General features: G+C 38.0%; 1 protein-coding gene across 1 annotated transcript; it reads right to left on the bottom strand.

Moving 5' to 3' along the window:
- Positions 1–28,539: 28,539 nt before the first annotated feature.
- LOC116267465 (cullin-4) lies at positions 28,540–70,341 on the bottom strand. The gene is made up of 17 exons (XM_031649195.2): positions 69,660–70,341; positions 58,897–59,012; positions 58,438–58,784; positions 57,427–57,607; positions 57,139–57,261; positions 56,775–57,062; positions 53,885–54,010; positions 53,608–53,709; positions 41,301–41,354; positions 30,543–30,649; positions 30,379–30,439; positions 30,148–30,279; positions 29,919–30,056; positions 29,762–29,842; positions 29,609–29,689; positions 29,021–29,101; positions 28,540–28,916 (listed from the first exon to the last, which is right to left on the bottom strand). The coding sequence occupies exons 1-17, from the start codon at positions 69,973–69,975 to the stop codon at positions 28,803–28,805; spliced, it is 2,448 nt and encodes an 815-aa protein (XP_031505055.1). The 5' UTR covers positions 69,976–70,341; the 3' UTR covers positions 28,540–28,802.
- Positions 70,342–72,089: the final 1,748 nt, after the last annotated feature.

Raw genomic sequence — 72,089 nt, 5'->3', positions numbered from 1 at the left:
ATGAAGCTTGTGCTGATATGACCCATAATTAATATATGATCGCCTAACTTCATCTCTCTCATTTACTGATATCTCCCATATAGGACATTGCAACCCTGGATCATGCATGATGTTTTCTACAGTTTCAATTTTTGAATACTTAAAAGGTGGATAATCTGAGTCAAAAAGAACAACATCAAGAGCTTTGGGACTAGAACAACTGACATTTTGGTTTTCTCTCTCTTGGTTTTCTTCTTCTTGGTATTCTCCCTCTTGATCAATAACTTGTTTTTTTTATAAACTTGAATATTTTTCATCATCTTCTCAATAAGCTAACACAAAAAACTTGAAATTTAAAATAGATAACAAGATTTAAACATTTTAGATTATATTTAATACTTTATCTGGGAAAGATCAGATTCTAAGCTAGACTACTTGTCAAATTTTAAAGCATAGCACGATATTCATATTCTAAATTGGCAGCTTGACATTTAACCAGATGAACATTTTAGACAAGCACCAAGATTTTGCCAAGATAAGCCAACACAAATTTAGTAACAAAATCGCCAAGAGCAATAACTTGAAACTCACCGAGAGGAAGAACAAGAAGGGAGAGAGACTCCAACTAGATAAAAAAATTCCAACCATCCAACGAATCTAAATCGACCAACACGAAACTCACAAACCCTTCTGCAATTCTGCTTACCCTCTATCCACCTTCCAAAAAAGTCACACCAAGTTGAGGCTTTTCCTTGAACAAATCTGCAAGAAACACATAGATACACATCAAGGTTAGAAGAAACCCATTAAGGCATTACCCATGATAATTCACAAGGATGCACCTATAGATAACATTAGCGTTTTTTTTTTCTTCTCCTAATCCTTGGCATCAAATTTTGTTTTAAATGTAGCATATGTGTTTTACTATCAGTCTATCAGACACCTGGTTAACATGGCCTATACCTGACCCAAAGCCAGACAGGACACAATAACATGCGATTCAGTAAATTTTTATACTAGAGTCGACCAAAACATTAGATTTCCTTGGATAGACAGTTTAACTTCAACCTCTTATATAAAACTGATTAACCTAGGAAAAATATGATTAACAGAGTGGAACCATTATGGTGTTCGCAGTAGTACAACAGGGCAAAACACATCAACTTAGAGTCAAGATGCTTGCAAACATGTATGCATGCAAATGAAGAAATGACTCCTTGTTTCACAAAGTTCTCGACGAAATATTACGCAAAGTTCAGAAGCACTGGAAAATCTTGGTCCACATTTGCAAAGTGCAAACAATAGACACATAAAATAGAAGAAAGGGTGTGAATCAGTTAATCTACATAAGCAGTTTGATCCTATGAACTCCACATGAATTTTTTTATTTTCATATCTGGATCCAACATGAGCATAATTGCATATGATTTATAGTTTCTCGTATAAATATATACAAACCCAAGAATTATCAAGTACAATCCAATATTGTTTGCTAAATAAACTATAGAGTTCAGCTTCGCAGTGTCCAATTTGTGGAAAATGCATTAAAACATTCTTACTAGTGTTCATGGTGTTTAACTAGCAGTAAGGATCAACTACAAAGAAGCTAGTACTACCATCTATAAGATATTTTTTATCATCAAAACATGCAGAAGCTAGTACTACCATCTATAAGATATTTTTTTATCATCAAAACATGCAGAGGATTGCAAATAAGCTTAAAGCCAATCTCGATCTCTTCTCGATATCAAGAGGGAACAATATTATTAAAGCTATAAACTCTATTGCAAAGGCACCAACTTCAAGCCATGAACTCGTAAACACTACTGGACCTTCTAGCAGACCAGCATAATCTCTTATGAGAAAAATAACTAAGCTAAGTGGCAGAAATTCAATAACTTGGCTTTTAAAAGCCGAAGCAAATTTTTAGTTTCTACAATTTATATGACTATATAAATTAACAAAAGAAGTTGGGGAAAACTGAAATTCCTTGAAATGCTTAGTAAAGGGGCAAAGATTTGTGAGAGAGAACCAACATAAAACAAAATAACCAAGAAGAGAACAGTTTCTACCAGGAATTCTCACAAATCCACGATTGAACCGAATACAAAACAATGGAAAAAATAAGACGATGCAGATTAATGATTTTAGAAATATCTATCTGGTCTGGCCAAGTGCCAATGACCAAGAACAGGTTGAACAGCTACTATGGGAGACCATACTCATACCTTGGTACTTGGCAGAAATCTATCAGAGGCAGTCAGACAGATGGAAAGTCCAGAGCGCGAGAGAGAGGGTGGGGTTGGCGATTCGCCTGTGCTATGGGCCAGGGAGGGAGCGAGTGAGAGAGAGGGCCCCTATGTTGTGGGCTAGGGAGGGAGCGAGCGAGAGAGAGGGTTGTGTTGTGGTTATGGGTCAGGACAGGGAGCGAGTGAGCGAGCGAGCGAGAGAGAGGGCGGGGCCGGCAAAATAGGGTAGGGCCAAAGAGGGAGTGAGTGAGCGAGAGAGAGCACGGGCCCGCGAAATAGGGTAGGGCCAAGATGAGCAGCGGGTTGGGCCAAACTAAAAAAAATTGATTTTTCAAATATAATTTTTTTTTCATGCCCTGGGCAAGGCCATGGCCGAGGTGGCCCCCCCTCCCTCCGCCTCTGGCACCACTACAGTTGTAGGTGTCAGATTCCTACATCCATTATTTGGCAGCCTTTCTAGTCAGTTACCTCTATTACTCTTTGCAAAAAATAAGTTGGATGGAAACATACCCAAGGAGATGCTTAATTTTGTGGCATCACCCTGTTACCTTTCGAGTATATATATTCCTTTTTCTCGAAGTATTCCAAATTCAATTGGTAGTATTTGTTTTTGCTTAACTAAATGCTCCGGTGGGCATTTGAACAAACATATTGGAGGCATTCAAACAAAATATATACAAGCCCCAAAAAACCTCTCAATCATTAATTCAATATTCACCAAAAGACTATATCAAATATGCAACAGTGTGGTGTCCCATACCCACTTAATACAATTTGTTTATTCACCAAAATAAACTTTGCCTACAAAGTTTAGAAATTGTTAACAGACATGTTAGTAAGAAGATATGCATGGGGAATGCATAACCGAAGAAAGTGGGAGAGAAGGAGGGGGAAAGAAGGATGTGTTTACTTGAAAGGGTTGGCCGGAAATGGATGTCTCAATGAGAGAGACTGCCGAACGTTCATTTTGTCTGCATTTAAATTAAGGGCTCAAGGCATTTCTGGTATATCATTTATTTTAACAACTTTTTCTGTCAATGACCGTCAACAAGGGCTCGCTTGTGAGCATCAAGTAAAACTTGAGTGCCTCCATGTTGGCCTTCAAAAGTTGAGGGTTGATGTGTTATAGGCTGCAAACATGAGTGTCTATGTGTAATTTTTTCTTAAAGTAACTTACATAAACTACTTTGAAAGCACTCTAGAATTCAACTGAACAACTTGCATAAATAAAAGAAAATAATGGACAATAAATTGTCTAAAGAAAAGGTGTGTGTTCGACCCCTAAATATTGTAAATCAAGCTTCATAGGCACAGTTTAGGAAGTTAAGACTCTTGGGGGTCAAATGGAGTCCAAACTCTACACAATTAGTAACTGTAAACAGTAATTCCTTTATATTTACATATATGTATTACAACCCAAGTCTTCATAGCCAAACGTGGCCATTATGGTTCTAATAGTGTTATAGCAAGAATGTGAACTAAAATCATAGCGTAGGCCGTGACTATGGTAATAGCATCTTAGAGAATTTGTTATAGTATTTTATATGAGGCTTGTGTTATATAACTACTATAATATAGTTTTATAGCTAGGCAGCAATATACTGCAAACTCTTTCCTACCAACTAGACAGGTCTTCCATAGCTAAATGGATCATTCGTTGCAATGGTGATAGCATAACATAAATCATTTGAATTAAAGTTATAACATTTGGCACTTTTAACATACTTGACGATAGAATAATGACAAAATTTTAAATATGGTGCTCGAGTACAATATGTATTGAGGATTACAAATGCACTAATGTGTGGATGTAAGAACCTACTGTGGCTTTCATTGGACGCAACATTGACCAATCAATGTCTATTGTTTAAGTTATACTTTGGCAAAACTTCTTTGCTTTCTACCCTTCAGATGTTTTCCCTATAATATATAACAAACAATGTAAGTACTCATCACAAGAACTTGTATAGAGAAGGATTTCATGTGGTGCAGTAGTTTTTCCATCTAGGGATGTCAACAGATCAGATTTGGATCGGATATACCTTTTACCGTATCAATTTTTTGGATATTCATATATTCAGATTCAGACCTGGATTCAAATTAAGGTGAGAAAAAAAACTTATACCATATCCGAATTTGACTTTAAAATCTACATTCTGGATCCAATTTTTAAGTTATATTTAAATCTGATCTGAATCCAAATTTTAAGTTATATCTGAATTTGACTTTTAAGTTATATATGAATCCATTTGAATCCGATTTATGACTTTTAAGCCATATGCAAATCTGATCCGAATCCGATTTATGACTTTTACGCCATATGCAAATCTGATCCAAATCCGATTTATGTATGAAAAATATACAGTAAACACTAAATAAAGTATGAAACCCAATCTTAACATCACACTATATATCAGTTGCACTACATCATCAAACTTCATTCTCTAGAGCATGCAAATTTGAATTTCCAAAATTTGTACTTGGTTGTTGTTCGTTGATGCAACAAGAAACTAGACGAGTCATCCTTGACAACTTCAATATAAAAAAAAAACATTTCATCATATCGTACAAGCTTGCAAAAATTTTCTTTCAATGCCTCCATTTGCCCCAATGGATATGTTTTTCATATTTGGATATATACTTCAACCATGTTGACAGTATATTGAGGTCCTCAGAATAATGTTATCAAGTTAACTTGCATTATGAAAATGAAAAATTTAATTAAATAAACATCTTACACATAAATAACTGTAGGTTTTAATTGATGTAAAGAAAACATATAAGTACAAAAGAATATATACCTCTAATTTATGATTCAGTTTCAATGTAGGCATATGCAAATGGTGCTTCCTCTTTAGACAAAGGTGTAGGCAAATCAAAATCATCTAACAAAAAAATAAAATACGCAACACAAAAATATGCTTAAAAGCATTAATAATAAGTAAATTACCTTCAACTTGATCTTGCAACCAATCTTGTGCACAAATCAAAGCCTCCATGATCTTTGTACCTAGTCTACTTTTGTACAAATCAAGAATACTTCCACCTGTGCTAAACGTAGTTCTTAATTGCAGTGATATATTCATATGCTTCATCTTTATAAAATTGCATATAATAAAATTCAATCTTATAATGAGGATAAAAAACCACTGCAACTACTAAAATCAAATTGCAAATATCCTAATACTTATCAAACTTTGTTTTCATCCTCATTGCCATATTTGAAAGGCAAGTATCTGAACTTAAACACATTTTTCCAGTTTTCATCTTTATCTCACAAAACTCTTTAAAGAATATCTTAGAAGTTGGATACTTGAAAATTTAAGAATATGAGTAGCACATCTAACTTGAAAAAAAATTCCATTATAAACAAGTGCATCCCTTTCAAGAAGCCACTCTATCAATTTTGTAACCATGATATCATTTGTCGAACAATTATCTAATGTAATTGAAAATAACTTGTGATCAATGTTCCATTTTAGTAAATAACCTTTGATGATTGATGCATGTTTTTCTCCTGTATAAGGTGTTTCAACCATAACAAAGTTGAGAATTTTCTTTTTTATTTCTCAACTATTATCAATATAATGTGCAGTCAAACATAAATAACCATGTTTCTGACAATATGAAGTCCACATGCCAGATGTGAGACTAATCCTCCCATTAGTCTTCTCTAAAATATTACATAATTTTGTCATTTTATTTTCATAAATGTGTATGCAATTTGATCTGACAGTGTTACATGACAATAACTTGAACTGCAGTTGTAATCCTTTAGTAAACTTCTGAAAGCCTAAATGATTAACTATTCAAAATGGATATTCATGAAAAATAATTATATTGGATAAATCAAGTCGGCTTTTATTTAAATCAAATTTGAAAGTACCAACAGTACATTTTCCATCATTAGTCTTCCCACCAATGACAAGTCGTTGTTGGCCTAATTCTAAGTTAGGCCTTTTAGGACATGCCTTTTAATGATTCTTTAAACGTGTGGTGTTCATCTTACTATTGCAATTCATAATTACTTTATAGTGTTGACAAACATCTTGCTGAATATCTTATTCGTTTATTGGTATGTTAAACTCATTCCATACAACTGATCTTGGACATGTCAGTTTCTATATTGCTAGCAAAGATAAAACTAGAAATATTGGCACCAGATGTAGAATTCATATGCTGCATATATAAAAAATATAAATAAGTAAATGGATAATTTATGACATAACAAATGCACTTGACAGCTAGCTAGAGCTATAGATTCAAATAGTTCAGGAATAACAAATGTACACAATATTCATTTTTTGCATGCACACAACTTCAACTAAACGAAGCTCAAATTCAAAGATAAATGGCATACTAGACCATGTTAAATATGGTCAGTCCAAGAATTTTATCGATCAATGGCCTAACAATGTTTATATATGTAGTCAATATAAATTAACATCTACTTAGATATATGGCTTGACTAGACGACTAAAGATGTGTTCTAGCTGGATCAGTAGTACATATGAATTTCTCTTTCACACCATACTAAACATACCTCCAGTATCAACTGAGTTTGCTTTAACTGTAATAAAGATTCAAGTTAACTAAAGCAAGAATATAACCTAGATGACTTTCTGTCATAAAGTTGGCAACATAGTGATATACAAAAACTTTGACCAGCATGTAATGCACTAAGAAATGATAGTAGCTAGTGGAAGACCTTGATCAATCTGTCCATATGTCTTTCCAGCAAATGAAGCAGCAACACCTAGGGTTGTCCATATGCCTTTCCAGCAAATTTCTATTGTTCAGCACATGTGCACAACAGAAGAGAGTAGCATAATCCCATAAATCAGCAATCTGGCTTTTGCCTTAGAAAAAATTCAGTTCATGATGGTTTTTAATTTATGATGTGCAGCCCCTTGCCTTTTATATTGCCCCTTGCCTTTTTCTTCCACTAAGGTGGAGCCCAGGTTTTACTAGATGAGAGGTGTAAACATAAAAAATGAAATTCATCTATGTGTGAAAAATAAATGTAGTTTTGCAAGTTAAAGCCTTGTGGGATTGTTGTATTATATGGGAAGAGCTGTACTTTTTTTGAAGTTGTGCAGTTGATGGGGTTCCTAATCCACCAAGTCTAAGTTATGATTCTTCACATTCCTATGGCACATTGTAGTATGGACTGATTCACTTTACAAGTGTTTTGCAATTGAGAAATCTAGTGTGGGCTACATCAAAGATTGATGTCTACTTAATGTCTGGATTTTCTGTGAACCATTAGTCCTCATTATCAACCATCCTAATAAATGATGCAATAGAAGAAATATAACATATATTCCACAAGGCTTATCAGTGTAGCCAAGCGTCAATGGAAGCACACTTGGTGTACAAGGAGAAAGACTTGTAACAAGCCCAACACCAAAAATTACCGCCAAACTGCAAAAAGACAAATCAAATGTATGGTAAATATATGAATGCTTCCTAAAAATAAGTCATATTCCATTGCAACTTACAGGACAAAATTGCATTCAACTTGGTTAAATTCAGTGCTGAAAGTTTGGTCTTGAACAACCAAATTGGATTGCTGTCCAACTGTATACAGGAAGCCTCCAAACCAATCTCAAAGGCTTTCATCTGCTAATACACTAGATTGCACATTCTAATCCATGTAGAAAAAGCAAAATTAATTGCTTTTTCATTAGAACATGCAAATACAAGGATCTCCCTATTCTATCAATGGATTGTCTAGAAAATCAAAGTTTAACATTAAGACAATGATTGCCTACCAGGATGTGTTCCACATATGCATTTGTTGAAGCAACTGAGAAGAAACCTACCACTGAAGCAAGATAACAGAGAAAGCTAAGCCTCAAAAGTTTCAAATGCTTCTCAAGGATTCATGAACAATACAAACAAACTAAGAACTATTGAAGCATAGAGAATTCACCAACAACCACAAACACAAAACTGTTCTTTGTTAAAAAAATAGGAACCTACTTTCTTCATCTTCCTTTTGATGGCATATAGGTAGATTGATTCATATATGCTTCTTAATGATACGTCTATGTCACTAGTGTTTGTATATGTGGAAGAGAGAGAGAGAGAGAGTTTTCTCTACTAGCACCATTTTACTGTACTGTTGCACATAGATAGATGTCATCTCTAAAAGGTGAATGCATTAATTTTTGCAGGTGATTGGAGCCTAACAGATTCTTCACAAGCTCTTTCGATGAGGAAACATACATGAAGAACTGAAGAAGGGGCTTGAATGGGTGAACACCAGGGAGAGCCTCAAGGATGTGATAAAGAGGCATTACCTGAAGATTACAAAAATATGGTTGAACTCCTCTACTGCCTTCTCTATGTGGGATGCCCCTCCGAATGGTCCCAAAATTCAGAAATGAAAAAGGTATGTGATTGAAATTGTAATGGATCAGAGTGATCTTTTCTATGCCTACCCTAAGAATAAGAAGTGTTAAATATACATTGTACACTATTTTTTTTTATAAGAGGATAATATCATCTTATTGTTGTGGCATCTTACCTATCGAAGCATGCAATATTGATGGCCTTACCTGCCCAACTTCATGAAGGTTGTGTCTACTCACTATATGGGTATATATCATGTATATGTGACCAGTATATGTGCATTTCATCCCTATATGACATCCATAATTACATATGGAAGTGGGTCAGATAGGGAACACAAACAGACATGTGAAACAGATAAATACAGTGGGGGCTTAATCAGCAAGGTTTTAGACCATTTAGGTCCCTTGCTTTATTTGTACATTGCTCTTTTCTTTTCTTTCTGTATTGCACATACCGATTTTTATGTTTTTCTACATAATTCTTGTTAACAGATGGGAGTTATGGTTCATATTTATCAGCTTTCAATGTCAGCTGAGACTAATATTTGCCACATATTACACATTTCCTTCTTGCAAAATCAGAACTGGTTATATATACATTGAAGGCTGGTGAAGTTTAAAGAGTTTTGCCAACAACGGGCCAGCTAGGGAGAGTGGGATTTTGTGTTGGCATAACCAAAGAAAAACTAAGATGTTTATATAAGAGTAGAAGGTGTTATCTCATGATCTAGAGCTATTCATTAATCTAGTTCTAGACATGGGTGACTCATGCTTTTGGTAATGCTTAGAGAGAGAGAGAGAGAGAGGCTTGGAGGAATGCTAGGGATTTGCGTTTCATTGTTTTCACCTCATGGCCTCCGTCCGTTTGACGGACATCCCTCCTCCTCCAGGTTGCTCGGAAGATAGGGAACAAGATTCAATCCCCCCTACGACCAGTAGAGAGTGAACTTGGGCCTCAAGCCCCTTCTCGTCAGCCTTGGACAAGCAAGGAGAGTCCTGCTCCGTTAAGAGAGGTGACCATGGAGGACAGTGAGGTGTAACGCTCGTCTTTTCAGGATTGGGTTGGAGCGGGTCCAGACCCGGACCCGAGATCTAGTCGTGAAGAAGCCCGCGAGAGGAAGGACTGCGACGGCGCTCTGGTAAGCCCTCTCCACCTCTGCCCCTTCTCCCTCGCCTTTTCCCCCTTCCTCTTCATTCTTCTCCTCCTCCCTCCTATGCAGCCTCTCCCTTCTTCGTCAGCACCCTCTACCGCACGATTTCTCCCTCTCTTTTCACTCGTGCTCCTCACACCTCTCTCTGCGGTCTCTCTCACTCCTCTCCATCCGTTTCTCCCCTCTCTGTTTGCCTCCCCCTATCTCATCCCTCTCGTCTCTCTCTCTCTCTCTTCTGTCCGCCTCCCTCTGTCAGCGCCTTCCCCCTTCCCACATGCTCCCTACTTGAGCTTTCTCTTCCCATTTTTCTATCTGTTTTTCCCCTTTTCCCCAACCGAGCACTCGTCTTCACTAATTTTATCACTGTTGATCGGATTTCAGCTTGGGGGACGTGTTCTTCCCCTCATAACAGCGATTGAGTGGTGTTGGTGGTGGCGACTTGACACGATTTTTGCCGTTAGGGGATCGATTGAACGCTTGAGGTGGCTGCCGGAAGGATTGCAGCAGTCTAGACTCTTGATTTGGGGTGAGCAAGGCGTAATTGAGCCTATTTTCTTGTATATTTTCCTTTGGAACACATATAATTATTGTTTAAGCATGCTAAAAGGTAGAAGTGATGATTTGGGATGCATGTTAGCGACTTTGCTTTTGGGAGAAAGTGTACGATTATGTTGGAGAAGCGTTGATTCATGTCTATAATGATCATTGAACATGATGGGTCAATTTTTGAAGCAATAGGGAAGCATGGTAGAACTTGTGATGTTGTGGGGGAAGATTTAGAACCATCTTTATGAGCATGTGGCTCATGCTTTTGCGAGCGGGTGTATCTTGGAGTTATTGGGGAAAGTATACGTAGTTGGATGTGACTTTGGGGCTGACGCCTAGACTACAGAAAGCAAATGAGAATTGAGTTGTGATGGACTGAGCGAAGCATTAAGTTTTGATGTCTGGTGGCAACGTCTAGAAGTTGGGAGGAGGCCTATTAGAGGGCTTGTAGGTCGACACTACCCATCAACACCCTCTTGAGGCGATGACATGTGCCTCAATGATTTTTTTTTACCTTGGTTTGGATTGATAAGCTAACTAATAGAGATCTTACTTTTTTTTTATGTCTGCAGGTACATCGGTCACGTCCCGTCGACATTGAGCGACCAAATTCATAGCTCGAGGCATTTTGAAGAGTTTTCGGGACGCGTATCAGGTCTGGCAGCATTCCAGGCAAATCCCTGCCTGGGGCAAATGTATGAATGTGTGTTCCTATGATTGTGGGATCGTAGGATTGTGATATGATTGATTGATTGTTTTGTGAATGAATGAGTATATGCATGCAAATGGTTTGATATCGGATATGATGTGTTTTGAAAAGCTATTAGAAGTCTGTTTTTAAATATCACGCATTTACATGTGCATGCTAGAATTGATAACTGTTTAGGACAGATGAGGTGGGGTTCGAGTCGACTGTCTCCTCGACCCCAATTGTGCATTAGAAAGCATCCTAGAATAATAACTGCATAGGACAGCTATGAGCCCTTCACAGATCGAGACTACTCTCTGTGGTTTGACTAAGTTTTTCAAAGATGCGATTATTGTGATAATGAATGTAAATGTTGTGTTTGTTAAATACACATTGCCGTGGGCAATGATGCAAATGATTGAACAGAGGGTAGTTGTACCCATATTGTTATGACGGCTAGCCAAAACTGTTGTTGTTATGTGTAGCCCTCGTGTGGAGTCAATTGGAGGTGTGGGTTCACTTGTGAAGTGAACCAACCTCATGAGCTAGTCAGTTATTTGTGTTTGTGCAAGTATAATTATAAGAATAAGAGATGAGAGGCCAGTGGGATGTGGCTATGTGTTTGGGAGTTGTCCCGCCTTCGCCACTGGTCTCGCCTGTTCGGAGCGCAGGCAGTGCAAGGCCCTAGGGTACTGTTGTGTGACGTGCTTGGAGCGTTGGGCTCCTGCCTTCACAACCTGGTTGTCCTAGGGAGGGCTGAGTATCTCTCTGTGGAATTCACACATCCATGGATGAGTGCTCTACCGCTGTAGCGAATGGATGGATCCATACTGTTCTGGGCCACCACGGGGGTTGTCTCTCAGCTGTAGGCCGCCCGCGGTGTGCACGTGCCTGTGTTTTCACCTACATGAACTGTCAATTCACTGATATTAATGAAAATGAAATGTATGTGAATGAAATGTACGTGATTAATGTGCATGTGATTGCAGTGCTTATGAATGCAAGTGGCATCTTTAAACATGTCTTGCATGTGATCTGAAATTGTGTGACTGTAGCCATTGAGTGGCCTTTGCATGTCGTGCCCCGACACGACATGAGGATAGATTGTTTTGATGATGGCTCGTATAATTGAGCCCTACCTAAGAGGGTTTGAACTTTTCCTGGCTTGTTGTCATACTGCGAAGGCTAAGCCTTCTGTTGTTTAATTTTTTTCAGGTTTTGGTGGACCAGGGGCAGTAGGTTGAGCAGATGGCTTCACTCACGTCCTACTGGGGAGGTTTTGGGTCAATTGAAGTGCTGGTGCGTCTTGTTTTGGTTTTATTAATGCCTTGTTTTTGTTAGGCATCAATGTTGTGATTTTGAGCATTTTTGTCATATGTACAGATGAACTGAAATCCTTATATAATGGAAAGCTTGCCCATTGTTTTGCATTGTCGGGTTCATCTCTTTTGAAATTGTTGTGTCATCGCACTCCATTACTTTATGTTAGAAAAAAATAAAAATAAATATACTTGTGGTTAAGGGTAAAAAAGTTGGGATGTATCAGTTTTGGTATCAGAGCCATGACAAACCCCACTATGGATGTGAGTTAAAGCCTATCTGTGAAGCCGTGTTGCCCATATACACATTTATTTGATTAGATTGTTATTGTAGTTTTGATTTTTTCAAGTATAAGTACGTATTGGGATCTATGTTTTGAACTTCGTGCTAATGCACGTTGTGATTTAATTGGTGAGAATAGTCATAGACTGGGTTTGAGAATAAGGTTCTTGTTTGTACAGATGGAATATCATCGTAAGGGTAAGAAGCGAGCTGGGCCGTCTACAGAGACACAAAGAGAGCCAAGTCCGGCCCATTCTGATGCGCATACCACACGTGATGACAGTATGTCAGAGCACCAGTATGCCCAACTAGGTGGGGGTGCTCAAACCCCACCAAGGCAGACTCCACCAGTAGATCAACAGACCATTTTGCTGACCACATTGCAAACACTGACCTCCCTTGTACAGTCAATGGTCAGTAACCAGAGGAGTAATGCATCTCCTTCAGGAGACACCACTCTGCCACTTCAGGAGAAGGCATCAGCGGTGTCGTTTCAACAGTTCATGGCGATGCAGCCGCCTATCTTTACAGGAGGGTGCAGTCACGATAAGGCAAAGCAATAGATTGAGGAAGTTGAATGCATCTTTGTGCTTCTGAAGATGCCAGAGGAAGACAAAGTGAACTACGACACTTACCTGTTGAAAGGTGATGCCATGGACTGGTGGCAATAAACTCATGAGATCCGGTATGCGGGCCAACTGTTAATCTCCTGGAAACAGTTTAGAGATTCCTTCTTCAACACTTACTTTCCAGTGCATGCTAGGGACAAAAAATTCCAAGAGTTTCTTGATCAGCAGCAAAATCAAATGAGCTTGGAGGAATATATTACAAGATATTGACACATGGATGTGTATTGTCCACACCTCTACACTACAGATGGGGCCAGAGCAGGCAAGTTTGTGTGCGGTCTGCAGGATGGACTGCGAAGCAAAGTTTTGACGAGCAGACCTCGTGACTTGGACGAGACGGTCACCATGGTAAGATGCATAGAAGAAGACTAGGCAAGGACACAGAAGGATCACCACAAGAAGGCAGGCCAGCACTCACACAGCGGGCGAACACAGGTCAAGCGCCAACACTTTGCAGGTAGGGCAAGGCCTTATGAGAGGTGAGATGACTGAACTTTCAAACGGAACCAGCCAACCCGCAGTGAGGCCACACAGGGGTCAGTGGCCACTCCGACTTCACAAAGGTGCCCTACTTGTTCAGATGTCCACCCCGGGAAGCCGTACTATCGGAGATCGGAGCTTGCTTACACTATGGAGGGATGGGGCACTTCATCAAGGATTGTCCCTTAAAGAAAGAAAGAGAGTTGAAGAAGCCTGAGGCCGCTCCTTCTAGCGCACGACAGACAACCGGACATGTCTATGCTACTACTGTGGAGGAGCTTCAAGCACACGACCTTGTTGAAGGTACTTTACTTGTTGGTTGTCATATTGCTAGAGTGTTGTTTGATGCAGGGGTGACTTATTCATTTATATCTAGTCGATTTGCTACTTCATTAGAAGTGTCGGCTAAGAAGATGCCATATGTTTTAAAAGTTGTTAGCCCTATGCATGCTCAAGAGTCGTGTCGCGAGTATCTACCTGATGTGGACATGGAGATCCATCAACGTCACTTACCTGCACAGTTGGTGATCATGAGTCTCAGCAAATTTGATGTGATTTTGAGCATGGATTGGTTATATACGCATTATGCTAATATAGATTGCAGGAAGAAGAAGATACAATTGTTGACTGATGAGATGCAACCAATGAAATTCTATGCTCGTAAAGCTAGTCGAACTGACAAGATAATGGTGTCTGCATTGAAAGCTAAAAGGTTGATAGAAAATGGAAGTATTACTTTCTTGGTCAATGTGTTGACCAATGAGACTGAATTGGTGAGGTTGCAGGAGGTTGCCGTTGTGAGTTAGTACCCCGATGTATTCCCTGAGGAATTGTCAAGTTTGCCTTCAATACGAGAAGTGGAATTCAAGATAGAGTTGTCACCTGGGATAGCTCCTATTTCTAAGGCACCCTACCGTATGGCACCGACAGAGTTGGAAGAATTGAAGAAGCAACTGTAGGAGCTCTTAGACAAGGGCTTCATCCGACCTAGTGTGTCACCTTGGGGAGCACCGGTGTTGTTTGTTAAGAAGAATGATGGAACAATGCACTTGTGTATAAATTACCGCATGTTGAATCAAGTCACTATCAAGAATAAGTATCCGCTTCCAAGAATTGAAGACTTGTTTAATCAACTCAAGAATGCTAGGGTATTCTCCAAGATTGATATGATGACATGGTATCGTCAACTCTTGATACGGGAGGAAGATGTTGCTAAGACTGCTTTTCGAACTAGATATGGGCACTATGAATTCAGGGTCATGCCTTTTGGATTGACCAATGCTCCCGCAATGTTTATGGACCTCATAAATCGGGTTTTTCAATACTACCTAGATCGATTTGTTATTGTTTTTGTTGATGATATCTTGGTGTACTCAGAGAGTGAGACTGAGCATGGAGACCACTTGAGAATTGTATTGGGTCTTTTGCACAAGCATAAATTGTATGTCAAATACTCAAAATGTGAATTTTGGCTAGAGAATGCGAACTTTCTGGGCCATATAATCTCAAAGGGTGGAGTTTCCGTAAATCTGGCTAAGGTATCAGCTGTACAGAACTAGAGGACGCCTTGCAGTGTAACTGAGGTTAGAAGCTTTTTGGGTTTGGCAGGATACTATCGCAGGTTCATACAAGACTTTTCGAAAATAGCTACGCCCATGACTAAGCTATTAAGAAAAGGAGTGAAGTTTGTTTGGAATGAAGAGTGTGAGGAGTTTTCAAACTCTGAAGGACAAGCTTACTACTGCCCCTATTTTGACGCTTCCATCAGGTCATTCTGGTTTTGTACTGTACACAGATGCATCAGAAATCAGTTATGGTTGTGTATTGATGTAACATGGCCATGTGGTGGCTTATGCATCAAGTCAGTTGAAGGCACATGAGAAACACTATCCCACTCATGATTTGGAGTTGGGAGCAGTCGTGTTTGCATTGAAGATTTGGAGACATTATCTCTATGGGGCAACATTTGAGGTGTTTATAGATCACAAGTCTTTGAAGTACATATTTTCTCAAACAGATCTAAATCTGAGACAAAGGAGATGGATTGAATACTTAAAGGATTATGATTTCGTGATATCATATCATCCAGGCAAGGCGAATGTGGTGGTTGTTGCTTTGAGCAGACATGCTAAGGCAACAATGTGCAGTATGTTGACTCCTTCTTGGACATTGTTGCAAGATGTGATAGCGTGGCAGTCTTACCTTTGTGACGAGAACAAAACAACAATGAGTGCCGTGATACGGCATCCTCTGATGGAAGAGCTCAAATTGAAGCAAAAAGAAGATCCAGATTTTGCTAAGAACATGGAAGAAAGCAAGAAGGCAAATTCTTCGTGGTATCAAGATGAAAATGGTTCATTGTGGTTTCAACATAGATTGTGGGTCCCTAGAGATGAAGGAGTGAAGCGACAGTTGCTTGATGAAGCCCACAAATCTAAGTTTTCTATACACCCTGACAGTGCAAAGATGTTTCAGGATATGATAAGAACTTTTTGGTGGCCTGGAATGAAGCGTGAAATTGCAGAATATGTAGCAAAGTGCTTAGTTTGCCAGCGGGTCAAAGCAGAGCATCAATGACCAGGAGGCTTGTTGCAAAGAATTGATATTTCAGTGTGGAAATGGGAAGACATTACGATGGATTTTGTGGTTGGTTTGCCTCACACCAGGGGACAACATGATGCCATATGGGTGATTGTAGACCGAGTTATGAAGTCCGCTCATTTTCTGCCAATAAGAATCAGTCAGTCTTTGGAAAGTCTCACAGAGTTATATATTGGCGAGATAGTGAGATTGCATGGAGTGCCAAAGTCTATCATCGCGGATCGAGATTCACGTTTTACCTCTAGGTTTTTGGGGTAATTGCAAAGGGCTTTGAGTACCAAGCTTAAGCTGAGCACAACGTTCCACCCCCAAACTAATGGGCAATCAGAGAGGACCATTCAGACCTTAGAGGACATGTTGCGTGCATGTGTCTTAGAGTGGAAAGGAGAGAGAGACAAACATGTGAAACTGACATAATTTGCATATAATAATAGTTACCACTCTAGTATTGGTATGACACCTTTTGAGGCTTTGTATGGAAGACCGTGCAGATCGCTAGCTTGTTGGACCGAATTGGGTGATGGCAAGATCGAAAACCCTTTAGTATTGCAACACTACACCAACCAAGTACAATTGATAAGAAAAAAGTTGTTGACTGCACAGAGTAGACAGATAAGCTATGCCGACATTCAATATTCCCACACGCTCCCTGCTTGAGCTTTCTCTTCCCATTTTTCTATCTGTTTTTCCCCTTTTCCCCAACTGAGCACTCGTCTTCACTAATTTTATCACTGTTGATCAGATTTCAGCTTGGGGGACGTGTTCTTCCCTTCATAACAGCGATTGAGTGGTGTTGGTGGTGGCGACTTGGCACGATTTTTGCCGTTTGGGGATCGATTGAACGCTTGAGGTGGCTGCCGAAAGGATTGCAGCAGTCTAGACTGTTGATATGGGGTGAGCAAGGCGTAATTGAGCCTATATTTTTGTATATTTTCCTTTGGAACACATATAATTATTGTTTAAGCATGCTAAAAGGTAGAAGTGATGATTTGGGATGCATGTTAGCGACTTTGCTTTTGGGAGAAAGTGTAGGATTATGTTGGAGAAGCGTTGATTCATGTCTATAATGATCATTGAACATGATGGGTCAATTTTTGAAGCAATAGAGAAGCATGGTGGAACTTGTGATGTTGTGGGAAAGATTTAGAATCATCTTTATGAGCATGTGGCTCATGCTTTTGCGAGCGGGTGTATCTTGGAGTTATTGGGGAAAGTATACGTAGTTGGATGTGACTTTGGGGCTGACGCCTAGACTACAGAAAGCAAATGAGAATTGAGTTGTGATGGACTGAGCGAAGCATTGAGTTTTGATGTCCGGTGGCAACGTCTAGAAGTTGGGAGGAGGCCTATTAGAGGGCTTGTAGGTCGACACTACCCGTCGACACCCTCTTGAGGCGATGACATGTGCCTCAATGATTTTGTTTTATCTTGGTTTGGATTGATAAGCTAACTAGTAGAGATCTTACCTTTTTTCTTATGTTTGCAGGTACACCGGGCACGTCCCGTCGACATTGAGCAACCAAATTCATAGCTCGAGGCATTTTGAAGAGTTTTTGGGACGCGTATCAGGTCTGGCAACATTCCAGGCAAATCCCTACCTGGGGCAAATGTATGAATGTGTGTTCCGAGGATTGTGGGATCGTAGGATTGTGATGTGATTGATTGATTGTTTTGTGAATGAATGAGTGTATACATGCAAATGGTTTGATATCGGATATGATGTGTTTTGAAAAGCTATTAGAAGTCTGTTTTGAAATATCACGCATTTACATGTGCATGCTAGAATTGATAATTGTTTTGGACAGATGAGGTGGGGTATCGAGTCGAGTGTCTCCTCAACTCCAATTGTGCATTAGAAAGCATCCTAGAATGATAACTGCATAGGACAGCTACGAGCCCATCACAGATCGAGACTACTCTCTGTGGTTTGGCTAAGTTTTTCAAAGATGTGATTATTGTGATAATGAATGTGAATGTTGTGTTTGTTAAATACACATTCCCCCAGGCAATGATGCAAATGATTGAACAGAGGGTAGTTGTACCCATATTGTTATGACGACTAGCCAAAACTGTTGTTGTTATGTGTAGCCCTCGTGCGGAGGCAATTGGAGGTGTGGGTTCACTTGTGAAGTGAACCCACCTCATGAGCTAGCCAGTTATTTGTGTTTGTGCAAGTATAATTATAAGAATGAAAGAATAAGAGATGAGAGGCCAGTGGGATGTGGCTATGTGTTTGGGAGTTGTCTCGTTTTCGCCACTGGTCTCGCCTGTTCGGAGCGCAGGCGGTGCAAGGCCCTAAGGTACTGTTTTGTGATGTGCTTGGAGAGTTGGGCTCCCGCCTTCCCAACCTGGGTGTCCTAGGGATGGCTGACTATTTCTCCGTGGAATTCACACATCTATGGATGAGTATTCTACTGCTGCAGCGGATGGATGGATCCATACTTTTTTGGGCCACCACAGGGGTTGTCTCTCGGCTGTAGGCTGCCCGCGGTGTGCACGTGCCTGTGTTTGCACCTACATGAACTGTCAATTCACTTATATTAATGAAAATGAAATGTATGTGAATGAAATGTACGTGATTAATGTGCATGTGATTGTTGTGCTTATGAATGCAAGTGGCATGTTTAAACATGTCTTGCATGTGATATGAAATTGTGTGACTGTGATCATTGAGTGGCATTTGCATGTCGTGCTCCGACATGACATGAGGATAGATTGTTTTGATGATGGCTCGTATAATTGAGCCCTACCTAAGATGGTTTGGACTTTTCCTGACTTGTTGTCATACTGCGAAGGCTAGGCCTTCTGTTGTTTCATTTTTTTCAGGTTTTGGTGGACCAGAGGCAGCAAGTGGAGCAAATGGCTTCACTCACGTCCTACGGGAGAGGTTTTTGGTCAATTGTAGTGTCGGTGCATCTTGTTTTGGTTTTATTGATGCCTTGTTTTTATTAGGCATCAATGTTGTGATTTTGGGCATTTTTGTCGTATTTACAGATGAACTGAAATCCTTATATAATGGAAAACTTGCCCATTGTTTTGCATTGTCGGGCTCATCTCTTTTGAAATTGTTGTGTCGTCGCACTCCATTACTTTATGTTAGAAAAAAAATAAATAAATATACTTGTGGTTAAGGGTGAAAAAGGTTGGGGTGTGACAGTGAGGCGGATGATCCATTGGCTTTGCAGTCTAAGACTTACTCTAGCCTTTGTGTTGGTGATAGAAAGCAGCACCTCCCTTCAGTTGAGGGCTTAGGTAAAGCAAAGCACCCAAAGACACATCTTCAATCTCCTCTCATGAGTTGGGCCGCCATGGTTGGTAACATCGTTCAACAGGAACTCCCCAATTTGGGGGACCTAGAGATATGGGAGGAGAATGGGTGCATGTTTCTCTTCATCCCAGATGAAGTGTATGAGGAGATGACCAAGTCGTTTAGATTTGCTGCCATCGGCACTTTTTATGGAGGAGGTTCCAAAGCAAATACGGAATATAGTTTCCTTTTCAAGAACTTGAGACACCAGTGGAGAGAAGTTTGCAACCCGCATTTCTCTGTTCTGGGCAAAGGATTATACCTCATCAGGGTGGACTTTGAAGTTGAACTACAAGCAGTCCTGTATAGGAACTCTTGGCACATTGGTGCTAAAACATTTGTTGCCAAGTCATTGGTGTCCTGGCATGGAGATGAAAGTCACCCTTCCTCTCAAGCTGATTTGCAGGAACATGTGGCTACCAAACTAGAGAAACCCAACCTCATGGCGGCCTGGATTGCTGGAGAGGAACAAAGTAGAGGAGCTAGCTCCTGGTGTTGGCTCAGGGAATATTCTCTCCTCTCCCTCCATCAAGAAGCATGTGAAAAAGTCCTCCTCCTATAGGAAGGACCTTGACTCCCAGAGGACCCTCACCTTTAAGGCACCCCCCTTATGGCCAATTGACCCAAGCGACACCTGGATCCCGCTCACAGATATATCTATTCCCCCCCCCCCCCCCCACCTCTGGTGAAAGGCAAACAGGTGCACAACAACATTTTGTCTACTCTCTCCAACCAGGACCTCATTATGGAAGTCGATCCTGGCGATTTGAGTGTCCATAGCAAGTCAGTCCTTTCTCTTGAGAAGGAGGAAACAGAGTCTCCCTTGGCTGATTCATATCTGCCTTGCTGATTGAAGGTACTACTCTGCCGCCCCCTCTTCTTATGAAAATCTTGAATTGGAATATTAGAGAGCTGGTCGAAAAGGAAGCCCAACGTGCGGTTTATAACTCCTTACAGGAGAAAAATCCTGACATAGTGCATTTACTAGACTCCATGCTTTCTAGTCATCACATTGCTACTTTCGTTAATAGATATGACAAGTATAATTTTGTATCCAACCACAACCAGGTGGATGGTCGGGCTCGTGTAACTGCAGGATGGAATCTCATAACCATCCAAGTTGCAGACATTATTCTTTGTAGGGATTGGATCACTCTAATTGCCTAGGAGCATAATGGTTCCCCAACTTTTGCTAGCTTTGGGGTTTACCTCCACCCCAACTGACCTGCCCATCATGCTGCTCTTCGTACCCTTAGCAAATCCCTCAGAACTTTGGTCATCCCTACTACTATGCTTGGGGACTTTCATGCAGTTAGAGATAGCAATGACAAAAGTGATCGAGCCCGAAATTCCTCTTCTTGCAATGATTTTAATCAGTTCTTAGCAGACAACAACCTCAGCATTGTTGAGGACGCCAATGGCATTTCACTTGGAGCAATAATAGAAAAAAAAACGGCTATGACCTTGTGCAAATTGGATTGGGTCATGGTTAATGTCGCTTGGGTGCTTGAAGTTGGGGATCGGAACAGTCTTCAAATCTTAACACAGTGTGCTTCGGACCATGGTGCCCTGGTCCTCAATATGTTAAAACCTCTTGTAGGAAACCTAGAAGAGGCTAGTTTAAGCTTCTTAAGAATTTGAGTTTGAGAGGTGAATGTGAAGAAGTCATTAAAGAAGGTTGGATCTATCAAACCTCAGGGTGCACCTAAATCCATGTTTTGGGAAACTTGAGGTTACTCGCAACACACTTTCAGTTTGGAATCGTTTGCATTATGACAATATCTTTGCAAAGATTGATTCCCTTCAAAAAGAGCCAGACATTGTTCAAGCTAGAATGGATGGCGGGGACTTATCCCTATCTGACCTCAAGTATTGCATCAGACTTGAGTTGCAAGCTACATTAGAAGAAGAACAGCTGCTCTAGGCCTAAAAAGCCAGAATTAATTGGTTGAGAAATGGTGACAGAAACACTAAATTTTATCAATAGGTTGCACCCGAGAGGACATCTAGGCAATCATTATCTGCTATATCTTTGGGGGACCTTACTGTTGAGGCTCAGGACTAGATCATTGAAGAATGTACCAAATTCTTTCAAGTGCTAATCCGTGAGGATGCTGCCACTAGCTCTATGTTTGCTCATTTAAGCCCTAGTCCCATTGTATCTAGGGAAGAAAATCTTGAGCTCCTAGCTCCTATCTCGTATTCGAAAATCAAACATGCGGTCTTTAGTTCTAAAGCTAATAGTGCACCATGACCTGACGGCTTCTTGGCTTTTTTTTCTAATGCTATTGGCACATTGTTGGTGACGATATCACCAGGGCGGTTAGTTCTTCTTTGAAACAGGATGCCTAGTCAAGAAGATAAACAGGTCCATTCTAGTGCTTATCCCTAAGCATCAAGGCACTTGCTTGCCACATGACCTTACGTTGATTGCACTATGTAACTCTCTTTATAAATTCATCACCAAAGTCATTTGCTTCTGTATTAGACTTATTCTAGCTAGAATTATTGTGGATTCTCAGGGAGTCTTCACCAAAGGTAGAGAATTACAGGATCAGGTTGTCATGTTTCATGAGGTTGTAAATTCCATGTTTGTCCACTACGCCCCATCAGTGTGCTGCCAATTGGATTTATCGAAGGCCTATGATCGAGTGAACTAGAATATTTTTTATAAATTCCCTTCTTTCGCTGGGCTTTCATAATACATGGATCGCACGCAGTACACATGCGTCTCTATAGCTTCAATTGCGATCTTAGTCAATGGTGTTGTGGATCAATACTTTGATAGCTCTCGTGGCCTCAAACAAGGTGATCCAATGTCACCCTTCCTTTTCATTGTTATCATGGAGTGTCTTCATAGGCATATTCTACACATTGTGGACATGAATAAGCTTTGTGGGCCAACTCACCCAAGGATTGGGAAAGCGCCCATGGAATTGCTCTTTGCTGATGACATAATATTCTTCCTCGTTGAGTTTCTTTAAGAAATCAAAAGTATTATGGGGGATTTCGAGATCAAAGCTGGTATGAGAGTTAATGATGCTAAATAGAGAATGGTAACTTTCAATGCCCATGAAGAGTTGAGCAACTTGGTTTGTGGCCTCCGCAGGCTGGCCCTTTGCCTCCCTTCCTCTTAACTACCTAGGGCTCTCCCTCTTTGTGGGAAAACTTAGTCTTCACCTGCCAACCCCTCGTCCTTAAAGTTCAAAGGAAACTGGTGGCATGGAAGGCCTCACTACTCGGGGGGTGTGGGCCTGAGAAGCATTACAGACCTCAATAGAGCCTACTTAGGAAATCTTGTTTTGCAAGTTGGTCATACAACATCTTCTTGGGCATCCCTTGTCTCGAAAAAATATCTCATGAATCACAGTCCCTAGACATGCATTTTGTTGTTCAAAGTCACTTCCCCTGGGTTCTATATTTTAGAGGCCATGCGTTCATTTTCTGTTGCAGTTTTAAAGATTGTCATTCAACATGATTTTGATGCCAAATGTTGGGCTATGAATGTTCTACCCCTTCTAAACTCTGCCTTTTTCAATCTCAAGACTCATGGCAATGGAAGGGTTTAGATTGGGATAACGTATCTTGGTAGCTTATTTGAGAGGACGTCAGGATCAAAGGAAACTCTTTCTATTGGAAAAAGGCTATTTGGGAAGTTGTTGTTCCCCCAAGGACCCAGTGGTATGCCTACATCGTGAGCGATGGAAAGTTGAGCACTATGGACAACCTCCAACATAGATGCCTTCTTGCCTATTTGATGAGGAGTCTATTAATCATCTCTTTCTTGGTCACTACTGGCCTTTGGCAGCTCATCCTCACTAAATTCCACAAACTATATGGGACATTGAGGTCATTCCCGCAAGGTATCCACTGGTGGATTGCCTCCTTTTTCAAGAGGGGATGGTTGAGCAAGTGCTAGCGAATAACCTTTTCGGTAGCGATCTGGAAAATTTGGGCATGGAGAAACTCAATAGTCTTTGAAGATCGTCTCGTTTGCCCACAACAGAATATTGACAAAATTTGGAAGAAGTGTTGCTTGATTTACCAATCTTTCAATTGGCCACCAGATTAGAGAATGGAAATTTCTCTTTGGGTGAAAACAAACTTCCTTCCTGGTCTAAATCTCCTCAAAACAAATTATGAGTTTCTAATCCACATAGCTACATTAAAATTGGATGACTTTGTTAAAGTTAGAGCACTGATCTCTACCAGAAGGCAGATTCGACAAAAGGAAGCACTTCCAGGTTTCCTTTTCATGTTCACTTTCCATCCTCTATTCCATGAAACTACTAGTTTGGAACAGCTACTGTCCATGATGCAGATTGAGGGGCAGAGTGTGCAAATTCTTTGTAACAATAGCAGTGAATTAAAGCTATGTGGCAAATGATTCGTGGTCAAATGATTCGTGGTCAAACTCAACTTCAATCGGTTTTCTACAACATGCACAGGTTGAAGTCGTATCTCAATTTTTGTTGTCGTAATCCTTCTAGAGAGTTGGGTATCATTTTGTCTTACTCCTTGAAATCCAATGTTATCTTTATTGGGACCCCTCCTCCTATGGATGGAATTTGAACTTGTCGCGTAGTTCTTTACCATAAGTGACGCTTTTATGTTCTTTCCAATGTATATTCCTTCCACTGTTTTGTATCTTTTGTTCATAGCTCTACAATAATCTGGTTGGGGGCCTTTCCTCGGTAGGATTGCATTGGAAAAGCAACTTTTTAACAGTTACTGTCAGTTTCTAATCTATATTTTCTTTTGGCTGCTGCTCTGTCCCTTATCACAGGAACTCCCTTTTCTACTATCACTATGATAGTTCCATTGGCTTTTGGTAAGTGTTCATACAGAGGAAGGGATGTTTGGTAACATGAGCTTGCAACATTAATGCACAACTTGGAATAAGTTGCAACGGGTAAATCAGACCGTATTTATGCTTAGACAAAAAAAAACAGGAAAATTACTCACACAAAAGAATAGAATACAAAACACGTGCACATTGATTTAGATGTAAAACGAGAGCAAGGTGGATGTGGACAAACATTAGCACTCACACCATCTGTAAATCCCAGGAGATGCTTGGAAGTTTTTGGCTGCCGTTCAGGTTTCAGGCCAGTCGCCCAATTTTTCTCTAAAGAAACCTAAACAATCGTTCCTTTGGTGTTGGGTGGTGTAGGGAAGACATTTTTGAACAAGAAATGAGAGAGACAGGCAGACAACCAATAATCTCCACTAGCGTACATGAAACCACCAATAGAGAGAATTTTTTTTTAAAAGCAAAGGGGAATGGGCGGGAAGCTTCTTTATCTCCATTTTTTAATTTTTTTAATATATGGTTGATTTCTTAGTACTTTTCAAACTTTATTTTTCATAATCAAAATACATTTCAAATTAGGTGTGCTTGTGCCCATTTCCAATTTAGTACAAAAAATTATATATATATATATATATATGCATTTCAACAAATCAAGATTTTTGAGCAATATTGACTATAAATTGCTTTATATTTTGAACTTTTAGATTTTCATGTTTTCTTTTTATGAACAAACATTTATCACTTAATTTTCCCCTGATTGGTTGAGATGTTTTGACTGTTAGTTTATCAATTTTCTCAATAAGTTCTTTATGCTCATAATTTGTCTTATTTGATTTCTATGTCTTCAAGTCGTTTAAGGACACGTTATATTATTTTCACATACATTCTTTGATAAATTATTATCTTTTTAAATACTTGTCTCAAACAACTAGTATATTGAACATTGATTAGTCTATTGAACAACTAGTACATTTGACTTTCATTCTTTTTTCATATTAACTATGCATATTGAACATTGATTAATTTATTTTTAAATTATAACATATTTTTATTGAGTAAACTATTATTTCATGATGATCACTTATTGAGAATTATTAAATCAGGTGACCCATATTATTTCTCATTTTAAAAAATATTATTTAATGATTTTTTCTCATTTCATTGAGTTAATTGAAATAATTTGTGTTACATCCATAAAAAGAGCGTTCAATGATATATGAGATAATTTATTAGTCTTTTTAACTTTATTGCAATAGGTGTTTTACATAAAATTGTATATTTAATTCAATGATATATCAAATAACTTATTAAATCAAAAATTTGTTGTTCTCCTTCTAGTTAAAGGTTTTTGTTTTCAAACTTGTGAATTATGTGTTATATATCAAATACCTAAGATTTTTTGGATAAATTATATGATTTTACAAAAATAATTTACATGACTGATTAAATAAGTAATTGATAATTTGATAAATAAAACTATTTTATGAGTTGAGAAGATTTTTCATATTAAATATATTTATTTCAGATTATGCATAGTGAGGATGCTTTCAACTTAAAATGAATATCATAATGCATTTAAGATTATCTATTTATAATAAAACATACTTTCTTTTAAGTTGGTTTTAAAAATATATATATTTTTTGCTATCTACTTTTTTTTTTTGAATTTTCGTAGGAAACATTGATTAACATATCACATTTACAAGGTCAAATTGCACAAACATAATTATACTAATTAAAGTACATTGTTTAGTACTTTTGTTCAAGAAGTAACTTGTTTAGTTTCTGTCAAATTCTGACTTTATGTACTTCGAAAAATTGAAATTAACCTGCTGCTGGATAACTACAAAAAACACCATAAACCATTGCTAGACTCACCATCAACCATGACTATGCGATAATTGTTGCTAATGCTTCGTTGCAAGGTATTTTTAGGGGCGATTTTTTACACAAATTTGTCATCCGACAATATTTGGCATTTGCCTGATTTCAATTCCTCGAGTTCTCTCATATGTGATGTACATGCCAATAATTTTTTTTTTTTGAAAACTGCCATTTTTAAAATATATAATATAGCTATTCTTGGAACCAATTTGACATAACGGTCCATTAAAAAATTTATGGCTTTAAAAGTGTCTTTTTCATATTTTAAAAATGCTCATTTTGTTGAATTTCTTAATTGAAGTTTTCTTTATTATTTTCAATTTAATAAATAAGTTATTTAAGATATTTTGCTTAGTTGATGTCTTAACTATAATAGTTTGCTTGATTACACAAAAACATTTAATTCATACAATATTTATTAATTAGTATTTTATGATATGGTTTTAAAAATTTTAAGTTAAATGGTGTATATAGTAACTATAGGGCTATTATTATATGCAACTCCATGGAGGTCATTAGCTCTTAGTCATATTATACCTTCATATAAGATTTATATTCTTCATGTGTCATGATATTAAGTTAATGCGTTTGACTAGAACTTTTGCTCAAACATCCAACTGATTCGGATATTAGGCTACAAGATTCGGATATCAGCTCTCATGGTTCGGATTCTAATATGAAGTTACAATTGAGATTCAAATATCAACTCACGGTTCAGATTCAGATATCAGGTTATAGTTTAGATTCAGATATACTTGTTAAGATAGTTAGTATCTGATCGGATATTTATTTAAAACCGAATCTGAATCCGATCATATGTTATTTCTTAAATTTGAATCCGATCTGATTTTCTTAATTGGATGTTAAATTACTTACCATATCTGATTTTTTAAAAGCAACTTGGATGGACATGTGATCTGAATCCAATCCATTGACATCCCTATTTTCATCCCTGCCTGGAGCTGTTATAGGAATAACATAGGTTGGCCCAACCCAGTCTTCTCGCACTAGGGTTGGCTCCTAGTTCTCCCTTTAACACCAATGGTATTTGGGAACCCAACTGTCTTCAACCACAAAAGTCAATAAATTTCTATTGAAGTCTTCATGTCACCTTGCACCCTCCACAAGTGTCTAAAAGTATGCCACTTCTAGCGGTTGGACGCTTCAAGGGGACAAAAGTAGAAAGGGTGAAAGAGTCTTCTCATAACCCAAAAAAAAAAAAAAGGATTTGCTGAAATAGAAGTGGCATGTGCAAAAATCAACCTAAGCTAATCTTGGAACACACTTTTTGTTCAGAAATAAGTCAATGGCGTTCTAAATCCTCATTTTTCATGTCACATCGTTGCCCGAACTTATAAACACTTATAGATTGCTTTCTTCCGATTTGTTGGCATCAACACGTTCTGTTTCACTTCAGTCTTACTGGTGGCATGTTGACCATGCATACGGAGAACAATCTTTTAATACTCTCTTCTGATTTGCTGGCATCAACACCTTCTGGTTCACTTCAATCCTCCAGATGGCATATTGACCATGCATAATGAGAAGTCTTCTAGCTTACATGACACTTTTGCCAACGAATGTTACACTTTTTAACTAGGACGACCGCAGTACTCTCTTTCTGATCAATGAAGCAAGACACAGAACATGCAGCATCCTGTCATCCGAGTTGGCAAATTGAACACCAACAAGTTTGTTCTTAAACCTTCCGGCATGCAGCTGGTGCATCATCTCAAACGAAGCATTTAATTATCTAAAAAATCTTTAGTCTAAACTGCCTTTCAACTTCAATAATCAAATCCTAACAAAGAGTCGTGTGAAAATTAAGGGGCTTGAAACTGAAACACGTTTAGTACAGTGCACTAGGTTATATTTGTTCTATGACTTGCCTATGGTGATTACTTGGACAAAAAATTTTGAACATAATAATAGATTTTGCCACCTTTGTCAATCACAATAAAAACCAGGCTGGAGACTTGAAAGCATAAAGCCCTCCGATGTGCCTCTCCAATATTAGGTATTGTGACTTCAGGTTAAACAACGTCCACGGAAATGACGGAATGAAATACTGCATAAGAGTGAGAGACCCGCCTGCCCACGTATTTTGTTTAATCTTTAACATTCACTACCTTCAATTTTTGGTCGTTACCCATTTTACCAAGTGCTCTTTCATGCCTCGCAAACTTCTTCAACCCTACCCACTGTCACACATCCGCTCATTTTTTACAGCGCAATCATGTGACAAAAGAACTGCATATAAAAAGATGAAATTATATGGGCAGCGGAATCTCTTTTTCGCGAGAAGACCATTGCTGTCGCCTACTTACTGAACAAGGAACAAAAAACAAGGAGAAGAAATATTTTACAGTGTCATCGCAGCTTAGCTTGCTACTATACATGACGAGACTCCATAATTCAAGTATCATTAGCACTGCAACCTAGTAATGTGAAACAAGATCTAGATATATTCCGTGAGGTGTCATTTACAAACATTTGGTGGCCACCAAAAATGTATTAAGCCAGGTAGTTATATATCTGAGGATTGTTCTTGTCGCGCTCTAAGTACTCCCGATCAATAAGACTTTCAATTCTTTTCTTCAAGTCAGCCGGTTTCACTGGGAACTTGAGCTGCCAGCCAATGATATACGGCATTATTAACTCATAATTACAGAGGACTGTTCCCTTCAGAGCCTCTTTATAACAGAAATGGAGCTGTAGATAGATTGCATTACCTGTTGGAAGAGCTCAGTAATCAAGAGTGTGTGGCTCAGTACTTTCCTGGTTTTCATTATCCGCACGATGGCAGCATCAACCTGATCAAGCTCATCAATGCAACCAATTAACTAACTAGCAGCAAAAGCAGCACAAAATAAAGATTAAGCAGACCCTGCAGAACTCATCATATCGCGTAGTTTCACATAGATATTCCATGAGTTCCTGCCATGGTCATAATATGCTCCCAGCAAGGTTTTTCCATCAATATATTCTTTTTCTGAACAGTGGTTTTTCTCAGGAAAATAATGGGATCTCAAAAAAAAAAATAATTAAAGTTCATAAACAACAAACAGAAAAATTATGAGATATGGATTTTCAATTTCTCCCAGAAAAAATATGAGATATGAGTTTCTCTGCAATAACACCATTAGTTTCAATTTTTTCCTTCTTGGTGATACTTTGTAAATAGTGACATATTTTGCTGATATTCTTGGTTGCTTTCAAGGCAAATATTTTGGAAAACTTCAAAAGTCTCGAAGATATCTATGACTAAGGGTTGTGAGAAGTGTAAGATGTGTCAATAAAAATGGTCACCAAAGGCGAACCTGATACTGACGATCCTGGAAAACTCTTTCTGTGGTGCTGGTGTTCTCCTCAACTGTCTCTTTCATTTGAATGGCATTCACCTACCATAAAGAAGTCTTTAGCTCATTTTCCAAATGCAAAGTCCAATCATCAGCAAATAAAGGTAAGTTTACCTTTATGCGATAAAGGGGAGCACTGAACTCTTCATTGAACACAAAGGAATCTTCATCCTCCACATCTCTTCCTCTGGGCAACTGCAAAATAAATTAAATACACCCTTAGATCCTTGCACGACAATATTTATAGCATGCTCACTGCTCAGAGATGAACCTTCTGTAGCACGCGGACTTTCCCACAGGCAAGTGATTGTAGGGTCCTTCTCAACTCTTTATCTTCAATACCAGTAGAATCCTTGACAGATTGGAAACTGAGCTTTTGAGTATTATTGAACAGCATCAACACAACAGTCTGTTAAAAATGAAAGAAGCCACAAATAAATCAAATTCATTCACAAGTAATAATAGAAAGTCCTGATGCAATTCAAACTTTGAATGCCCACCTGAAAGAGAGATACAGCCAACTCCTTTTTACCTTTAGGGAACTCTGCCTTCAGTACACAATGACCCAAAGAATTTTGCCACATTAATCGCCGACCGCTATATTTACTTAGATAGAACTCCTTGAAGATGTCCTGTGCAAGAATGGCATGAAAACAAGCAAGTTGCGACCAAAAATTCATATACTGCACTAAATCAGCAATATGCCATATTGCTTGGAAATTTGATCTGACCTGATAAACATTTAGTTCATAAGGAAGTCGAATGTCCATTGGTGGGTATGTTGGCCAGTAGCTGCCAAAACAAAAAAAAAATTGTTACAAGGAACATCAGATGCTTCACAATGAAAAAGTATTCGTGTAGTCTAAACTGTAAAAACAAATGAAATAGGACCCACCCAGTTGTCAGGACATGGACATTCAATTCTATCCCTGTGGGAAGTTTCGTTCTGGCCTGTGATGACTGCTTGAAAGAATCATTTATTTCTCTGGACAACTCAATGTCCTGATAAAAAGCAAAACATGTTAACATATCACAAACCTGCAGATGGATGCAGAAAAGTTCCTTTCAACAAAGAAATAAATAATGAGGCGTAAGAAAATGCCTTGCAGGAACACACACCAGACTTACATGCTAGTCGTAATCATTACGATAAGTTCTTAAGCAATATTTCTTCTCACAGAGAATTAAATAATGGCATAAGAAAATGTGGCTGTAGGAATACAAGCCAAACTTGTTATGCTACTCATAACTATTATGTTATGTTACCTTTGCATCTCTACAGAGTATTAGACAACCTTTAATCCGATGTGGAGGCTGGATAATATGTGGTCCCTCGCAGTAGGGGTCTAATTTATATTCTACAGTATAAAAAGACAACGTAAATCTTTTCTCCAAAAACATCTTGCCCAGTTACAAGGACAATAGTGCCAGTAGAACCAAGAGTCACCTTCTTAACAGTTCCAAAGGTTTAAAACAGGGAGGCTAAAAAGACTTGCATATGAGCCAGCAGATTTCAGGTACTACAGAACGAAAAAAGTGCCATAGGTACCCTTGCTTATTGTTCTAGGAGCCATGACGAGAAGCCCAACCACAAAAGAAAATCCTTACCACATCTTAATGAAGCAGCAACCCAGTAACATTACCACCTAAAATCATAGGAACTTCAATACTACCCTTGAAGCAAACAGTCCTGCCTTGATCTTCAGAAGCAAGAGCTGAGGTTTCGGGACATCCACTGCATTACCTCAATTGGCAGTTGTTCATGGACAATAGACAAAATAAAGATGCATTCCTACCAGATACATATTCTAAATTTGGAAATTGTGATCTTCAAAAAACAAAGTTGAGCCATGCATTCCTAACAGATGTATATTCTAAATTAAGAAAATGTGATCTTCAAAAAACAAGATTGGAGCAAATAACGATGTGATACATGCCAAAGCTCAGCAAAATCATGTTCTTGTCTCTTCTACGTAGTTAAAGGATCTAAAGCAAAGATAGCCTTTGCCTCGAGAACAGACAGCAGATTTATGGCTATGATCAGTTAAATAGAAAAGAAATGATTGCCAAAAGATGAGAAAAGCATCCAAAACCTTTCTCAAATGATTGAAAGCTACACCCACAAACCATTTGCAAGTATCCGCAGAGATCCAAGAACTCAACTTCCTTACCATACCATTAAGGCTCTCTCCAAGTCTGATGAGAAAACTGATACACACATAAAAACATACACCAACACAGCTAGCTCAGCCCCTTCATGTACATATAAAGGAGATGATTCCCCTTGCAATCTGTGCTTAGTGAGCATTTCTTAATAATATTTTGTTTATCTTTTAGTTCCTTTATGCACGTGTACAAAGCCCCAGTGTTTCTTTCATCCTGAGTTCGCTTGTGTGGGTGTAAGCATTTTTGCAGCCTATACATGCCCCTTTGGAGTGGATTTTACATTCCCTGGCTGCTTGGGCCCATATCAGAAGCAAGGGTCTCTCTGAATATGTTAAAGCTACTATATCCGACACAAACCTATACTTACTAAGTGAAAATGGAAAAATCAAAATTCTTGAAGGAGATGAAGGAAAGAAATCTCTAGAAGATTTAGTTAAAGCATGATGAAGAACAAATAAAAAATTTAAGGCAAGTGAAGCATGGGAGTATCTTGAGAGAATGCACACCTCGAGGGATATGTTCTACATGTTGACCTTTGTTAGAATATCTTGTAATAGGGAACCGGGTCCGGATATGGACCCGGTCCTATGGGCACGGGTACCGAGGCTGGCTCGGTACCCTAGGCGGGGCTCTCTATCTCTCCCTTATATAATCTCCACTTATTGTAATTGAGTCGATTAAGTGGAATAGATTTTCTCTCTCCTAGGGTTGCGGTTTTGCCCCTAGGTTAGAGCTTCTCCGTGGTTTTTCACATCTTCTTGAGGTTTTCCACGTATATCGTGTGTTTCTTCTCTGTTTCTCTCTTCCATTGCATATTTCTACAACCTTCAAAACATATCTTTAATAAGGAGGCATAAGGAAATATTTTGCACAGTTGCCATTAATTTACAATGATAGCTCCACTTGAGCCCAAGCATAATGGACAGATCATTACAATAGGTCAAAAGCAACTAAAAGAGAAGCAATATTAAATATTCTAAATGGGATTAGGCCTGAATTTGGGAAAATATGTCAAAAAGCAACTAAAGGAGGAGCAGTTAATTAAATTTTGTGAATGCGCTTATGCCCGAATTTGGGAAAATAGGTCAAGGGCAACTAAAGGAGGAGCGGTTAATTAAATTTTGTAAATGGGCTTATGCCTGAATTTCAGAAAACAAGGGTGACTTTCTACTCATCCTCCCTCTTCTGCTTCAAGTTTTTCCCACTAAACTTAGTGGAGAGGAGATTAACATGGGAATGAAGAAAACAAAAACACAATATTTTTACCATTACCAAGAGTGTAAACTGTTGTTCCATAAGTATTTTCTTTCTTCTTAAAGTCTTTGTTTATTTATTTTTATTGTGCTGCAGCTTATAGCCCTTGGATCTAAGACACATGGGTGTGAGTACGGGTATGGGTACGGGTACAAGTACAGCCAATGTTGTAAAAGGCATATTGTACCGCGTTGGTTAGGCCGATCTATACACCGTACCCTAACATATCATAAATGTATCAAAAAATTTATTTTTTTAATTCATAAAATATTAAAAAAAAGAAAATTGAGAACAATCATAAAAAACAAAAAAAAATATGACAAATGTGTTCTATATAAAAAAAACTCATTACACATAATGAACATCCATGATTCATCATTTATAGACCATAATATGTAAACAATACATTAAAATTGACTTAATAAGTATAAAGTATTTTAGATCACATCACAACATATAAAATTTCTTTGCCAAACGAGAATTGAAAATATGTTCGTGATTAATACCATGAATCCATGATTACATCAATCAATACATATTGGTCTCCCAATCAATACATATTGGTCTCCCACACACAAAGCTTCCATCAAACCGGCTCTATTCTCTCTCAAATCAATGATTTATAACTGAAATCAGCAATCTTTCTAAAAAAACCACAAAAACTCCCCCGCCCAAAGCCCTAGAAGTGTTTGAAAACAGAGGGAACAGCAAGTTGTAAAACAAAAAATGAAACAAAACTAAAAAAGAAAGAAATGCCCTAGCCCTGTATTGTAAGATACAGCGTGTATCAATCGTATCGTACAATATGTCAGCTGCATTGTAAGATACGGCTGGTACACCACCAATACACTTAAGTAGTGTATCGTACATGATTCTTTGGCCTATACGATATGGGCCTACATCGTACGATATGGATAATAGTTAGGCACCGGGTAGCCGGCCCGGTCGGGCCCGATGGTGCGGCCCGGCACGGCCCGGCCCGTCCCCCATGCACCTCCTCCTTCTCCGCCCGTCCCCATGCACCTCCTCCTTCTCCTCCTCCTCCCATCCCCCATCCTCCTCCTCCTCCTCCTCCGCCCGTCCCTCCTCCTCCTTCGCCCGTCCGGCCGTCCCCCATCCTCCGCCTCTCCTTCTTCCCCCTTCCCCACCTCCGCCTCTCCTTCTTCCCCCTTCCCCCCCTCCACCTCCTCCCCCTCTCCTTCTTCCTCCTTCCCCCCATCAGGCCGAGCCGGGCCGGGCCCGCGTTTTGGGCCTGACGGGCCGACACGGGCCGGCCCGATGCCCACCCCTAATAACAGTGGGTACATTGATTTTAGAAAATCTAGGTATAAGGGTACAATAGAGTTTACATTTAAATATAAATATATATATATATATATCTATGTACAGTACCGTACCGGTACACCGGTACGGGTACGGCTTCGGGTACGGCCTGGGTGCGGCGTTGACCGTGTCGGGTACAGTTAAAGTTGACCGAGGTCGAATCCGACCATTTTCAAACTCGATCAAAGTTGACCGAGTCCAAAATCGTCCGTTGCACATTTTAAAAAACCATTTTTTTTCCCTCTCGCACGATGCCTTTGCCCTCTTGCCTCACCCCCCTCGCCCCTCTCGTCCCTTTCACCCCTCTTACCTTTCTCATCCTCTCACCTCTCCCCACCTTGCCCCTCTAGTTCCTCGCCTTTTCGCCCCTTGGAACTCCAAAAGGACAGATTTTTTGTCTTGAAATTCTTAGTATCTACAAATTTTGGATCATGATTTAATGATTTATGAATATGCTATTTTGTTTGTAATTTTTTTGATATATATATTTATTTATATATATATGTGTGTACGGCCATACCTCCGTACCCAAATTTTTGGAAAATGATTCGTACCCGTTCCCGCACTGGTACCCGTACCTATGTGACATAGATATATATATATATATATATATATATATATATATATATATATATATATATATAATCAACAAAAGTTAAAGGAAAATATAAAATCTAGGTGGAAGGGAAATAAATAAGAAGGGAAAAAACAAAATTAAAGAAAGAATTAAGTTTGAAAGTATAAATTTTTAAGTTTTAAAATACAGCCATACCGATGTACCCATGTCGCGATACTTGCATTCTGACATGGGCACTCAGGCAGATCACACGTACCTGTGTGACTTAGCATTGGAGGCTCCAAAGGATAAATGAATATGATGGTTGATCACAAAAATATAATATATACAAGATTATGTAGACAGAATATCACAATTCTATGGATATATGGATATGCTTAGTGATATATACATATATATATATAAGCTGTCCTTTGATGTTAGCCAAGATGTAGTGAAGAATATGCAGCATGAAAGTCCCTGTTGGTGTTTTTTGTTCTTGAGATGTGTTATTCATCCTCGGAAGTATGATCACAGAGATTTGAAGTTCAAATCCTCTCGAAATGCCTTTTCTCCATCTCCCTCTTGCACCATCCTTGCGAACGTTGATCAGCTCTCTTTTGGATGTCCCAATCAATCAACCAACTAAAACTTGTGCTCATGCATAATGAAATCCACCTATTGTGCAACATTGCAGGTTTGTTGTGAGGCCACAATAATTGAAACTGTTACGTACTAAATGTGTCACAATAATTGAAACTGTTACGTACTAAATGTGTAGTCCATTCATTTAGCTCTCCGACCCTAGACATAAAAGAGCTCTATGTTCGCACAAGGTCTCTCATACCAACTCTCACACTCATGGAAGTTTAACTTTGTTTCGAATGCAGCAGATAAAGTAGCTGCTCAACTCTTTGCGGAGCTCCTAGGCTCTTAGCCTTCTTTCCATCTAACCGCAAAAGCATACAACGTAAAAGTTAAAACACTTCAATGTCATCGTCCCACAAAAAACGCATGAATTGGTGGTTAGACACTTTTAGCAATGGCTGCAACCCTTTCTTTTATTCACTCAAATCCTTTACATTTAATGATGTTCCTAAGACCCATTATAAGATAGACTTATATCCTCCTAGTGAGCTCATTTTTTTCCAGAGAAGATGCCTTGTCCCCTAGGGAGTGGTTGTAAATAGGTGGGGGGTGTGTCGTGCCTGTATTGCATGTATCGTGTGATACAAGACATCTATTGTATGACACAGGGCCACATGTCTTGTATTATACAATACGGGTAACTCTCGTTAGGAGAAGAGGGTTTTTTTCGATTTCTTCTATATAAGGTATGAAATCTCTCACTTTTACTGTAGATCATATATTTCAATTGTTTTTCGCCATGTTTACTGCATGTTTTTGTTCGTTTTTAAGATATGGTGATGTTTGATCTCACATGGCAATGGTACAAAAAGGCGACGGAGAACAATCAATTAAGAATTCAAAGCAACTATTGTAACAAAGTATTTTCAGGAGGAATTATTAGAATGAAACATAATTTTGCAGGGACACAGTGCTGTGTCCATGCACTGGAAGACAAGAAAACCCTTTGCCACCATTTGTGCATTAGCAATATATGGATACAATTAATGTGTTACAACAAAAGAAAATGCAAAAACATCCTTGGGAAGTCAAGGAAGAGGAAGAAAAGATTGAAGATGATGAATTTGATGTTATTCTAAGAACAAATGTCGATAGTTCAAGAGTTAAAGGAAAAAGAATCATGTATAAAATAATAAAGGAGGTAGATCTGGCCCATATGGGTCATCTAGCAGGAAGAAAAAGAGGTGTACTAGATACTAGGTCTGACTATGGTGGTAAAGTTTGCCAAGGGCAGGTCTATTGTTGGATCAACCAAGAGTTTTTTCCCCTTCCTATACTACCCAAGTTGTTAGCCCAACATTCGTGCTCCTATAACATTGAAAGAAATGATATAGTGCGGAAGTGGTTTTATGATGCATGTCTTCTCTTCAATGTAGTTAATTCCTTTCATTCGGAGGCCACAATAGACATGATTGCTTGTATATGCTTTGCATTTAAATGCTTTTATATCATCAGTTGAAAAGCAAATTTCTTGATGCTATAGTCAAAGAAGTAAAGAAACATTGCATCAATTGAAATTGATATAGAAGAAAACATGCTACAAGCACACGGGTACTCCTCCTTAAGAGGAGTACCCGTATGGTACGGGTACGGGTACGGCCCTAGTGTGGTCAACGTACCCAAGATCATTTTTGTCCATTTTCGGACTCGGTCAACTTTGACCAAGTCCAAAGTTGTCCAGTTTTTTAGTTGAAAATTAAAAATCCCCTTCTTTTTTCTTGTTTCCTTTTTCACTCTAAACCTTTCTTGTACATAGTTCCTCACAACTTTTCATTTAAAATGTTCCATACAATGTTTCGAAAATCCATTCCTTCTCTATAACTTGACTCTTCGATAATAGTGTGAGCCATAACCATAGTGATGTCAATATATCTTAAAAGCATGACATGTTGCTCCTTCTAATCTTGATGATGCGACGGAGAATCAAGAAAGTTGATATATTTGTATGTTAATTACTTCCATATTGTATTTTGTGAATATGTTATTCATTTTGAAATTTTTTCACACACACACACATATATATATATATTCCGCACCCAAATTTTTTGAAAATGGTCCGTACCCGCACTGGTACCCGTACCTATGTGACATAGATTATGACAGATGGATGGACTGATAGAGTGATCGTATATAGTTTATTAATAAGTATGTACCATACATTCGCTATACATGCTTGGGCATCGAGCCGGATCGGTCTCGGGCCGGCCCGACACCCGAAACCTAAGCCCAGGCCCGGCCCATCTCAGCCAGATTAAATTAAAAAATATATATTTTTAATATAAAATACTATATAAATATAATTAATCATAATAAAATATTATAATTATATATAAAAATCAATAAAATTATTATTAAAAAATATATTTTATCGGGCCGAACAGGGTTAGTGGGGTCCACCCTAGCTGGCCCAATAAGTTATCGGGCTATTCCAGTGCCTTTTTTTCAAGACCAAGTTGTTGTGACCTAATGCCTAGGCTTACTGCTATACATATTAAAATACTTTCTCTTATTTAATATAAGCAATTACAAAAAACATAAGCAGAAAAAACACACATCTCCGCTTGATCCCAGCAGCATGGACAACTTTGATGTGTTGGAATGATAGGTTGAGGACTCTGTCACACGGACTCTTCAAAAAAGCAGGCCGCACCCATATCGACACGACGCTAGTGCTGGTGCTAATACGGGTGTAGCTTCGACACGCACCCAACCGCATCTTTTTTTTGTGCATGTTCAAAATATTTTTTATTCTTTCTTATCTCTGTCCCTTTCTTTCTTTATGTACAGTAAGTAAAAAAAAGGACAGATTAAGCTAAGAAACAAGGTAAAATTATATATATTATTAATACATGCATTTATATATATATAAAATAAATATATTGTACATATACACCCTCGCCGCACGCTCGCACCCAAATTTTGTGGGATACGCCGCACTGGCACCCGCATCCGCACCTGCACTGGCACCCACATCCCGCACTCATGCGACATAGGTTGAGGAAGAACCATCCACATTATTTGGTGATGATGATCATCAATGCTTCAACATTGAAGTTGAATGAATAGAAAACATTGATGAAGGAGAGCCTCTTGGATATATCAGTGAGGATGTTCAATTTCACGAAGATGAAAATGAACACGAAGACGAAAATGGAGATGAAAATGAGAATGAAGATGATAAATATTATGAATGAGAGTCAAGGGTGACTTCATTTGTTATTTACATTCACATTGAAAAATTTCATGATCATCTTGTGATGTAACACATAACAATTTAAACTTGTTTTTTTGATGTGTTATCGACTTTATGACTTACTTATGATTATGATATAGACCATGTTATCTTGTGTTTCTCGATGCGCTAGATCACGATGTGTTATTACCAACTTATCATATCATATTAATGACTTATTAACGTTCATGAATCAAAACTTCAAAGCTATAATAAGCCTATCATTACGTACAACAAGTTTTTTTTACAAAGAACATATTTTTCTTGATTTTTCCTATTTGTTCTGTATTAAAGAAATAAATTTATGATACGGTTAGATAATATATTATGATAATATACGGGAAAAAAACTATTGGATGCAAGTGGGTATACAAGGTGAAAACTAAAAGCGATGGATCTCTAGAGAGATATAAAGCAAGGCTTGTTGCCAAAGGATACGGTCAAGAATATGGTATTGACGATGAGGAAACATTTGCCCATGTAGCTAGAATGACTACTGTTAGGACACTTATTGCTTTAGCATCTATTAAAAACTGGAATATCTGCCAAATGGATGTTAAAAATGTCTTTTTAAATGAAGATCTTATGGAAGAAGTCTATATGGAGGTTCCACCAGGGCTGTCAATTTCTCAAGGGAAAGTTCTTAGACTTAAAAAGGCTCTTTATGGCCTCAAACAAGCACATAAAGCTTGGTTTGACTGTTTTAAGTTTTAACTCTGTTATTTCTGATTATGGGTTTCATTCTTATTTAACTGACACTGCCTTGTTTGTTAAGTATACTACTGCAGGTATCATAATTCTTCTACTGTATGTTGATGATATGATTATTACAGGTAGTGATAAGGAAGGTATTAGAGAATGTAAGAAATTACTACAAGAAACTTTTGAAATGAAAGATTTAGGTTTTCTAACGTATTTCTTGGGTATTGAGGTTGCATATTCTACTAGATGATACTTTTTGTCACAAACTAAGTTTGCTGCAGAGATAATTGATAAGTCAGACATAACAGATGATAAGGTCACAGAAACTCCTGAAGCAGTAGGAAGCAAGATGAAGATTGATGATGGAGTTCCACTTGTCAATCCCACTCCTTACCGACAACTTGTGGGATCCTTGATGTACCTTAGCATCACTCGGCTTGACATTGCTCATGCAGTTCATACTGTCAGTCACTTTCAACATGCTCCATCAACCGTTTATATGGGAGTTGTTCTTCGTATCATCAAATATGTTAAGGGAACAATAAATAAGGGAGTATTTATGCATTTCTCTTCCTCCTTGAACTTGATTGCTTATACTGATGCTGATTGGGGAGGAGATCCAAATGATAGACACTCGACTACTAGATTTTGTGTTTTTCTAGGGGAATCACTCTATCTCATGCAAGTGCAAAAAGCAATAGAAAGTCTTCACTATCCTCTACTGAAGCTGAATATCGAGCCATGGCTTCTACAACTATGGAAATTGTCTGGCTTCGCCAAATGCTCCTCGATATGGGAACAAGGATAGAAGAACTCACTGATTTATGCTGCGACAACAAGAGTTCTATCTACATTGCCAAGAATCAAACATTCCATGAACGAACAAAGCATATAAAAATGGACTGTCACTATGTTCGTGAAGAATGTTTGAAGAAGACTATCAAGCTTCCATATGTCTCCTCTGAGTTCCAGTTGGCTGATTTCTTCACAAAGCCTCTATGTTCTTCCAGATTCAACTTTCTTTTAGATAAACTCTCGGTGATAGCACCGTAAGTTTAAGGGGGGGTGTTAAGAAATATGATTTCTTATTGTTGTTATCTCTTAATTAGGTATTATCTTAGTTAAGAGTTAGTTTAGGATTAGTTAGGATTTAGTTTAGGATTTAGTTTATTTCTTTCTTTTCTCTTTATTTTTTATTTTTTATTTTTTACTTTTATTTTATTACTGCCAAATTAGCCGTTGGCAGTTCCAACAGCTCTATTAAGAGCCGTTGGAACTAGCTCAATGGCTAGTTCAGCTCCTCTCTTCTTATTCCCTCTTGTATATATTCTTGTAACAGTCTTTGTAAAGATAACCTGTGTTTTACAGGCTTTATATGTTATATTGAATCAGTTTTATCCTTCTTCACCTGGCCTTAGTGCCTCTTTATTGCTAAATACTTATTTTGTGACTGTCATAGTCACTTTTTATAGATATCTTCACTCTGGCAACAGAAGTCGAAAGTTCCCAGACACTACATGGTTTTCTTCAAGATCTTCCAATATGACGCCATAATATGCCATAAAAAGTAAAACGACCCTCTACACTTCAACATTATTCGTTCAATCAACAAAACTTGTTAATAAAGACTTCCTGAGAAGAAAATAGAGATTGCACAATCATCCAAGATACAAGTGATTTTGTTCCCCACAGGATAATTAAATTGCTACTTAAAACAAAGTCTGAAATAGATTAATATAAGAAAGATTGATCCTAGGGACCAAGTGGAATACCTTGAACATTCCTTCCAGTTTATTTGTGAATTGGCTCCCGCATTCTGTTTTAAGCTGTTAACAAAGAAGGAAACAGTATCAGCAATATGTAGAAAGACAGACAGGCCAATATCATGTGCTCGATAAGGCATACGTGTGATGGCACCCAGATGCACACATACAGGATTTGCACTCACACTTGCATGTGTGCACTTCCGCATGTGTGTGTGTGTGTGTGAGAGAGAGAGAGAGAGAGAGAGAGATTATGTGACATAGAAATACTGGTTTATGATTTGGTGTACTTTCTCGATTCATAATACAACTAGCAGAACAAAATCTACGAAGTAGAAATGCTGGTCTAGGTTGTTGCATGATTTCTTAAATCCTAATATATCTAGCCCCAAAATTGACCAAATATGAAGCCAGAGAGCAGAACCATTCTCTATGACAAAATGTCAATATTGAGGTCAGGCAGAAACCTTTTTCTTCTAACTCCAGAAGGCATTGAGATTTTATGCCAAAAAAAAAATATTTATTTTTACTCAGCTCAAAAGCTGAAACCTGGGAACAAGATGGATCAGTTCAGCTGGACAGCAAACCCAGATTTCGTTCTTTTTGAGATAAAGCCTAAAAGCCATAAATAAGACTTAAATGGAATCAAAATGAGACAAAGTTCATTTATTTGACCTTTGTCCATCTTGACAGATCTGAAATTCACTGTTCCTTTTGATACAAAAAGTCAGATCTATGTTCAGCTTTGCTTGGCTGAACTTAGACATGAACTCCATTAGGATAGGGAAGTATTGATAGAAGATATGATAGAAATGTAGCACCAATATCTGTAACCCGAAAACAGCACTCACGCAGGAGAGAGAGAGAGAGAGAGAGAGAGAGAGAGAGAGAATGAAAACAAGAAGAAACTGAGGAGAAGAAGCCGTAGCCAAAATGGTTTGCACGGCCTCTATTTATAATCTCATTTTCAGAATTCTAAGAGTCTCCAATCGTAGAATCCTAGGAGATTTCACAAGCTCCAAGGACATTAATTACATCATAGAAACCTAAGAGACTTCACATATTACAAGGATATTAACTACAACATAGAATCCTAGGAGACTTCCCATATAACAAGGATATTAACTATAACATAGAATCCTAGGAGACTCTTCACATGTTACAAGGACATTAAATATTTTAACACATTCTACAAGGAGGTGGAATCCTAAGAGACTCCTCTTCAACGTGCTGGTGAAGGATTTATATTTTAACACCCTCCCTCAAGTTGTGCATGGTTTTGCACCATGTACAACTTGCCTTTTAGAAACCAGAATCGTTCCTTTGTTAATCCTTTTGTAAATAAGTCTGCAACTTGTTCATCTGTACGAACATAAATAGGCTGAATTTCCTTGTCTTCCACCTTTTGTCTAACAAAGTGTTGATCAATCTCAATGTGCTTTGTTCGACCATGTTGTACGGGATTAAAGGCAATGTTAATAGCGCTTTGATTATCGCACATTAACATTGATGTTTTAATCTTTTCTCCAATGTCTTCTAGCAAATGTCTAACCCATGTAACTTCAGCAGTACCTGCAGCCATGCATCTGTATTCAGCTTCAGTGCTGGATCTTGCTACTGCCTTTTGCTTTCGACAACTCCAAGACACAAGATTACGTCCAATGAAAATACAAAAACCAGAAATGGACTTTCTTTGATCGGGATCTCCAGCCCAATCTGCATCTGTGAATGTCATAAGTTGATGTCCAGTAGTTATATTTTCACTCTTACCATAAACTAAGCCATCTCCTGCTGTCCCTTTAAGATATCTTAATATTCTTTTGACAGCATCCATGTGAGTATCTCTAGGTGCATGCATAAATTGGGATACTTGATTCACAGCATATATAATATCTGGTCTAGTAAATGTAAGATATTGAAGTGCCCCAACAATACTTCGATATTGCGTAGGATCTTCATATAACTCCCCATCTTGAGCACTTAGTCTTTGATTTAGAACACTAGGAGTTCCAACAAGCTTACAATTAGACATACCTGACTTTTTCAACAAATCCAACATGTATTTCTGTTGTGTCAATGTGAGGCGATTATTGTGCCTATCAATCTCCACTCCAAGAAAGAATCGTAAATCACCAAGCTCTTTCATTTTGAAGTTTTGCATCATCAAAACTTTAGCTTCTTCTATGTGTTTTTCTGAATTGCCTGTGATAACAATATCATCAACATATATAAGAAGTAAAGTAAATATGTTTTCCTTTCGATAAATGAAAAGAGAGTGATCTAGAGGACATCTCCGAAAACCACATTCTTGAATCTTGCAAGAGAAACTGTCAAACCACGAACGTGAGGCCTGTTTAAGTCCATAAATAGATTTTCTTAGTTTGCAAACCCATGCATGAGAGTCTCCTTTCGTGTATCCTGGAGGTTGTTCCATATATACTTCCTCCCTTAAATCACCATGAAGAAAAGCATTCTTCACGTCCATTTGATGTAGTCTCCATCCATATTCAACTGCCAATGATATAATCACGCGAATTGTTCCCATTTTGATCACAGGACTGAATGTCTCATCATAATCTTCTCCATATTGTTGTGTAAACCCTTTTGCTACTAACCTTGCTTTGTGTCTTTCTATGCTGCCGTCAGGTTTGTATTTAATTTTGTATACCCATTTGGAGCCCACTACGTTCTTTTCGTGTGGCCTCGGAACGATCTCCCATGTTCCACATTCATGCAAGGCATCCATTTCTTCTTTCATAGCCTTTCTCCAATGATGTGATTTTGATGCTTGATCAAATGAAGTAGGTTCTTCCTCCTTGCCAATTTTTGCCATGAATAACTGAAAATCAAGTGATAAAGAATCATAGCTAACCCACCTGTGAATGGGATGACGAATGCGTTGGGATCTTCTAAGGTGGAGCATGTTGTCTTCTTCACTGTGAGCATCTCTGTCCCTTAGTCGTCGACTGTAGATAAGACCCGAATACCGATGTGCATCGTTGCTCTGTTCATTATTGTTTTCGTGATGACTTGATGACTGTGTTGGATCTTCTTGATTTTCACTTTGAGCCATATCCGACGGTTGTATTGCTCTCTCTGAATCTTCACTTTGAGGCACATCATTTTCTATAACAGGATCTGCATTGAATAACTGTGTACTGGTTCAGGGATCATAAGATTCAATGGTCATAGGCATTTCATTTGTATTATCAAAACCATGTTCATCAAAAATGACATTTCTTGAAGTTTTGATACGTTTAGTTGTTGGATCATAGCATCGAAAACCTTTATATTCATCAGCATATCCAACGAATCTACATTGAATAGCTTTGTCTTGAAACTTGTTCCTCAAGGCAGCATCAACGTGAACATAGCATACACAACCAAAAACCTTCAAGTTCTTGTAATCAGGTTGTTTGCCTAAGAGTGTAAAATATGGCGATTTAGACATCAAGAGTGTCATAGGCAAACAATTTATTATGTATACAGCAGTATGGAAGGCTTCAGTCCACAAGGAAATGGGCACATTAGTATCATGCATCATGCTCATGGCGCTTTCAACTATATGTCGATGTTTCCGCTCAACTACACCATTTTGTTGTGGTGTGTAAGGGCAGGAAATTTGTCTAGTTATCCCTTTTTCACGTAGAAATTCAATAAAATCAAGCGAGGAATATTCTCCCCCTCCATCACATTGAAAATGCACCACATTGGATGAAAATTTAGTTTGAATCATGGCATAGAAGTTTCGAAATATGTGAGGTACTTCTGATTTGTGTTTCATGAAGTAAATCCAGGTGAAACGTGAGTAAGAGTCAATGAATAAGACATAATATCTTGACCCAGACATGGAATCAATAGGGGCTGGCCCCCATACATCAGAAAAAATAGTTTCAAAAGGTTTGGAAGCCCTTTGATTTATATTATGGAAAGGTAAAACATGACTCTTACAAAGTCCACAACTTGAACATTTTTTGACACTTGAAGTAAGAGGTAAACTTGATCTTGGAATGAGACTATCTGTGACAAGTTTTTCAATGAAATGTCGACCACAGTGTCCTAGCCGACTATGCCACAAATCAGACTCCAAAAATTGGTTAGGGCCCCTTACTTTTGATTGAAAATGGCAAGAACTTGGCACTGATGACGCATTATGAGAAAGAGAAAATGTCTTCAATCCTATATCAAAAGTGGATGAATCCTTGGGTAGACATTCCTTGAGGACGTACATATTCCCTTGACGCTCCCCTCTAGCGAACATTTTCTTCGTTTGGAGGTCCTTGACATAGACAGAAGAAGGTGTGAATTCAACAGAAGAGCTTGTATCATCAATGAGTTTAGAAATGGATATGATGTTCTTTTTGATATTGGGAGCAAGAACAACATTAGACAGTGATAGAGACGAGGATGACAATAGAATATGTGCATTTCCAATATGTGTAATAGGATGAGATTTTCCATCACCTGTTATAATGCAACTTCTACCGTAATGAGGGGATAAGTTAGTCAATTTACCTGCATTTCCTGTCACATGGGTAGCTGCACCTGAATCCAAGAACCATTCTCCCTGCTCATTTTGCTTTATAGTCATCTTTGAGAATGCGGCCATCAATAGCTGTTGCATATCTTCAGCGGTGGATTTAGAACTTTGTCCTCCTTGTTTATAATCATGTCTTACCCCTTTGTTTTTATTTTGAGGATTAAACCAACATTGTGCCTTCATGTGTCCTTTCTTGTTGCACTGAAAACAAATTGGTATTTTTCTTGAAGTATCCAAAGGAGACATACCTTGGTTATGCGGTGTTGGTAGAATGCCACGACCACCATGGTTGGAGTTCCCATGGCTCTTACCAAACTTTACATTCATAGCCAACACATTTTGGGAGTTCCCTTGATCAGTCCTTTCAATGACTCTTTTCATATTCATTTCATGTTGGAGAAGTTTACCTTGTAGTTCGTTGAAGGAAGGCAGAACAGGAAGGACCTGAAGAGCTGTAATAAAAGCATGATAATCATGCCCAAGTCCATTCAAGGTTTGCTGCACCTTTTCCTTATCAGAAATGTTATTCCCTGAGGCAGCAAGTTGGTCTGCGACGGCCTTAATACGCCCCAAATAATCCATGATAGACGTTGAACCTTTGCTCAAATTCTGAAATTCTTTCTTTAAGTACATAATTCGAGCTTCTGATATTTGGGAAAAGGTATTAGCAAGGGTTTCCCATAATTCTTCTGCAGTACAATCATCAGAAACTGAAAGTAACACTTGTTGAGATAAAGTGGACAAAATATACGCAACCAGACTTTGATCACGTCTCATCCACATAGCATGTTCAGGATTGTTGTCTTCATGAACAGCAAGAACTTCTCCTGCCTCATTTTTTATTTCCTGTAAGACGGATATTGGTGGAGCCTTTGTTGAACCATCGAGATGTCCAAAGAGGCCTTGACTTGTTATGAAAGGCATGATTTGCCTTTTCCAGATCAGATAATTCTCATGGTTGAGTTTTTCGGTAATAAGGTGAGGAAGAAAACTTGAGGACATGCCAGAATGCGAAAGGTTTTCCATGACAGCAGAAAGGAATGGTATATAGGTAGAAGATGAGAGGGAAAGAAGACACGATATAACAAGATGTGTCCTTGGTAAGCAAGAAGAAAAAGGAACAAGAATTGCGCAAGAGAAAAGTAAATTCAGGATAGAGACAAGATGAGAAAAGAGTTCTAACCAGATCAGACCTGTTTGGGCATTTCGTTTGGTAGAGATAACGTAACCTGGCGCTCTGATACCATGATAGAAATGTAGCACCAATATCTGTAACCCGAAAACAGCACTCACGCGGGAGAGAGAGAGAGAGAGAGAGAGAGAGAGAGAGAATGAAAACAAGAAGAAACTGAGGAGAAGAAGCCGTAGCCAAAATGGTTTGCACGGCCTCTATTTATAATCTCATTTTCAGAATTCTAAGAGTCCAATCGTAGAATCCTAGGAGATTTCACAAGCTCCAAGGACATTAATTACATCATAGAAACCTAAGAGACTTCACATATTACAAGGATATTAACTACAACATAGAATCCTAGGAGACTTCCCATATAACAAGGATATTAACTATAACATAGAATCCTAGGAGACTCTTCACATGTTACAAGGACATTAAATATTTTAACACATTCTACAAGGAGGTGGAATCCTAAGAGACTCCTCTTCAACGTGCTGGTGAAGGATTTATATTTTAACAAGATACAGTCACAAAAAATTCAATATTTTTGAAAAAAACGTGTAAAAAATGCAAGATTTTGGTTTACCCAAAAAAACGCCAAAAAAAGTGTTTTCTTCAAAAAAGCGGTCGTTCGAGCCTCTTTTGATGCTTTTTTTTTGTGGGCGAATGGTGGCATCATTTGTAATTAAAAAAAAATATTAACAGTAGAAACAGAATAACTTTAGTAAAACTTAAAAGTTAAAAAAGCCATCATCGACAAAGAGGAAGTCAATCGACGAACGAAGGGGGAAAACTCATCAGTTAGGGTTTTGTAAATTTCTGACTTTTGACGAGACTTTCCGAAGGAAAAACTCATCGGTGTTTCTCCCTTGAGCGATTTTCAGTGAGCGCCGAGCGGCAGCCACAACAGTGGTATGTACCAACGGAAAGTTGGGTTTTCCGCCAGCGAGCGGCCACCAAAACCATAGGATTTGATTATCAACGTTGGATTTTTCAGTCTATTTTCATTGGATCTTTCAGTCTATTTGTGTTGGATTTTTTATTTTTCAGTTTAGTGTACATTGGTTTTCGTTGGTTGTTTTGGTTTTTGTTTTTTTTTAGGTTTACACTCTGTCTGTAAGAAATTATGTCCATTAGAAACTGTGAGCTATGCATTCTATCGGTTAGAAACTCTTTGTTTTTATGATTGGATTTTCTGTGCATTGGAATAGTTAATGTGTTCAGTGTATTTCTGATTTTTTTTTATTCTGTGGAATTCATATTTTGTGCGTAGCTCTTCATTGAGGGCTGATTTTTAGTTCTACATTTTGATTCTGTGGAATTCATATTTTGTGCGTAGCTCTTCATTGAGGGCTGATTTTTAGTTCTACATTTTGATTTTGTGGAAGGGTTAACATAGTAGAACCTATGTAACACGAATTCTTCAAAAAAGGGGCTGCACCCGTGTCGACACGACGTTGGTGCTGGTGCTGATATAGGTGCAGCTCTGACACGCACCCCAACTGCATCCTGTATTATGCAAGTTCAAAATATTTTATATTCTTTTTTCGTCTCTCTGTCCATTTCTTACTTTATATATAGTAATAAAAGTAAAAAAAAAGGACCAATTAAGCTAAGAAACAAGCTAAAATTATATATATTATGGATACATACATGTATATACATAAAATAAATATATTATATATATACACCATCGCCACACCCTCGCACCCAAATTTTTTGGGATACGCTGCACCCGCACCCGACACTCATGTGACATAGAGTATAACACTATAACTTAATATATTTCACACTTTATACTTTATAGACGTGTGATTCAATGTTTGGTGAATAAATGTCATGTTGTTGCATAGCTGTTCGGCTATTTTCAGTTGCTGTTTCACTTTTATTATTTTATCATTTATGAATTATGATTTTTTTAAGATGAAATGAGATTTATGATGTCACTTATGTATTTTTTTCAGTTTTTGACTGCTTGTGTTCATTTTCTAATTTTTATTTGTTACGTACTTCTTTTTTTAATGTTGTCTTATTAGTTTTTCATTCATTTTATTTTTTCCTAATTTTTACGATTTTTTAGAATTTTTTCAAAAAAATTAAAAATTTACCGTATTTTTGTTATTTTCGTTTTTTTTTCAAGTTCTTAGTATTACACATGAGAAAAACTCACCATTTAAAACTATGAAATGTTATTTGTGACTATGGATCCTCAAATTAGAAAATCCAATCCTGGCATTCAGACAATTTACTTTCACCTACACTTCTTGGATTACACCTATGTAGCCAGACTCAACTAGAAGCCCCACAAAGACACAATGCAGAGTGACATATGGGTGTACCACTTCGTTTCTGATTATTTACCAACACAGGGAAAGGATTCTCTACCATTGCCACAGATATGACCACTTTTTACAAAATATTGCATTAAAACCAGAAAATAAGAAAAACATCAAAAAATCACAACATTTTGAAAATATTCACCCAAATAAGATATTGCAATTTTTTTTGTGATCTAAATAAATCAATATATTTATATTTTACGTTCTTTTAACATTTCCACAAACAGTCTGAATTTTATCAATGTCTAAGAAAATTAGTAAGAAACTAAAATTTCATAACTTTTTCTGTCATCTTAATTTTTAATTATTCAAATTCTCAAGTTTTTCCCCAAAAAACTTTATGACTCATAACTAAAGTTAAAAAAAAACCTCAAAAACAAAATATCAAAAGATTCAAAACATGATATTTTTGTCAATGCTTTATTCATATGGAAAGTTATTAAACACAGTGGAAGGCAACATACTCTATCGAAATATCTCATCCTTGATGTTGGTGAAAACAACTCCATAGATGTGATCTCATTGACCCAAGGTAGGCCAAGAAATCAACAGCAGAAAAATAATGTTCAATCCCATGTGAGAAATATCACCACTCCTTTAAAATATGCAGGAAAATAAATAAAAATAAAAGAAAGGAAATCATGATATTTTGAAAAAATAATAAAATATTGGCTTTCATTTAAAAAAAAATGTTTTTAATATATATTTAATTTTTTATGTTTCTTTAAATATTTTAATAACGAGTTTGGATTTTGATCAATGTTTCCATAAGAAAATTAGCAGAAAATTCTTTGTATTATTCTCTTATATGTAATTTTTTTTAATTTTCAAGGCTTTCCCAAGAGAAACAAACTTGCCGTTTAATGTCCAAGAAAAAACTAACTGGTAAAAATATGAGAATGACATTTGTAACAATTCATATCATTGATGTCTATCAATTTCATAAGAACTTAATGGTCAAAAACATTTTGGCCTACACAGTAACATTATTATGGTCATTCACACACTCTTGGATATGGAGATTGAATCTGCATGAAAAAGTAAAACCGACCTACGCATCCAAGAACACATATACATATTCTCAATCACACACACACACATATATATATACATATATATATATATTGTAATGATTTATTTATTTTTGTAACTAATAAGTACTTATATGCATACATGGACATGTGCATAGATACATGTAAATATACATAAATACATAGATGGATGCAGTATGCATGTATGTGTATGTATCATTGTCACATATATCGTGTACAGGTATTATACAGCAAAGAATTTCTTAGATATAATACGGCAAAGTTGTACATCAAATCTCGACAAATTTTTAAAAAATTTAGTAAATCCTGAAAATTATAAAAAAATAAAAATTAATAAAAAATATGAAAAAACACGAAAAAAACACGTATAATAAACGCTTTTTATTTTCTGGTGTTTTTTCTTAAAAAGACGAATCTAATTACCGTTTTATATGGCTGAATTTTTTTTGCGTATTATGCGTGTTTTTTTTCGAAAAAACGTGTTTTCTGTGACAATGGTATATATATATGTGGCAATTAGATCATGCTGCCAAAATATGCCTACAAAATATTCAGCAAGTGCTTTTGATGACTTTTCTTCAAAAATCTTACTCTACAAATTAATGCAGAATGTCATCAAATCTTAGGGTAGAACAAAAAGAAAGTAAAAAAACAATGTCGAGATTGGATACTACTGGAGACGAGAAAGAGCTATGATAGTTAAACTTAAAATGCTTATAAAATTCATTCTTCCTATCAACTTTTCATGACTTGTTTTTCAACATATGTTTTGGACCTTCTGCTTCCATCCACACAGTTGGATTCATAAGAACCAGCAAGAAAAATGACTGAACTAAATGGATGGCCAGAAATTTAGGTGGTTAACAGGACTTCAAGTGTGTGCACATGTGTGTGTGCGTGTGTGTGTGTGACACGGAGACATGCTACAATCGTTTGTATGTGATCTAGTTTCACCCTCACAATCCAAGTTGGTTAGCAAAGGTGATGCGTTTCTACTCAGCACTCAGTACTCATTGATTTCTCTATCACCTCTTGATACACATGAGATTAGACAATTTAAAAGCTATCTGCACTAAACTAGCCCTATAGATCACACACGAAAAGGAAAAAGACTAGCATGCACATACAAATAATAAATTTAGTGCATGGGGGGTTCAATTAGTCACATTTTGAGACTGACTTTTCCAACCATACCTCTCACACCCTCACTTTTTCTCTCTCCCCCTTCTCTTTTGTGTTTTTCTTTTCACAACCACCCTTTCCACTCCGTGAGAAAGGGAGACTGGTATATATATATATATATATATATATATATATATATATATATCGTTACATAGCTGCCGGATGGCTAAACTTTAAAAGTTTGTCACTAAAAAGACCATAAATCGTCACTAAAGCCATATAAACCGTGGCTAGACCCAATTTAGTGACCGTTTTTAGCATCAAATTTTAAAATTTTAAACATCTGGCAACATCAAGCCTATGTCGCACGGGTACTCCTCTTAAGGAGGAGTACCCGCACGGTACCGGTACGACACCGGTACCGGTACCGGTACCGGTACGGCCTTGGGTGCGGCATGGGTGCTGCGTTGACCGTACCAGGTACGGTCAACGCACCCAGGGTTGAGTCCGTCCATTTTTAGACTCAGTCAAAGTTGACAGAGTCCAATTTCGACCTTTTATTTGGTTTTTAAACGTGATTTACAATTTAACACGGTTTACTTTATTCACATTAAAAATATGGTAACCCTTGACGCCCGACTGTTCTTCTTCACTTGTCTTCACCAAGACCAACGACGGGAGGCGATTCTCCACTCCGGCGAACCGCGACGGCGACGGCGAGCGGCGACAGCGAGCGGCGAATGGAGAGAGGCGAGAGGTGAACTGCGAACGGCTACCTTGCGACGACGAATGGAGAGAGGCGAGAGGCGACGGCGAATGAAGAGAGGAGAGAGGCAAGAGGCGAGAGGCGAACTGCCGGTTTCATCTATCGAAAATCTCGTTTGTTTTCTGAAGATCGATCTCCTTTCTTCATTTTTTGTTCTTCTATTTTCTATTTGTGCCTTTGTAATCATTCTTGGCCGGTTTTGGCTTCTTCGTCGGCCCTTCACTTTCTATTCGGTTCTTTGTAGGGTTTTAGGGGATTTAACAGACGAGATTTAGCATTTCAGTTGATTTCTTAGTTCCTGAACTTCGCTAAATGTGCTTTTCTGTTTTTTATTCAATTTTTAATGTCAATCCTTTCCCTCTTCTTGCTTTTCCTGGTTTTGCTCCTTCTTTGCCTGGTTTCATTTGTGGTTCTTTTCTCGTAATATATTGTCGATCGATGCAACTGTTTTGTTGGAGTCTGGTTTTGGTTTTCCTGTTCCTCCTTAAAACTTTCTTCCAATAACACGATTTCCATTTTCCATCTGTTTGGTAGATCATCTGTTTTTTCAACTTTTGTTTTTTTCTTTCATGTGCGCTTGCATTGTCTTCTCAGTTTTTTGGTAGAATGAATATGTTATTGTGTTTGTAATTTTTTGATATATATATGTGTGTGAATATGTTATTCTGTTTGTAATTTTATATATATATATATATATGTGTGTGTGTGTGTGTGTGTGTGAATATGTTATTTTATTTGTAATTTTTTGATATATATGTGCACAAGCTCATGGCAGCATTGGACTCCCCTATATACACACATGTATATTATATATATATATATATATATATATATATACATATCAAAGGATTCAAATACGATGAACATTGCCGAATGGCTAAAAATTAAAATCAAGATCACTAATTTCTACTATTTTTTATATTTCTAAAGTTTTTGAATTTCATGACATTTTTCAAAGAAGAACAAGATTCCCATTATTTCATAATTCATACTAGATGGGTGTTTCCAATAAATGCATACTTACACCTGCAACGGTCATAGAGGATCAACTACTGTTAACATATACACATTCATATCCATGTATATGTATGTCACCTGCACCTACATGACATAGGATGACATTGACTTTGTAGCTTGTACCGGCTTTCAGGACATGATAAGATTAAGCCACTATAGACTAACCTAGCACAATCAAAGCTAAAAGATCTCAGGTTGATCAGTTGTTAGATCATATCAACCTGATAATTTTGTACTACATGAGAATGCAGAAGAAGTCGATTCCCATAATATGCACTTATGGCATCTGAATAATGCACTGTTTACCTTTGAGATCATTGATTTTTCAGCATCAATGGATGCACTCTTTCCCAACAACAACCTTTTGGCAAGGTCCTTCTTATAGAATGCTTCAAACACATCTTTACCCTGAGACACAGAAAAAATGAGTTGTTACAAGCAAAATACCACCTGCTAAAAGTGACAAAACTCCTGAAACACATTAGAGAAGATGACCAAACTGAAAGATTGTGGATAACAGAATCATGATTAGTTTTTTATTCTTGCAACTGGAACCAATAGTCACTTGGGAATTGATTATTACCTGGATAAAACGAAATAGCACAAGCACCTTGTCAAGTGTGCCCTCCAGTTCTTCTTCGGACGTACCTTTGTTCCCAGCACGAAGTTTTTCATCCAAAAACTTAGCTATGAGTTCTGCTGACCGGTTCTGTAAGAGTAGTAAAGCTTACAATATTATTATTTACAATATGTTACTAGTAACTAATACGAAAAAATAAACATTCAGAGAAAGACTGAATCGCCAGAAACCAGAAATGGTTTTCACACTCAAACCTTATACTTACAGGTTCAAGACAAGCTCATAATAAAATGGGCAAGAATCAACTTAAGAACAAAGAGTTTGTTTTCATTTTTGTGCCGAGTGCTACACAATGGAACTATACAAGGAATTTTCCAGCTAACACTTCTTGCACCAGTATGAGAAGACCAAGGATAAAACTACTCTTACCTGCTAAATCACAGTGAATCATCAAAAACATTTCCCATTTCCTGTCAAATACTTAACAAAGAAAATTTTGGCTTTTGGTATTTAATTCAAGTCCAATATTCAAGAAAGCAGGTCAAAGAACTCTCGGCTTAGAGCCTGAGATATCTTCCAATACCCAGGGCATCCATCAAAGCTCGCTCATATGAATCTCCATTGGCAATAACTAGGGACAGAGATGCAAATGGTTTAGGCACAGCTAATATCACTTCTAGCCTGCCAACAGAAATAGTTCTAACTTGTAATTAATCACATTATTGATAATACTTTTTAACCTAACAGTCATGCTTATGGTGCCCTACAAATGCAACTCTGTACAAGGACCAACAGATCCTCTATAAAGAACTATGGTATAGTGGAATAATTGTTTTGCAACCTAGAAACATAGTCACAAAAATATTGTTGAATTTCTTTTGGTATTGTTCTCACAAATATTGTTGAATGAGACCCCACATAGATCAATACGGTACTAGAGAAAATTAGAGTTTGGGACCATTTTTCATTTGCTGAGGCATCAGTATCACCCACTCATCTCTGAAAGCTACTCACAACTGAAGCTTCTTAGTCTTTTTGCATCAGATAGAGATTTAACTTGGCTCAATTACTGTAAGGCACCATAATTTGGCTTTATGGCTTTCTATTGCTGAGGTAACTTCAAATTTTAGAAGGCCCCTCATGTATGCATATGGCTCAGAAAAGCAGTGCCTTGTGAGTCAAAAAGGAATCTTGACCATATAGCTAGTACTCAAAAGTACTATCAATGCCTAGTCAGGACTAATTAGCATATGAAAAGACATCTGTCCCATAACAGGTTTAGGATGGTTCCAGCATAGTCTATAATTGACTGATCTTTCTTCTTATCCACAAAGAAAAGGAAAAGTAATTAAAAAAAGAGTGAAAGGTAATAAGAAGAGATTGGTTCTGATCATTTGATTATTGCTTGATTACTTATTTTCAGGGGACCTCTTGATCGTACCACTCTTTGCTTTTTTTTGGTGTGTCTTGGTGAATTCAGATCTTTTGCTTACATTCATATTTAGCCTTTGTCACCTCTTGTTCTTCTCCTTCCTTTTAGTTCTTCTTTGAAGCCAGTGTTTAAATGGATTTTCCCTCTTCCCATTGATACCTCTAATTTCCTCAGTCAACTTGCTCCGCAGAAATTAAATAACTCAATTTTTTTTTAACTTAGAAAAGACAGATTATTCCTTTTATCACAAGTCAGGGTCTCCTCGACCACCTAGATGGAAGCAGTTCAGTCCCGCCAGATTTTGGTGTATGTGATGGAAAGGCTGACAAAGGGATCACTTTAACAGCATATGTCAAAAATTAGAGTATCTCAACTGGGAGAAGGACAAAGTTCGGGTTGACTACATCACATCTATGCAGTCCAAGTAAGTTCTTATAGCCATTCCAGATATGACCTTCGACCATCCATCAGACCTATTCACAGGTTTCATAACAAGAGAATTTCAGATGCTTCGAAAGGACTCCATGCCATCAACAAGATGAAGATGACTATTGATCAGCTCGTGATCATAAAATGTGCAGTCAGTGATAATGACAGGGACAGTAATGATAACTACAAGTACAACCCTTTTAACTGCTATATCCTTAATATAGAAGTTCCATAAATCGAGAAAAATCCTACTATGGAACTGACCTATCTAGAAAATAGGCAATCAAGGAGGAAAACCCAGTCAATCAGTAAAAATCACCAACTTCATTCACTTGTGAGGGCTTCAAAGGATGCTGTCAATGTACATCAGTATAGGATGGTAGCCATAAGGGTCATTTCCAAAGAAAGAACTTTGCCTTAATCTAAGAGACCTTTTTTTCCTTCTTCCTTTTTGTGGTGCCAATATGGGGTTAGGCAACTCCTGCCAGAAGAATTCACGGGTTGAACGACTAACATACTAGAACTGAAGTCTGAAGGCCTTGAGCCCAATTCAGTAAGCAGCAAACAAAGCTCCAAGAAGTCCCCGATTGCAAAATAGCTAGTATTAGCTGATTATTTCTTCAATTAAGGGCCCACCCACATAGCAGGCTTCCAATGTGTCTGTTTGTCTATATATATATATATATTTCTTTACATCATGATCATATTCATATAACTACTACTATAACATAGTACCCATCATAATGAGATTAAGTTCTCAAGATCGTTAAAGTACAACTACTAATGATATTTTAGTCCTATGAGATTTAACAAACTAATTGAATCAAATAATCAAATCACATCACTCGGAATATTTTCAAGAACACTATGTAGCTAGGCCTCTTCCTTAAGAAATATCTGATTCCAAAATGAACAGGCAAATGTCATTAGAGTAAGTTTAAAAACACTAAATTTTATGGCAACTACTATTTTTCCTTATGCTTTTATTAGTTGTAAGACAAGGGTGAAACCATAGTTTAGTTAAGGAGCAACCTGGCGAAGATTAATGAGATGTTCAAACGCGTCTTTAATAGTATTTGAAAAGGATTCATTTTTGGAGAAGCTCTCCTCCCAAATTGCATCTAGAGAAGCCTTGAACTCAAGGAGAGATGAGACCATATCTTTGTCCTTCTCTTCGTCCATGATAATTCCCTGACCAGTACTCCTTATGTACAAACCAAGTGCCTGGCGAAGTAGCTCAAGGCCGTTCACCCTTGAAAACAGCATATACATCCTCTGAAGATCTGATATACGATTCCCATCCATAAGCAATGTAAATCCCTGTTAAAATTTACAGCAGGAAAATGAGTTCAAAAACATAAAATACCATCAGCCTTTTCAAAAATCAAAACAGTACCTTATCAATAATTGCAGAAATGTGGCGCTCTAGTAGCTGCCTTTCAGTAGTTGCAACCAATGGCCTCCTTGTTGCCGCATCCAAGTAGAGCACACACCTTTCATGCTCTTCATGTAATCTCAACTGCACATTCAGAGCCATTAAAAAACATATGAGGACAAACATCCAGAAAAGCAACACTAAGGAACTAACATTTTTCCTTCTGTTTCCGTTCTCAGTAGCCAATCCAAGGTTCCAATTTAATAGGTTCACTTCTAGGAACTTGACAAGTAGAAAAAAGATATGTACCTCCACATGCTTTAGGTAATCTGGAACATCTGACTGCTGCATATATTTTACACCTTCAGCAGCATAAAAGTCTGAAGTGCCTTCAAGAAATGGTTTCTCAAAGCTCTCTGTGTAGATCCCTAGTGCAGTAAACATCTTCAAGAGATGGTTAAGAAGTGCTCTGTCAATAGCTTCACCTAATCTGGCGAAATACAAAAAAAATTCAGAAAGGAACTGCAAGACTTAGCAATCTACATCTGATATTTACAAGGCATTCACAAATTGCAGTAGGAAATCTTCCAGACAAGGGCCAAAATAATACTAACAAAATTAACAACTAAAGTGGTGAGTAGATTTAACTGATTGAGTTGCAAATAGTCAAATACAGCTCAAGAGAACTAGCAGTCAACATTGATCACAAAATTCAGCTCAATTCTTCAACTGAACAAATGAAGCTTTAAGTCCCTTCCCAACCAAAAACTCACTGTAGGTAAATAAGAATTTTTTTCTCATCCCAACATTAAGACTGACATAACGAAACAAATATAAAAGCATGCCCACAATCAATTCAAAAGCATATCTTGTCAAGGAGAAACAAAGATCAGGTAAGCAACCAATAACAGCTCAAAGAGATGCTTTGTCTTTGGCATGCTGATGTTTCTTCTCAAACTGGCAATGTTATGCTTAAAGCGGATTATATGTTCATTGCCAAGCTTAGTAGACCATTTTTTGAAGAACCAGACAAGAAATCCAAAAAAATACTGATATGAAATTATAAACAAACTGCAGCCTTCTCCAACCTACTGCCAAGAAAAGAGAATTTTGCAAGACCAGGTCCAGATGGCCACTGAAGATCATAAAGGCAGGGACGAAAAAGCAATGAACCAGTTCACCAAGATAGCACTTCTTATATAAGTAATCTAGACCATGGACACATCAATATAAAAGACAAGATCCATCCACTTCGAGGACCATGGTAAATTTACCTGATATAGATTAAAATTTCAAATAGCTGGTATGTCTAAAAATTACCTCTCCTTCTCAATTAATCTCAAAAGACCAGTAACTGTTTTATGCTCAACTTCCCGGCACAATGACAGGTGTTTACGAAAGAGTTGCAACCCCATGTCCCACAAAGAGCGAACATTGGCAGTTTGCCTGACATAAGTTCTGTCAAGATATAAGGCTATACTACGAATCATCAACATCTGGTCACAGTGATCCTGCCAGCATTTCTCCACAAGAGACAGAAATACGACCAGGTCAGGACTCTGACCAACCAGAGATTCAAGAGTTGCAGAGATGTGTGATTCACATTCCTTCATTATACGATCGTAAAGGCTCCCTCCCATCTTGTGCAGGCAAAGATTAGATACAGCCTACAGATATGTATTGAAAGATAATTCTTATTAGAAAAGAGAGATTTGAAAGAAAAAAATAAAGGCATGAAGTTTAATATAAGAAAAATGAATCATTCAGCAGCAGGTAAACCTGATAAAGATCTTCAAGACTGCAAGAAACTGGTTGTTTCAGGAAGACAGCAGCTATGGCAGACTTCAATACTGACCATGTATCCTCTTCAAAATTAGTAGGCACCTTTGGCTTAGCTTCACAAGAGGGAAAAAGATCAAATATAACATCATCAGCACAATTTTATTGGTCAATGACAAGAAGAATGAAGGAAATAACGTATTCAGTCTAACACCACAAACATGTACACAGAGAGTAGAAACAGGAAATGTTAGGGACATATCCATATAGACAATAGAGTGAATAGATGTATGCGATGCACATACAAAACCTACTGATTCAATGGCATAAAAGGGGCTGCTAAATTAAAAGATATGTTCAACAAATTACAAAATTTTGGTGGTAATGCAATGAGGTAATAGATTGATTTACAATGTTCATGCACTGGAAATTTTTCTTTTGTCAATTGTTTCTGAAACCCCATTAACTTTTGCCAAGAAAAATATAATTAATTGTTGACCAGTAATTCTTAAATTAGTTCTCCCAAAAAATGGTCTGGACATCAAGTGGCATTGACTAGGCAAACTGTCAAGATTGAGTCTGTTCATTCCTGCCCACAAGCCACTCAACTCAGTAGGGATGGAAACTAGTTGGATTCAGTGCGACCATTACTTACCATATCCAACTTAGATATCAGTGACTTGGACATGTAATACTAAAGTAAATATTTGAATTGTGGAGAAAATGATTATCATGTTATACACTCAGATACTGCAGTGAATAAAATTAATCAGAAACGAGAAGAAACCTAAAGTGAATATGAATTTGGCTATTAATTGAACACCTTTTATAATGTTCTCCAAATTTAAATATTTGACATCCTCAGAGCTCAATAACAAAAAGTGGCTCAGTTGTCAAAATAGGAAGTTGGTCTCAGGCTGGTCAAGGCCCTGAAAAAGACGAGTATACAAATTTTAAGAGTACCAAAAATATCACATACCCTATCCAGTGCTCCACATTTCAGACGGAGGGGAGGAGAATATACGGGATAGAAAATTATATAGAAATACAAAATATAATATACATATATATAGACATAGGAACAAAATTACAGAATATATATAGAAACACAAAAACATACAGAATGGCAGAATATCTGTGCAAAATAAACATATATATATATGGGCAAGCTGTTCCAACAGTCCCATCTTTGGAACTGGTTTTTCCAACCCATTTTTTCTCTTCCACTCTCTCACCTACCCTTTTTGTGTGTTTTCTCAGCCATCTTCTCCATCCTACGGTTGCTAAATTGAACATCCAATCCCATTTTGAGGTACTCATTTCCTCCACACGCACACACAGCCCATATCAACAATCACTCCCTCAAATGAGCCCAGCTGACTTGGAGGAAAAGACTAGGTGGCCAGGCAACTAATTTAACCAACTAGTCACTAGCTTGACAATTAACAAAAATGGGGCTCAATAAAGAGTAGGCCTGTGCTGATGGTGACAAGTATAAGCCCTCAAATTCAAATAGAAGCTCTAAATGAGGTTTGTTTAAGATGGAGAACTCCAGCCACACAGAACAATTTCTTCTTAAAGGAGTAGGTTGTGCACTAGATTCATTTACATACTATAAATGTAACAGTTAGTGTTGTATGCAACGTAGTATATTATACGACACAATTATGTTACATAATGTAAATATGAAAACTATATAGTTCACCCCTCAAATTAGTTTCAAGAGCATAATTATACCATATCAGGTGTAATTTACGACCCATCCGCTGTTAAGATGTTTCAGTTTGTGCCTTTGTGGACTTGGATAAAGCTATCCAGATCCAGTGTTCCGTTAAACAAAGCTGCTACACTTGTCATATGTACATGTATATTTGGGCATTTTCATCGATTCTAGTATAACACCTTATGATACAAGATTAGTGCTTTGTCTCTCATTAGACCAGCAGCCCCTTTCATGTCCCATCACCTTCTTCATTTGTTTCTGTCCATGAACAGGTTTTGTTGTATGATTATTCAAATCTAAATGGTACTGGAGCCATGGCCAGTGTTGCTCTCCTAAGGAATTCTTAGAAAGGTAAAATCTGACCTCTACTTTCATTTGTCTTCAGGTTTGTATTCTCCTTCCCTTAAATTATCCTCTTCCTTTCTCCCTTTCTTCACATATATTCTTCCTTCTTAGCCTCAAAATCTTCCAAATTCATTCTCTTGCCCAATCTTTCTCTCAATAGCAAAAAAGCCCTCTTCGTTGGTCCTGTTTCTAAATCTCTCTCAATAGCAGAAAACCCTAATTTTCATTGTGTTTGAATGTATCCTGTAAAACATGGTTGTAGTTCCTGTTTTCTTTCATCCTTCACATGTTTTTCTGCTTTAGTTTCTTAATTCTGACCACGTATCCATTTTCTGTGCTTATCTTTGACATTTAGTCTCTTCTTGACGTTTGGCCCTAAATCTGAAGTTTCAAAATCTGAAATCCCTAATTCTGAAATCTTTGACTCAGAAACCTGGTCTGCCTGTCCTTGTTGCATGAAATTGGCCTTCTTTTCAGGACTGAAGTACACAATGATCAGAACTGCTGAAGATCAAAGCACTGGGATATACTGTGTTGTGTGATCTGCACTGAAATATATATTGTCATCAGTATTGACCTTTTGAGTACTTAAAATCAATGTGGAACCAAGTCTGTCTAATAATAGTTTAACTGGACTGAGCAACAAACTTAAACTAACCTGATGCCTGAAAAGCTGTCATTTGGATACCAGTACAGTGATACGGGTATGGACACACAACTTTTCAAAATGTGGGTACAGGGGTACGCCAGGATACATACATGTATATATCAAAATGAAAGCAACATTTAAATAAATGAGTAATATAAATAAAAACATTACATGTTAAGAAAAATAACTCTAAAAACTAAAAAGTAAAAACTGAATGAAAACTGAGTTGGAAAAAAATTAAATCCCATAAAGTTAAGTAATTTGGATCACTTTCGATCTAAAAAGTACCCAAATATGTGCAAGCATCCACTTTGGGTACGGGTAAGCGACCTTACCTAAGTACCCATGCGTCTTAGGTCTGCTTATATTGATGCCTTTATTTTGCTACTAAGACTTATGTCCGCTAGTTCGCTGTGCTGTCTTGCTATAATTTTCTCTTGCTGTCATTTTTCTATTCCTGCTGTTGTGACAGTCTTAAACATTTTGTTTCCAGCCAGAACTTTTGCCAAGTCCATGTACACAAGATTCTGGACGACAGAATCACTTATATCATGACAAACCTCTACTGCTTTCAGTGCTCTGCTTCTGAATTCCATTGATATTGTTCCCAAAAGTAAACCAAAGAAAAAAAGTATGAGAAGGTCTTTAGGTCTTTACGCTCGCCCTCAGTCACTACTACAAGGGTTTGAGTTAGCCAGGATAGTGGAGGAGAAAAGCACTCATCTGAGAAGCAGCAGTAGAGAAAATCATGCGCTTCCTTCCAAGAAAACTGGAGACGCCATGCAAACGGCTCAACCCCCAACCAACAAGCATGTCGTGAGACACCTCAATCCTGCCCAAATTCAGAAGCACAGACAAAAGGGCTTATGCTTTCAATCTGATGAGAGATGGTCACCTGGGCACACATGTAAGAAGCTATACATGTATCTGATTCACGAAGGAGGCAAAAGAAAAGAAGTAGAAGGTAGGGGTGAAGAAGACGACCCTGCACTGACAAAAGACGCAGCTCCAAAGATCTCTTTTCCCGTTCTGGAGGGAGATAATGTCCAACAGGTGATGAGATTGGATGGGCAGTTGGGGGGCATATATGTTAATATCTTGGAGGACAAGGGTTCCACCCATAATTTTGTCTGTGAGAGGATGGCTAGGCTCTGTGGGTGCCAGATAGATGAACAACCAGAGTTTAAGGTGCTGGTCAGCAATGGGAGCACTTTGGTACACAAGGGTAAGTGCCTGTAGGAGATTATAAAGGGGCAAGGGCAGAAATTTGGCGTAGAACTTTATCTGTAGGCAATGGGAGGTGCTGATATAGTACTTGGGATTCAGTGGTTGATGCAGCTAGACAAGATTGAATGGGGCTTTGGGAATATACGGATGACTTTTTAGGGTGTTGATCAAGGGAAGGTGGTACTCACTGCTAAGCATGTTGCAGCGAATGGGGAGGAAGATAGACAACTTAATAAGGTTGCGGGAGTAGAAACTAGTTTCCAGTTGTTGTTAATAACTGTTCAGCCACTCAACAACATGGAACCTAATGAAAAAGGAGGGACCGAAGAGGCAGTTCCTGAATTTTTGAAACTTGCATTAAACCATTATGCAAATGTTTTTCAGACACCAAAAGGGGCTACCTCTGGTCAGGTCCCATGATCACAAAATAGCATAAGACCCTGCCAGCGTGCCAGTTAAGCTGAGACCTTACAGTCACACACAACATGCAGAAATCGAGAAACTGGTACGTGACATGCTGTGTGATGGCTTCCAACCTAATGTGAGCCCATACTCACCTCCCACCCTGCTAATCAAGAAGAAAGATGGGACATGGCGATTTTGTGTACATTTCAAAGCATTGAATGCCATGACAGTCAAAAATAGGTGTCCAATCCCATTGATAGAAGACTTGATAGACAAACTTCAGGGGGCTATCATTTTTTCTAAGCTAGACTGTGGGCTGGGTATAACCAGTCTTCCATGTATAAAGACCGAAACCTCATTTCCCTAGAACTTCACTAGGTATATTGGGCTCACTTCCATCACAACACCAAGAGGAACTAGATCCCTTTCGTGTACTTAGATAGAGAACAGCAAGGGCGAGTGGCACAACCTGACAAGCAGCGGTTGGTAGAATGGCAAGGCGAAGCAGCTCCCAGTCCCACTTGGAAAGACTCTGATCAGATCCAACATGGCTTTCCTTCATTCACACCTTGAGGACAACGTGTCACTTGGAGGGGGTGATTGTTAGTCACAGGAGACTAAATTCTAAATATTATAGAGCCTTAAAGGGAAAAGTTGGGTTTGGATATGGAACAGGGCTAGCACCCTATGACCCGATGCCTATGACCCGATTGTAAATCACCCGTATAAATATGTTAGGATCGGGAGATCCCTAATTTGGGCCGATGATAATCCAATCTGGTTAGCCTAAATTATGAGGGTTAAAACGGTGTGTACATATTGTGTGTCTGGTTCAGAAGGGGTGTTGGTAGCTGGCGGCTACCAAGTAGTTAATTAACTATAAACAGATTATATATCTCTGAAAAGCGTTGCAACCACACCTATTTGACATAGAAGTCAAATAGTCCTTACTAGTTAATGAGCAAGTAGCTGACTTTTATATACATACATAATATATATATATATATATATATATATATATATATGTGTGAGTGTGTGTGTGTGTGTGTGTGTGTGTGTGTGTGTGTGTATTAGGTAAAAACTAGCACATGCACGAGCACATATATGTATATGCATTTAATATGCTTAAGATGTATATGTATTTTGTGTCTCTTTTTTTCTGTATACCTGTTTAGGTGTTATCCATACATGTTCATGCATATCTGGTTATGTTTTCATTTTCTTTTTTTACTTTAGTGAGCAAACTTGGACAACTCAAATCAATTAGTCCCCACTAGCCTTTACTAGTCTTTTTAGGTCCTTGACTAACATGTTGAATTCCAATTTTGACAACTTAGGCCTCTGCCGCATACACTATAAAGAACATGAAGTGTTGGTGTCTGACACTTCCTAAAACTGATACTAAAATGCATCGACAGGCCTGGGACACACCATTTCGGAAACATGAAGCATCCAAAGAAGAGTCATTTGTGTCACTTTTTCAACACAACTTTAATAATAAATGCTCAGAATGTGTTTGGGCGACACCCTTACACACTGTTTTGGAGGCAAATGTCATTTTGCCTCCAAACTGGTGCTTAAGGCATCTCTAAGTGATCGTCAAAACTGGTTTGTGAAAATTCAATTTTGACAAAACACTGTTTTCAAAAGGGAGTGAATAACCCACCCACCCCACTCCAGATTATTCACAAAAAAGGGATGTCTTTGTCTTGTGACCAAACACAAAAGCAAGGTTTTAAAAACTGGTTAAGAAAACCAGGTTATTTCACAAAATCTTGAAAAGTGCCATCCAAACACAACCTTACAGTTAAAGAAGTGTCTGACACGTATTGAAGAATGGACACGATGACACGCTATGTCACATGGATGTGGCATTTTGGGTGCTGCACCCACATCCGCATCAACACAATTTCAGTGCTTCCTGTAAGGCAGCCGCTGCTTGGGTGTGGTGCTCACCCAAAAAGGAAAAAGAAAAATGACCACACTGTTGTTTCAAATGCAGTTTCAGTTTATTTCCTTAAATACTTGGTTGTCAAACCGCAGCCTAGTTCACCTAGTCATCAATCTAGATCCTAGGCGTTGGTATGCAAGAAGTCAAGGGGTTAAGCAAGTTCACTAACTAGGACAACTAGAAGCTGAATAGTCCTTGACTGACTAGCTAGTGGTTTAGGTCCATGCAACTTAGAATTTGTTAGTTTTGTCTGTTACCTTTTTCTTAAGTAGGATAACTAAAACCATGACACAATTCAGATGTACCAAATATTCCCTTTTTCTTGGATCTAGACTCTCACTTTCCGCTGAGGATACATATGTACCTTGTCACAAACATTGTTTTTGTGTTTTCAATGGGAACTTGTTTATCGGGGTATTTTTTCGCAATACAGTTTTTCTCAGGAAAATGAAAAATATTTAAGAATTAGGTAAAAATAAAACAAATGAGAAACTAATAAGATGACACTAAAAAATAAATAAAATGATAAAAATAATGTTTTAATGATAAAAAACTATTGATAAATATTTTCGTTTAACTTAGATTTGAATTTGTGATGATGTTAATCTAAAAAACAAGAAAACAAAAAAAGGGAAAAGCATGATAAGAACACAATAAAACGCGATAAATTTGTCTTCAGGTTTTTTTCAGAAAACAATTTTTCTCGGGTTTGTTTTTCTCGTTTTTCTTGTTAATACCACCATATTTTTGAAAATATCGGCATTTTTCTTGTTATTGTAATTAATACCATTATATTTTTTAAAATATCATTGATGTAATGATGTTGTAATGATACGTACATATTTGCATACACACACACATACATACATAGATATATATACACACACACACACACAAAAAGAATATATATATATATATATATATATCTTGAGTGAACTATGTTCACTTGACTCAATGCCAATGATCAATGTTGTAAAAAGCGTAGCATAACGCATATCGGTCGGGCCAACCTATAAGCCGTTTCGTAATGTATCGCAAACATAACGTAGTGTATCATAAAATTAAATTTTTATTTTTAAATTTTTAAAAAATATTAAAAAATAGATAAAATAATTAAAAATCAGAAAAAAAATAAGCAAAAATCAGAAAAAAAATCAAGAAAAATGTATTTAAAGGAACATTCTTGTATATCAACAACACATTCAAAAATAAGAAATCAGATATTCAAAATAACATAATAAGCATCCATCACAATTTTAAACTTAAAATCTCATTGAACCTTAGGACTTAGAGGCTGAGGACTTGGAATCTTAGCCTCTTAGGACTTGGAGTTTTACCTTCTTGGTGTTAGAAACCAAAAAACCCTCTTTCTCCAAGCTTCCCACCATTAACGAGAAAGCTTCTTCACCGACCTCTCCCAAATCGATGAATCCTTAATGACTATGTCACACGAACGCGGCTAAAGAGGCTGCGTACCCGTGTCGACACGGCAATTCCGACACGAGACTCGGCTAGGACACGGCAAAAAATAAAAATTAAACATTTAATGTTTTTTTTTTCATTTTATCAATTTTTTGTGATGCATCCAATTATTTCCATGAACAATCCTTTCAGATATTCAGTACTTTTGTGATAAAATATATTTTCCCACAAGATTGTAAGAGTGAACTATTAATTTAATGTTTTTTTAATCTTATCATTTTTAGAATATTTAATGTAGCTGTGTCCGCGTATCCGAAAATTTTGAAAATTACCGTATCCGCACCCGTATCCCCGTATCCGTACCGTATCGCATCCACACCCGTGTGACATAGCTTAGTGACTTTTGATGAAAATGGACAAAATCTCTCCCTCCCACATCTCTTGCAGTATTTAGAAACAAGAAAAGAGAGAGAGGAGTGTAGAGTCTTTAAAACATAACACAAAAAGGGCCGTCAGGCGTATCATACGATACGGGGTTGTATCGCTCATATCATACGATACGGGCGATACGCTTACGATACACGAGCATATCATGTATCGTAAGCATACCATATAGGTTTTCTAAACCTATACGATACGTATCGTATGATACACATGCGTATCGCACGATGCGAATAACACTGCCAATGATACTTTTATCATTTTGAGCATTTTGTTTTTAGACCGCGATATTGACTTTATTTTAAAAAACCAACTTGGACTCACTAGTCTCAAGTCTCTCGGCTTGTCCTTTTAGGGCCTTCACCAACCTGTGACTGATTTTCACAATGTAAGTTAAGTATGAAACTATCTTTTGAATTACTGCTTCATAACAAAAGAACTAACATAAATAAACACCACCAGAATAATAAAAATCTGGAAGACCCATAAAATTCCAGATAGGTATGTAATAGTACCAAACCACCTAAATTGATATTTTCCATGCCCATATTTCCTTGGTATTCATTTGTGAAATGTTTGATGAGCCTCAGCTGCCATTTTACTTTCATTTCCTCCAGACCTAGGACACGAACACCATATGTCACACAGACACCACTAAAAAGGAGCCACATCTATGTTAACACACATGGACATGAACAGTCAAGGCCATCAGGCCATGTAGGGTGCAGTCATGCACCCTATGCCATTAATTGTGCACTTCTGTATTTGGTTGACTTAAATTAACCAAGCACAATCTTATTTTTTTCCAAAAACTTTTAAAACTTTTTAATCTTCTTTTAAGTTGATAAGTTATCATGTTCTTAACGAATTGTAAAAATCACAATCTCTTGGTGCCAAAATTCAAGGATAAGAGGACAGAAATAGAACCCCTTAAATATCAGCCAATATGGGGCCTGCGCCAGCCAACTCCACTGATACCACCCCATATCTATATATATACAAATAAAATATTATTAATTTTTTGCTTATTTTCTAATATAAAATATTAAATGGCCTAACCGTGCTGTATGAGTTGGGTTTACAAAATGATACCCAAACCAATTTTTACATCATCTTGTTTTGCTCTTACAACCATCTAACTGTAAATGATTCATTATTCTTTATGTATTGACATTTTGTTGGAAATTGTTTGTTTTTGTACATATGCAAGGGAATTTAATGCTGTATTTTGAAAATATTGCCTAAATGAAAATATCTTATGATAAATATTCAAGATGTTTCAGAACATGTACATATATATGTATAGGTGATATTTCCAAAATGTTGCAACATCGCCTAAAGCAGGTTAGACAAAATCAGAATAAATATTGCAAGGTGTCTTTGGTAGTGTGTGTGTGTATTTATATATATACACATACATACATACATACATACATAGGCACATATACATATTCCTTTCAGTTAAACCCGTTCAATGTCGGCACTTTGTTGTAAAGATTATTTTTGATATCTCACCCCAATTGTTCATCTTAAAATTTCTTCCACATATGTTAACACTGTCTTATAAAGGTGTTCACTGGATGACCATCTTTTCAACATCTTGCGAAACTTAAGTAACAAATTCTGCAGCTCTTATCAATGCTAATTGCTAAATTACCAAATAAACTTAACAGTTTCATGCACTACAAATAATGGAGAGATGTTCCATCTTTTCCACATCAGGCATATATGCCCTTCACACACAAGTATCTTTAGAATTTAGATATATTTTCCACCATTTCACAAGAGAGCAGTTCTGCAAGTAGATAAATCTCCTATCAAACAATTTGTAGTAGGATATAAAACCAATAAGAAAATTGATGTGGCAAGAAGAAACTGCAGAAGGCACCGCAGGGGAGAAAAAGAAGAAAAGCAAAGCGTCTAGAAGTTTTTTTCACATAAGAGACGCAATCGTACTACACACCCAAATGGTAGGCCCATGTCTGCCACGATGATCATAAAGTAAAGGACGTAGAATTTGGGCTGCTCTGGTGTGTTGTGCCGGCTGTTATCACGGTCCTTGCGCACACAGTGATCCCAATCCGGAAAGGGAAAAGGTTGCACAATGAAAGACTAAAATTCACAATTCAATAGCATCTTGGCTTATGCAGTGACAGTACGGTCCTAGAGAATATCTTACAACCAAAGCTTACCGTGATCAAAATAACACTCAAACAGAAACGACCGTCGTCAATTTTCCAGTTTTGAGCAAGAGGAGAAATGACCATCCTATTGATTGAATGACCATGGTCATCGTTCATGCAACTCCCGGAACAACGGATCCTTAAATCCTGAAAATCTACATTACTTTTCATTCCTAACAAACTGTTCAAGCGCTAAACCTAACAGCTTGAGCAAGCACAAGAATCCGCAAAAAGAATACGACGGTAGCTAGGATGAGCGAGGAGAAAACCATGAAGGTAGAGAATAGGCAATCCAAAACGATGATTTTGGGCAGGAACGCGAATCGGGATTCAGACCAAGGCAGTAGGATTTCCACACCAGTCCGTCAATCTGGTTAAAGCATTTATGGGGCTTCCAGAGACCCAAGAGTTGTGTACCTTTGAAGGGCTTGATGACGAGCTTCTTCGTTGGCTGGGGAGGAGTTGCCTTCTTACGGGAGAGGTTGGCCGCGATCCCGGTGCTGCCGCTGCATCCGATGCCAAGGGCCATGGCCTGAGCGGGGGCTGGCGGAGCATCGACGGCGGAATCGACCTTGAGATCGACCAGCATAGCATCGGAGTCTGACGGCTGCGGGGAGCAATGTTGAAGACCGTTCTTCTCGAGGGAGCAGGGCGAGGGTTGCTGGGACTTGGGCTTCTTCATGGAGGGGATGACTGGGCTGCTATCTGAGGAGCGCTTCGGGTGGGGAGACATCAATGACGTTGAGGCCGCATCTCTCAGGTATACCGGAAATAAAAAATGACAGAGACGGCGAGAGAGAGAGAGAGAGAAGGAAGTGATCCGGGCGATGGAGAACAAGCAAAAGGCGATGCAGAACAAGAAGAAAGCGAGTTGAGGACGGGAAGGGTAGCGATAGTGCCGGTTGAATTGGTGGAGATTCGACCGGAGGAGAAGGGAGGGAGGAAAATTTTCCGAAGAACAGAGAGGAACGACACGCCTCCCACTCGCCCTGTCTTCGCTTTCTCGAGTAGAGGAGGGGAGGGGGATAGGGAAGAAGAACCCTTTATTATTCCATCCGCCTCCGACCTGTGACCGCGTCGCGTTACCTCGTCTTTTTTCCTTTTAGCTGTTGTATGAATGCGACGAGCTCTGTCGCGCCAGTGCTCGTGTCCGTGTGATCACCATCCTTGTCAGTCAGTATTCACTCCTCCCCCGCTTCCCGTAGCGTCCGACGCCGTGCCCTCCTGCTAGGAACCGCAAGGCCGGCTTCGAGCTAGCCGCGATCTTGTTCAGAGCCACTCCAGTTTGAGCTCAACTTCATCATTTGCAGGGGAACGTGCTGCGCTGATATATTGGAAAGAGTTTCACTCTTTGAATTGTTTGTTTCATTTAATTTTAAGCGTACCACATTTGGAGAGATCTAGAAGGAGATCCAGATCTGGTAACAAAGCTGATTCACTCGAAAAGGATCTAGGCAAAACGTAAGACAGCTATGTCACGGCACACGATCAGAGCAAAATCAAAGCTGCAGCTGACAAAATTGAAGGAAATAAATTCTTTATAATGGAACCCGCACCAACGATGAATGTTGAGTGGGTGAGGTATGTTATGGTCGTAGGAGTTTTATCCTCCGGATCACAGTAGATCGCTTCTTCTCTCTATGTGCGAAAACTTCTCTTACATTTCATATTTGCCTACTTTCTCGTGGCAGTTGCCACTTGCCAGTTGTTTCTTTTAGGCGTCTCATGGCGTTTGGCGAAGCCTCTTTTCAAAGCTAAAATGGATCGAATGTTCAAGGTACTATCCTTCCACTTCTTCCTGTGCCAAACACCCTGAACCCCTTCTTAAATTTGAAGTTGGCGTCAGAAAATTTTCTCTTGCGGGAGTTGCAGTATACCTCACTCTTACTGTAATGTGATTTACATGGCTTCATGGATGGAACAAAGCCATATCTAAAAGAATATGTTACTTCGAGTGATGGAAAAGTCAGGTTGTGACCCCGAGAAACTTGCTTAGATGGGGACTAGCTATTGTTAAGCTAGGTAATCTCATCAGCGTCAGAGTCCGTTTGTGCTTGGGTCATCATCTAAAAACCCCTCAGATCAAGTTTGGTCTGCTTTAAAGAAATAATATGATGCCCATTCTAGATCTAGAGTCATGCGACTCAAATAGCCGTTGCAAGGACTGAAGAAAGGGAAATTTTTTTATGGACAGGTACTTTCACAAGGCGAAGATTGATCATCAACTTTTAATTGCCTCTAAGCTTGTTGACGAGGGCAACATGATTATGCATTTCTTTCGTGGCCTTCCTCGTGAATACTTTGCTTTTAAAACCTCTTTGTCTACCCATGTGGAGTCTATTTCTCTTTCAATAAAATCAATTAAGGAACAAGAAGCTCAACGTGAAACTTTTGTGCCTGCTACCAATTATGCGCAAGCAAACATGAACACCTATGGTGGTGGATCCAGTCTCTCTCTCATCAAAGAGGTCATGTATGTGGTTGTGGTTGCACTGATTTCTCATAAAAGAACCGGATTATGTGCTAATATTGTGATCATCCTGGCCACCATAATGCCAAACCATGTTTCAAAATCACCAAGAAATACGCAAGAAGTTCATCATCTCCTAACTCCAATGCCTCTAATTCTCAGGCTTATCATACAGCCCCAAGAACAACAAGAAATCTCGCGATACTAGAGCAAAACACCACATTACAGACAACCTCAGCTAAATGTCCATCCATGAAGCATATGAAGGAGGTAACCTCGTGAAAATAGGGGATGCATCGACTGTGCCAATTAATCATATTGGATCATCATTTTTTAAACCTTCTTTCACTACCGTTGAGTTGTTCCGTGCCCCAAAT

This window comes from Nymphaea colorata, chromosome 14, assembly GCF_008831285.2.
Source record: "Nymphaea colorata isolate Beijing-Zhang1983 chromosome 14, ASM883128v2, whole genome shotgun sequence".
NCBI classification, from domain to species: domain Eukaryota; kingdom Viridiplantae; phylum Streptophyta; class Magnoliopsida; order Nymphaeales; family Nymphaeaceae; genus Nymphaea; species Nymphaea colorata.
This window is presented reverse-complemented; position numbering and strand designations above follow the sequence as displayed.

What these genes read in the sequence shown, in the direction of transcription:
- LOC116267465 (XM_031649195.2), bottom strand. Translation starts at nt 69,975, where the DNA reads ATGTCTCCCCACCCGAAGCGCTCCTCAGATAGCAGCCCAGTCATCCCC. An exon ending in ATCTCATTAATCTTCGCCAG is followed by an intron (nt 54,011 to 56,774) that starts GTTGCTCCTTAA and finishes CTACTCTTACAG; the next exon opens with AACCGGTCAGCAGAACTCAT. An exon ending in GTCCATGTCCTGACAACTGG is followed by an intron (nt 30,440 to 30,542) that starts GTGGGTCCTATT and finishes TTGTTTTGGCAG; the next exon opens with CTACTGGCCAACATACCCAC.